Below are 57958 nucleotides of genomic sequence, written 5' to 3'. Positions count from 1 at the left end.
CACCAAGCTAAGGAAGGCTGCATTAAACCAATACCTCAATCAATTCAGGAAGCAATATAAGGTGAAATCTACAATGTTAGATGCAGATAAAGTCTCAGCATCCTAAAAAGCTTTAAGCATCCTTCAAATGTAAGGATAGATTTGGATGGGAAACATCTCCTCCTCTCAGCGTTATGACCATATCATAGCTTTCCCATACAGACGACGCATCTAGGGGCAGGTGGCCAATAACAGCAGATGGTGTGTACCTATGAGGTTGTCAGCGGGCCCCAACTTGTGTAGAATATCTGGGCTGAAGAAGCTTTCTCACCAGCTGGAAAGACTGTACAGAACACCATTTTTTTTCTAAATGTATGTTGTCTTTATTTTGTAGCATTTGAATCTGTATTATTTACAACTGATCTTAGACTGCCACTCACATTCAGAATTTAAGCTGAGGCAGCACTAAAGATAGAGTACTTGACATGTTTGCAAACTATATATTTGAAGTCACTAAAAAAAGAAAAGGAAAGGAAAATGGCTATAAAAGAAATGGTTATCTTCAGTTAAAAGGTATCATAGGCCGGTTTTGCAAGTTGCTGTAAATTCCACCATGAAATCTTCCTTCCCTTGGGTACTGACATGAAGACTGCGTTGGGTCAGAAACATAAGCAATAGAGTTCCATTGTAAGTAGAGAAAGTTTAGCAGTTCAGTTATGGACAATAAAGGACCTCCCACAGACGATCGGTACCAGTTATGGGTTCCATTCCTCATCTCTTTCATTGACGCCTTCATCTTCCTCTGGGAACACCGAGTCATTCTGGTTTTTTAGATGCTTAATCCCTGTAAGTATGAAGACCATCTTTAAGATCACACACACACACACACACACACACACACACACTCTTGTTTGCTATGCTGCAGGAAGAAATTGATCAATGTCAAGCTTGTTGCTCTTGTGTATGAACATAGCTATGTTTATAGAATGCGAAAAGCTGAGTTTCCATTACATGGATAAAGGAACAGCCAAACTAGACATGATGTTAGAGATGTATGGATGCATTGCCCAATTTTTTTTTTCAGGGGTGTTGAACCTCTCTCAATCCAAGGGTTGGATTAAATTTTGGATAAGCTCTCAGGGGCTACATTCCAGTGGCCAGTGGGGGCAAAAGCGATGGGGCCAAAATACAAAAATGCCAGCATATTTTAACTTAAGGCTCTCACTGCCAGTAACTAAGCCTTTCTTTTTATTACATTTATATCCCACCTTTCTTCCATCGTGGAACTCAAGGTGGCTACATGTGGTTCCCAGGTGGTCTCCCCTCCAAGCTCTGACCAGACCCAGACCTGCTTAGCTTCAGCAAGGTGGCTGCCTCATGTGCCTTCATACTATGTCTTGGGACCAAGCCTGAGCGAGCGAGCGAGTGCACTAAAAGCAGCCATAGAATGGTGGAAATTTGGATCAGGGCCACGGCATGGGGGAAAGTGAGGCTTAGCCCTTTCCTCTGTGCCAATTCCTCAGTGCAAATCACTGCTCCCAGCCCAGACCTGCTGTTAGTCATAAGGCGGGAAATATGTGCAACCACTTTTAGCAGCAGCAACAAGAAAAGACATGGGGACTTGCATGCATGCATCTCCAATGTCATGTCAAGTTTGGTCCTGAGCTGGCCAACAACTGCCCAGAAGAAAAACTGGCCTGGTCTTCTCCCATGCCTTTCACAGAAGCCGTGGCCTCTGCTCTGATCCAGCCACAGTGTGGCCTGAAGTCTGGTAGGCTGAAAAAATGGCTCTCGCTGGATGCATACCTTATCCATGTTATTTAGCCATTCTGATAATCAGTGTAAACAAGGTAAGCATACAAGTTGAATGTTATATTTGGTACATTTACAGTGCAATCCTATGCATGTCTGTTCAGGAGTAAGAGTTCTATGGGATTTTCCCCCAGTATGTATAGGATTCCAGTCTTGATCCATATTTCTTCTTGTCATCTTTAATCCTTGATTCCCCACCCACCCACCTCACTTTGTTTCATATAATCTGATTTATATTCAGCCACTTGCTAAATTGATGATCGTCCTGTCTCAGAGTACATGGTTGTTATCAGGCAATGATCCTTGAGGTGAGCATACCTGGTGAACAACTGCTAATAAAACCCGATGTTTCTTTTTAAGATGTTTATTTGGGTTACATTATATTACCCTACTCATAATTCACTCCCACCCTGTCACGCATTTCTCTACTATAATATGATATGGCCCTGAAGTCTCTTGCTCCAAGGATGTTCTGTTCTGTTTATACCCTTTGTCTGCCTTCCAGTCACTCTATTCATGCTCTGCTACACCTTTTGTGCTCAGCTAAGCTTGTGCTCCTCATTACTGAGGTCTCTATGCTCTGGCTGAAATTCTGCTCAGAATTTCTGCTTTTGTCTACTGGTGTTTCTCTTCTCTTGCCATCTGTCCTACGGCAGTGCTCATCCATTCTCCACACAAAGCAGCAGTGATTTCCCTGGGTCCATATTTTCTTCTACCCCAAAACAATCAGATTGTACCCTTAGGTTCCCCTCTTCCAGAATTACCCCATTCAGCATTCCCTGATGACACAATATGAGAAAGAATGCATAAATATGCGAGGCTGATTTTGACTCACTTCTAAAGTTTGCTGGTTCCTTCTTTCCTTTCTCTCAAAGGCTCTGATTTCACTGCAGGTAATTTAATTCAATTAATGTTGATGAAGAAAGCCTGAATGCAAGCCATTTGCAGTAAGTATGGCCTAATACGCTTTCAATGGGTAATGCATTTTAGATTAAATCACAGCCTCAAAGCTTATTTCCAGATTCAGGATAAATTATCTGTGCAAATGAGGCACACTTTTTGACATTTTTCTAGTCACATCATGAAATCTCCAATGGGGAAACTAAAACTTGACATCTGGTTTAATCTATCCCACCAAAGTAGAAGAAATCTGAAAGTAACTATTCAATAATTTGCCTCAACCTTGTTAAATATATCTGGGATATATAGTAGGGCAAGCGTTTAATGCACATCCAAGTCATCTGAATCAATTTAATGAATCAAAAGCAGCGTTGAAGTTGATCATATCACACAATGAAGCTTTTGTGAAGTGCAGATGAACTGACCTGCAGTAGGTGCCAGAGGTCTAATACACACATGCGGCTCCTTGCTCACCAGGGCTGCACCATTTCAATGGAAGAAGATCTACGTGAGTATTGCACTGAGTACTGCACTGAGCACACAGAGAGCTTCAAATTGTGGCATGTCTGCATTTCTAGATATATTATGTTGAAAGTGATATTTGGCAGCTGTGCACCATGGCAGAATTAACTTGGAATCTTCCTTCTTGTAGATTGGAGACTGAGTGTTTCCTTTGAATCAGGGGTGTAGAGTCGTTTTTGGTCTGGGGGCTGGATTCCTCACTGGATGGGCCAATGTGATGGGTCCAGATGTTGTTGGGATCCGGGGCCTCCCCCAGAGCCCCTCCCCTGACATCATCATGTCCTGCCCTTTCTGCCTTTCTCCATGCAGAAAAGTTGCATGCCTCTCTGCGCACGGAGAAAGGAACTCGGATGGTGCTTGGAGGAGCAGCTCCTCCAAGTGCTGTCGAAGTCGTGTGATGGCTTTGCACATCATCTGCCATTCCAATTGGGATGGAGCATGACATGTGAAGGGACTTGGATGGTGCTTGGAGGAGCTGGCCTGGGACCTGGGAATCCCCAGTGTCATCTCTGCACAGTGGCACTGTGGGTTTCCCATGGTATTCAATAGGAGACACAAAGCTTCATTCCAAACCTTACTTCAGGCTCGGATCTGAGTTGAATCAGGCAGCCTTGGACAGTTTTCCAAAGATCCGAATTAGGGTCCGAACTGAACCTTGTGGCCAGTGCACACACCGCTAGCAGATACTATTATTGGATACACTTTTCATTTTCCGGATAAAGACCTTGGCTTGTCCAGCCCTTGCTGATGGGAACAATATTCTGAAGTTTCTACCCACAATGGAAAAACATGGCCTGGACCTTTGGCCCTGACTAATCAAATCTCCTTAAAGAAAAGCATTTTAATTTTCAACCTTGCTATATTAAGTCTTGAAGGGTCAGACACTGCTGGGTTAGCAAGGCAGGAAAGGAACTGCCAAGCATCTATTTTTAGTCTTTTCCTCAAATTCTTCTTTAAAATAATCATCCATATCTATACCTGGGAACCTACACTTACTTGGGAATAAGTCCCATTGAACTCAATAGGGCCTGCTTCTGAGTCCACAGGATTGCACTGCAAGGCTTCTTCTAGGTGGGTCAAACTCTGAAGATGTTATATCTCTTAGGTTTCTACAGCAAGAGATGTGATGGGTGGGTGGATCTTCCAGAATGGGCGTCTTCAGAAGCGCCATTTGGTGAGACATTTTGGAGGTCAACCACAGGTAATCTTTTTCCAAGATGTCCTGGAGGTTACTCCATACATAATTGGGGATGCTTATGGAATCTGTCCCTCCCAGATTCCTCTCTGGATTTTGAGGTTCTGCTTTACTGGATATGTTTGACCAACAATGATCAGTGTTGGAATCTGTGGACCTTCTAGATTTGTATTTTCAGGCTGTATGCTTGCTTTAAATATGTTTTCTAAAATAAATAAATACAACTGAATAGAAAATTAAAAATAAATATTTTCTGATCTAACTTCAATTGCTATCCTGCATGAAGAAAATAATTAAAAATAGTCAAAATCTTGTGTTTGAAGCTCTAGGTCATTTGTCCATTAGGGAAGAGTTTAATTCTCCATTTTGTCCCCTTAAAGAATTGCCAACACCTGGGATTTTAATTGTTTGTTATTTTTTTAAAATCCTGATATTGTGAAATTGTGCATTTAACTGTTGGCAATTAAAGAAAAATGGAGAATTAGCCAGAACTCCCCCCACCCGTGCAACCATCCATGAACGAAGAAGCTAGAGTGGCAGAAATTGCAGCTTCCAGTGGCCATTAATGAAACCCAGGGTTCTGATAATTTAAGATCTTTTTCTTCCTGAATGACTGCAATTGTGCACCTGCGGGGCAGTTTAAGAAAAAACATTTCTTTCTTCAGGGAAAAGGGTTTGGACCACTTCTTTTTCTTATGGTTCAAGGGTTAAGTGTAGCACACATATAGACTAACTGTTTTAGTTGTTCAGATGTTTTAATAAAGTAGCATGAGCTTCCGTGGGTTACAACCCACTTTCATCACACGCTGTAAGTGTGAGAGTGCATGCACATCATCCATTACAAACATTCCAAAATTGCAATTCCTACCAGAAGACAAGCAGAGCAGAACCCAAGGGACATTGGAATGGCAGGACAATAATTGGGGGAATTTGCTTATCCTCAGAAATGACCCCAGTTGCTAAACTGTGCAACACACTTTACCATAGTATTTCATTTCATAGTATTCCATTTCTATGACTGGGGCAGGGTTCACCTTCATTGGATCCCAGTCTATTTCTGAGCACAATTTGAAGTGCTTGTTGAGTACATAGACCTAGAACCACAGCGCTGGAAGGGGTCTACAAGACCATCGAGTCCAACCCCCTGCTCAGTGCAGGAAGCCTGATCCCCAGGCAGTCTCCCATCCAAGTACTAACCAGGGCTGGCCCTGCTTAGCTTCCGAGATCAGACAAGATCAGGCACATCCAGCCCTTCGCTTCTCAGGATGAGTTCAGAATTGCTATACCCCCTTTGAGGGCAATATTATTGAAACTCCCACGTTCTCACTGTTCAGATAGACTGCTTTTGCTCCAAGGTGTTGTTCTGCTAGCTACTGCTGCTCAGTGCTACATGTCTCCAGTTTTTTCCCTCCTCCACCAGCAACATACTTTGGTGGAATACCTTTTAACACATTAGGCTGCTAGCACAGGGCCAGTGAGAAGCGACAACTGGGTCATCCCACTTGGCCTGCTGCCCTGAAAAAGCCACTGAGCAAGTGGTGTTTGGCTTTTCAGCTACTGTCTTTAAAACATGCTTGGTTATCCCAAGCTGGAGAGAAAGCATTACATAATATATCTTTACCGTGTCAATATTGTGTAATATCTTCATGCCCTTGTCTAGATTGTGCAGAGGAGAAGCACTTATATTTCTTCCCTCAGCAATAGTACCAATCCCCAGGCAACTTGGTTGATGCTAAGTAGGTCTGGATATGGTCAGTGGATAGATGAGAGACAACCTGTGGCTTCATTTGGATGTAATCGTCAACTATGATTCATTATTACAGGAGTGAGCCTAGAGGGTGTTTGGGTGATCATGTTGGTAAAAGAAGCTTCTTACTCACCCTACAACCCCAACTGCAAGGCATGGGTTGTAGAGTGGGTAAGAAGCCACCCCGCCATCTCATGTGCCAGGTTCGGATGACATGGCAACCTGCTCTGCATTGTGGGTAATTATGCAAATAGCGGCTGCATGTGCAACATGTATGGGTGCGAGGGGGGAAGCCACAATGGCTTCTTTTACCAACGTCATTGTCTGAACCCAGTCTAGGTTGCCTTGGGCCCACATACTCCTCCTCCCCTTCCTTCCTCCAGTGTGTCTGCAAGGAGAGCAGAAGCTCTTATTTCTATTTTAGGCTAACCAGAGTTTGTTGTTTTGTTTGAACCTGAATAAAATACGATTAGTCTTAACTGTGGTTTAACAAAACAAGCCAAGTACAAACCTTGGTTTATGAAGCTGGCTTGTTTCAATAAACCATAGTTAAGATGAATGACAGCTCAGGGTTTGGATGTAAAGCTGAACGGTGGATAATTTAAAAATGGAAGCAAAACCTTCTTATCTTCTCGAAGGACAGGGAAGCATGCCAGCATAATGATAAGGCACCTTCAACTCCGTGGAGAAAAAGCAAGAAACAACTAAAGAGCAATTAACAGGTTTTCTAACCATTTGATCACTCCCCACCCCACCTCATCCCCAAGTCTCCTGCCTCCCTTCCAAAGTACAGATATGGAGTTACAGCCCTTTCACAGTCCCAGCAAAGTCAATGAGGCCCATTGTCTTCGCCGCCACAGCTCATCAAGCACAAGAACAAGAAAAGACTGTGTTCAAAATGCTTGGCTGTTTTCCACTTGATTCTTTCAGATCACCCTGCTTCAATTCCCCTTCCTTTCCTCACATTTAAAAGTTGCTAACAGCAGCTCCCCATGCTTCACGCACACAGAGGTTTCCTCAGTACAACGATGCGGTCACGACTCCTGTCCCGACCAAACAAAGCACGTGCTTTCGAGCTGGAAAGCTGGTTTAGCGTGTGGCTGAACAAGCCAGATCTCTGACAGCATCCAAACATGTCAGCAATTCAGGCTTTTGTAGCTCCAGGCCAGCTTCACCCATATGTAAACACTTCAGTTTTGCTGATTCCTTTATTCCCTCACTAGTCTTCAACTGAAACTGTTAGCCAGTCAGAAGACTTCAGATAAAAGAGCAGAAGCCCCAGAGGACAACACAGCACAGCACGTTTGCATGATCCGGGAGGGAAAATAAGCCACTGTGGGCTTATTCCCGCTCCACGCATGACAGTTACGCACCACCTAATTACCATAACTACCCTTTCCAGGTGTGGCTTGTCATGATGTCTGAACCTGGCGAGGGTGGGTGGCTAGGATGGTTTACAAACCACCCTGCAATGTTAGAACAAACCATGGGTTCCAGGGTGGTTTGTCAACCACCCACCCTTGCCGGGTTTGGACATCACGACAAGCTGCACTTGGTGAGGGTAATTAGGGTAATTTGGTGGCGCATGACAGGCACACGTTGGGCCGGAAAATAAGCCATGTTGGCTTATTTTCCCTCCCTGATCATGCAAACCTGGTCACAGACTTCTGTTTCAGTTCTAAAACACTTAGGGAGCAATCCTACCTGGATCAACAGTCGCCTCAAAGCCCGGGGGCAACCACCTATCCAGCGCAGGGTGGGAGGAGTGGTGAGGAGCAGATCTCCTCCTCACTCCACCCACCCGGCTTTTACGGCTTGACAGCTGATTTCAGCTGCCTAGCTGTGGGACCTCAGAGCGCAGGAAGCGGCAGCCGGACAACACATAGGATGTGTCGTACCGGCATTTCCGACCCCCCCATCCGACCCCGAGACACCCCATTTTCACTGCTCCGTGCCGCTCTTATGAGAGCTGAGCATGGGGCCAATCCATGCCGCCTACGAGGTGGCACAGGAGGGGGTGGGTTCTCCGGGAACCAACCTATCCTATGCCCATCTAGCTGCTGACTAGCGGTCATAGGATTGCACCCTTAGCTCCTCTTTCAAGGTGCAATATGCTGAAAGAAAGACAACATTTTTGAATGGATTTGTTAGGCCCTACAGCTTTCAATGGGATAACTCTGAACTCGTTTATGTTCAGTTTTGAAGTCTGCTGTAGATTATTACCTTAGTACCCTCTTGCTGCTATTTAACTTGAATTGTTCAGTCATGGAATAAGAGGGACAACTGTGCACAACCAGCTGAATGTGCAGTCACTTCTTCATTCGACTGGGAGTGCAGGGACACGACACAGATAATGACACAGTCTTGTGCCGCCAGTCCAATGCAGAAGCGACCACTCTGGAATTGTCTAGTTGGGGTTGTCCTGTCCAAATCTGCCTGTAACATAGCTATCTGTCAAGATATAGGTAATGTTTGATTTTTTTCAGATGGTGTGGAAAGAACAGTTTACTGCCTACTAGAAGATGGAGTGGGGGCTATACCTAACGTTGTGCAAGTGTACTTCTGTTCAATGGGACCTCGCCTTCCTGTCCTCCCCCTGCACACCTCAAATCTGTTCCAAAGGTCCCCCAACCCCCACAGCAGATTTGGGGGGAGGCATGGGGGGGGGAGATGAGGAATCCATTTCACCAATGGTGCCTATTATGTGGGGGAAGGACACTGCTGAATACATGGAATAAAAAAGGAACTAAAGGGATTTTATAAAAATGTGCACTATGCCAAACTCAACAAAACAAGATTATGGGAAACTCGCTGAGATCTGGAAAGACACAGCTACTAAGAAATAACTAAATGCAGTTTGCAAGTGAATGGGGAAAGAGAGGAATGCAGACAGATGCCACGTTTTTTGTATACATTTTTTTTTATCTTGCTGAAAGGCACCAATGGAATAATATGATATAAAAAGACAAGGCTAAGAGATCTCAGAAATCATCCCATGAGTGTAGTAAAACAACCCTTTGGCTTTCTTACCATGCCGCCAAAAAATAACAAATATCATTGTTCTCTTTTATTTCTCCCTCTAAAGCATCCTTCTAGAAGATAAATTTGCAGACCCACTTGCAATAAACAGCAATGTCAAAAATAAATGTACAGAGTGAACATAAATAAAACGAGAATAATTCCATTCCCTTGGAGAAAAACCAAATATTTATTTCAACCCATTCTTGTATACCTGCCTGGATAGTGGATTGGAAGAAAATGTGGGGTGGGCATGGGAGAAACCCCATGTATATTTATGCAGGATAACTTATTTTAAATATGGGTTTGGGGCTTTGCTACATTTCCACTGAACACAAGACGGCTGCAGATAGCGCCTAAATTAATTCCCATGTGACCCAGAGGGCCGGGGGAATGTCATGGAAACATCACCCCAATACACTGTGGAAGAAAACAAGACTTGGATGTTTCAAGGGTTTAGGCTGTCAATACTTGAGCACTGTAATGTATAAGAAAGCATAGGCAGACAGCCAGATCCTGTAGTGATTTATCCCTTGTACACTCCATAAATTGCAGAGATGTCAAGCACATGGCAAAGTGTATCTGAAGTTCAGTACAAGGTCAGTAGTCACATCTACAGTTAATTTCCATTCATGGCCATAACACTTCCCATGCCGCTGCTGTGCTGGGCAACCCTATGCAATGACCCGCCCTTGTTCAGTCCCCGCATCTCCAGGTAGGGCTTGGAAAGAATCCTGCCTGAAACCCTGGAGAGCCGCTGCCAGTCGGTGTCGACAATACTGGGCTACATGGACCCATCGTCTGGCTCAGTATAAGGCAGCTTCCTAAGCTATGACTCCTCTGCACCTCATGACGCCTGGCAGCCTGCCCTTGTCCAGATGCTTACTTGCAGCTCTGTTTCTGCTGAGGTCTCCCAAGCACGGGGTCAGGGGCACTGGGGGCTGTTGTGAGCCACTTTGCGCCATGCTCTTTGTGAACACTGGCTGCAGGATTTTGGCCTTGATGCCAACATACTCCCATTCAAACAAACCCACTCCTCTCCGGTGGTGACCACCTACCTTGCAGCAAAGGAAGCTTTATCTAAAACCTAGTTGCTGGACCAGAAGGGTATGTGTGTGTGTGTAATTTTTAGGCTGTTTTACAGTCTTGCAGCATGTAGTGAGGGAGGGATTACCTCTTCCCTACCATGTGGAAGTTTGGCTTTTGGAAAAGCTCCAATTGGCAACAAATAGATGCTTTCTTTTAAAGTCTAATCGCTGTGTGGAGATGGGAATGGTGGCCCTGTGTCCTACATTACCGAGGACAGACCTCTGTTTGAAAGGCTGACAAGTCCAGGTCTGGTTTAAAGATAAAGAACCCTCAGAAGGAAGAGCTGGGCCTTGAAGTTGCCCATCAACAGCACTTAGGGCTTTTCTATGTGAGGCTTTTAACCCGTGACTTTATTGATGCTTCTGCTTCCTGATTCTTTGAGGGATTAAGATCGGCTCCTTTATGCATGTTTTTTTCCAGGGTTTTTCTTTCTCTGTATGTTCTCTATATGTTCTATTACACAGCCACTAGGTGGTGCTGTGGTATAGCAGAATTGCACAAATACTCTAGTGTTTCATGCTGCCATTCATGTATATATCATACCCGACTTTCATTGTGTGTGTGGGGGGAACCACTAAAATGGTTGCAACCAATGGGAGAGGCCCTGGAGGATGACAACATCGCATAAAGCAACTGCAAATAACCATGAATGAGGAATCACGAGCACACAATAAATGCCTCGTGTAGAAAGGCTCCTGGACAGCAGACTGAGCAAGGCACACAGGTCACCTGGTCACAGTCTTCCACTCTGTTTTTTTTAAATTGTATCTCTATGGTAATTCTTTCTCAGTTTGCATATATACATACAAATTAGTCTATGCAAATTTTGTGCAAGCCAGCATCCTCTTCTGTCCTCTTTTTTTTGGTGATGGGTTGCCCCCTTTTCAGTGATATGTAAGCAGCCACCCTATAGGCAGGGCCAAGGAGGGGATGCTACGGGTCGGATGAAGAGACTCCCCAGCCTTGAATTAAAATCTAATTGAACCCTGATTTATATCCATCATTTTCACTGCTCTTTTCATGCATCTGCCTCAAGCCTCTGGCCTCAATAATATTTGAGATTAAATACAAATAGGATCTTAAGTCCTCCAGTACAAATGGATGAAAACATTTCAAATGGGCAATGGAGATCTGAGCCAGCCACTGGTACATATCTGTACAGATTTAAGTCTCACCCCTGGACTCACTTGATCTCTGGCAAGTCAAAGCTCCATTCTCTAAGCATATGTCCCTGGGTTGTTGTACAGAGGCAGGAACTAGAAATGTGACAAGCCCTCACACCACTAGAGGGAGCACTGTCACTGAAGAACAAGTTACTTTGAATTTGAAACCAAGATAAGAAATCCATTTTAACAGCGATTGGTTGTTGTCATATTGATAGCAAAGAAATAGAAAGTAATCTTGAAGCGTTCCTGACTGAGCATCTATTTAAGAGAACATCTTATCAGTAATGTGTGAGCAGACTCTCTGCCCAGGGTGCTGCCACATAGAAGGCAGAACTGGTGTAATGGCTGCATGTGTGTCTGTGTATATGTTAGTGAAAGTGTCGATATAAATGTCACGGGTGTCCACTTCATATGCCTAATAAATAATGCCTGAATCTATTATAGTTTCTTTAAATTAATAAAATTAAAACAGCTCTTCAGTTTATGACTTATATTACCGTCTTTTTTACATCTCTGATAAGTCTTCAGGTTTGCTTTTATTCCTAGATCATTTTATATTACTTGGGTCAGGTTCTGGTAAACCCTTATATGACACCAGCCTTTTTTTTTTTTTAATCACTTTTCAAACACTTGTTTTATAACTGGATTTATTTTGTTAACTCAAGTCTGGATTTTTTTTGGTCAACTCAACGTAATGAATTGGACCCAAAGATTTCATTCCATTCATGGAAGGCAATATCTCCATTATATCCTCAGAGGTGGCTATAATCAAGTGATTTTCTGTGTGTGTGTATGTGTGTGTGTATATACTGGCTTTTCTACATGAGGCTGTTAATCCACTGTATTTCCTTTCCTGCTTTTCTGTTACATAACTGCTACATGTAATATAGCAGAATAGGACAGATACACAAATGGAAAAAGCATTTTCTTTCACTTTCAGAAATAATACCGCATTTTCCCTGCTCTAAAAAAACTCGCCAAAAGTGCTCTTTAAGAACAGAAGCAAAACTGGAGGGTCACATCATTGTCTAAAGAACCTGTACACAACCATGAGTAGGGAATGACGAACACACAATAAATGCCTCATGTAGAAAAGCTGTACTGCTAGAAATGATGAACTGCCACCTCTGTACTATGGATTCAGGCACACATTAATCCCAGTGCCAAAGCAACCCTGGCTTCCTATGTGGATTCCTTTCTTGTGTGTTTACTGCAGCTGAGCTGACCCCAACAATTTCCTGGTCAGACAGAAGACAATACATTTCAGATGGTGCAACCATGACAGAGTATCTGTTAGCAAGATATTGTTCTCCCCCCCCCCCGCCTTTTTTTTGTTCTCTCTTTGAAGTAGAAATAGGGTATCATAGAGACGCAGGACGACATTGTACTTATTTCCAGCAGTAGGATGTCCTCAGGATGCCCAATAATGCCTCTGAGACATGAATGGAGGATGATGCCCCTTCCAACCCTATGATTCTATGATCTACATAGAAAGATGGGTGAATGAATGGATACCACACACCCACACCCACATCTGCCTAATCTGAACTACATTTGAGACTTCCTGGAGCAAAATGATCCCTCAAGGGTTAACCCAGGGACTCCTAATAGAGGTATGCTTCACCTTTTCGCCCTGTTTCCTGTTACTTCCCATTTCAGTTTTGTGTTTCCCAGCAATACAGCATCAGGTCATTTCGCCTGAAGTGAACGTGAATAACGAGTATTTTTCTACGCTCTTGAAAGAGGATCTTATACAAACAGAGCTCTTCTTTGCAACTGCTCGTGATGAACCATTCTGTTGTACTGGTGCTCTAAACTAGGGATGTCAGAGAATTCTGCGACGGATCTCAGTGAGGCCGAATGCCAGTGCATTCGGCTCCCTGAAATCCATCGCGGAACGTCCCGCCACCCCCCCGCGGATCCCCCCCCAGGACGAGACTTACCTGGGGCGGATGTTTCGGATGGCGGCGGCTCCAGCGGCGGCTGGTTTTCCGATCGGCCGCCACTGCCGCCATTTGCAGTCTGTTTTTTTTTCTTTTTTTCCCCCCATAGACGTGATAGGCTGCGTAAAGACTTACGTAGCCTATCACGTCTGAGTAAAAAACAAAAACAAAACGTGTACGCAAATGGCGGCAGCTACGGACGCTGCCATTTGCGTTCCTTATTTTTCGCTGTCTTAGTCTACATAAATATTTACGTAGACTAAGATGAAGACAAGAAAGGGGAACGCAAATAGCGCCCAGTATGCTATTTGAGTTCCCCTTTCTTTTCTTCATCTTAGTCTACGTAAATATTTATGTAGATTCAGACGGCAAAAAATAAGGAATGCAAATGGCGGCGGCTGCAGCCGCCGTCATTTGCGTACACGTTTGTTTTACCCAGAGCCCTCCGCGGCCGGAAATCCGGCGGCAGACGGCCCAGGCCTGGGCCCGGCCAGCTGATCCGTGGAGCTGCCGCGGAGCACAGCCAGCCGTCGAGGATTCCGGGGGGGAGGACCGGATCGCCTCTCCCCCCATCGAGGATTCCGGGGGGAGGGATGGAATGCCTCCCCCCCACCATGAACAGAATCCGCGAAAAGGTAAGTGACTTTCGTACATCCCTACTCTAAACGGTTGGGCTCTGCCTCTTGCCTCATCTTCAGAGGGCTTGCTAACCTGTGTACAAGGGCAGCACTCAAAGCAGAACCTGTTTGAAACAGTACGACCTTTTGGAGGCTACCATACTTGGCTAGTTGTTCTAACTTGACACACCTTGATGTGTTGCTCCAACTATGGTCTAACACAGCCTTCCCCAGCCTGGTGCCCTCCAGATGTTCTGGCTCTCAACTCCCATTAGCCCCAGCCAGCATAGCCAATGATTAGGAACGTTGGGAGTTGTAGCCCAAAACATCTGGAGGGCGCCAGGTTGGGGAAGGATGCTGTAACACCATGTCATGGCAAACCACCCAAAAAGGGGCTAGCCTGGAACTGGGAAAATGACTGAGGATGTCACGAATAATCAAAATGTCATGAATAATGGAGGGGATGGCCTCATCTGGCCATCCCCTCCATACCCAGTTTAAAACATGAACCAGTACAGGATCTCGAGCAGTCAGCCTAGCGATTTGATCAGCCTGAAGAGGTGGGTCAGGAAAGGCTTTGAGCATCAAGACTTCCAGCGCAAGAGGTACAATCTGGACTTTGAAGTGGTACCCGACTCACTCCGTCAACATTCGCTATTGCCTTTCCTGGTTTGTAGACAAGTGTATAATCATAAGCATGGAACAGAAAGCTCCAACGCTGCATGAGAGGTGATAGTATGCAGGGAGTAGGCTTACCAGGAGAAAAGATCCCTAGAAGAGGCTTGTGGTCTGTGCATATTTCAAAAGCATGGCCACAGAGATAGTTGTGGAACTTTCTGACTCCTCCAATAACAGCCAAGTTCTCTTTGACAATTTGTGCAAAGTTCCTTTCAGTGGATGACATAGTACTCAAATAATAAGTAATTGGTGCCTCTGTACCATCTGGAAATTTGTGGCTTCGTACAGCACCAACCCCATAAGAAGCAGCGTCAGTCGTAAGGATTAGTGGCTCTTTTTCATCATGACATACAAGCACAAAATTTGAACTCAACAAGTGTTTGACATTCTGGAAAGCATTCTCATACTGGCTGGTCCATTTCCATGGAACTCCTTTTCCTAGCAAGTGATGCAGTGGTTCAGCAATGGTAGCCTTTTGTGGAAGAAACACATAGTAGAATTTGAGAAGTCCCAAGAAGGCGTGGAGCAGGTGCATCATGAATTGCACGTATTTTTTCATTAGTGGGGTGAATGCCAGAAGCATCAGTATGATAGCCCAAAAATGATACAGTGGAGATTTCACATTTCTCCTTTTTTATATGAATGCCGGCTATGTCAAAACGATGTAGGACTTCTTGAAGTCGCTCAGCAAGTTCTTCCTCTGTTGATCCCATGAACAGGACATCATCAAAATATCGTACAACACCTGGAATTCCAGGAAGTAGGGTTTCCATGAATTGTTGGAACAGTCCAGACGCCACAGAAATTCTGAATAGCAGATGCTCTACTTCCAATGCCCCTAGATGAGTGATTATTGTTTGGGCATCTGCTGTAGAATCATCGATGACCAACTGTTGATATGTTTGGGCAAGATCAAGTTTTGCAAAGACCATTCCTCCACCAGAAACAGCGAGGAGCTGATTGACAGCAGACACCGAGTATGGATGCTGCTTAAGTGCCTTATTCACAGTGCACTTGTAATCCCCACACACTCACCCTCCCATTAAGCTTTAATACTGGCACAATGGGCATAGCCCAGTGGGTCTGTGTAACTGGTTCTAGCACACCTTGCTTGATGAGATGCTCAAGTTCTTCTTCAATTTTTTCCCACAATGCAAAGGGCACATTCCTGGCTTTCATGCAAATGGGTGCAATAAATGGATCCAGATGGAGTGACACTGGCTTCCCTTTGTATTCTCCCAGTTCTTCAGGAAATACACTTGGAAATTTATTAACAATTGCTGAAAGCTGACCTGTAAGGGCATGAATTCCTTGAATGCCAATCCCTATCGATGAGAACCAGTTTCTTCCCAAGAGGTTTTTCCTCTGCCCCCTCCATAATTATAAGTGGAAGCTTCCCTTGGAAGGAGCCATACTGTACATCTACAGTGCAGCATCCAATGATATCGACCTTCTTTGCATTGTAATCACACAGAATGCATGATGGACTTGACAACTTTGGAGCAAGGGCCTCAGTAAATATGTATTTAAAGGTGCCTCTGTTAATTATGGATACCCCAGACTCTGAATCCACTTCCATTTTGCACTTCTGGCCATTGATTAATACTGTTGTATACAACACAGATTCATGAGGTTCCTTGCCACAGACCTTCTGAATATGATATAGCTGTTGAATTTCATCACCCTGTGGATAATCAACCCCATGAGACGCTGGGTGGAGTGACTCTTTGCTATAGTTCCTTGGACCTGTGCTGACAGATTTGGAATGGCAGACTCGCTCAAGGTGACCCTTCTTCTTGCAAAACCTGCACTCAGCATTCTTGAATCTGCATAGAGACACTGATGTGGTCCTCTACAGCCTGAGCAGGAATAGGTAAGCCAGGGCCTATCTGCATATTTTATGGAGGATGCATTTCTTGTGTTGTGTTGTGTTGACCTTGCTGCCCAGAATATTCAGCCTGCTTGCTCCGCATGGCATTTACACATCTGCATCTCTCTTGAGTTCTGTGACATATAGTGATGCAGTCTCACTGGCTAGTGCCTTTTCTTGAGCCATTGCAAATGTCAAATTTGGCTCGGACAGATGTCATTGTCGTGCTTCATCATAAACCCCACAGACAAGGCAATCCCTCAACATATCCTCTAGAAAATCCCCAAAGTTGCAGTGTTGAGAAAGATGACTCATTTCTGCAATATAAGTGGCAATGCCCTCTCCAGGTTGCTGCATTCTTTTGTGAAATTTAAATCTCTGTACAGTAACTGAAGGATTGGGTGAGAAATGTATCTTCAGTAATCCTAAAAGTTCATCAAATGTCTTAGTTCTGGGTGAGGCAGGAGCAGTGGGGGATCTTATTATGGCAAATATCTGTGGCCCACAAACAGTTAAGAGCACAGCTTGCTTTTCTCCAGCATTAGCTATCTTATTTGCTTCAAGATGGAATGAAAGCCATTCAGCATAAGAATCCCAGGAAGCAGGTTGACTAACATCAAACTCTTTGAAATGTCCAAGAGCAGCCATCTTGATTTTAATTCTCTTTTTCAAAAAACACAGGAGTTGCTGAAGTTCTTAAGTAGGTTTAGCTGACTGCTTACTAGTTAGCTGTATAAACGGATTCACAGTCCTCGCTGCCTGTATAGCTCTCAGAATCCCATCCTTGTTGCTAAAAAAATGTATTGGTAGTAGGAATGACTGCAGGACTCAGCAGGCCTTGAACACAACTGCTCTTTATTCAGCACACACAGAAGTGAGGACTTAGCAGAAACTCCACCCACTCTTGCTGCTCCCACTTTTACAGGAGCTGCCAAGGTTCAAAAACAATAACTAACCCACAGTACCCCCTAGAATACATAACACCTTCTAATGCATATGTCCTGCTCAGGGCTGCTTTTAACCATTAAAACTGAAAATGCATCTGTGACTGAGCATGACCAGATGATGATCTGAACATACGTTCAGAGCTTTTTATTCAACTCTGCACCGGCGCAGCGGTGTTTGCTTGTGTGTGCGTGTGTGAAATGGAGGACTAGTTGATAAGTGGCTAGTACATAGGAAAAATACCCAGTCTGTGATTTGCTAAGCACACAGGGCACGTAAGCATCCAATCAGGCCACTGGGGAAAGGGGAAAGAAAGAGGCTTTTCAAATGGAGAGAGTGTCTCCCAACATCCATTAAGCACAGAAACATAATCCTCACAAGGATCCTGTGCTGAACAGCTCTCTGGGCTGCTGTCTGCCTTGCTCTGGAGATAGCTCTGCAATCAATAGCACTCACATTGATTTTTCCAGTGTGCTGCATTCCAGTAAAACGCGCACATGCACAGACGACTGAGTAAGCCATTTCCTGCTTAAAGGGCTATTCAATGACCCCTTGTGAAAAGTGGAAAGGAAACCAAAATACACAGGAAGGAAATCTGGAGCAGGAAACGTTTGTGCTATTGGTTGTACATTACCATGATGCTGATTCCATAACTAAAATATCTTGCGATATTGAGTAGGGGGTAGCCATATAGCTCATTCTAAGCAGCAGAGCATTTCAAAGGTCCCAGTATGACTCCTAGGAGCTTCTGGTTAAAAATTTAGGTAGCTGGAATTCTGCCTGGATCTTGGAGCCCCCCCAGTAGTATACATCTGACATCCAGATGTTTGAGACTACATCTCCCATCTTTCCTGACCATTGGCCATGCTGGCTTGGGCTGATGGGAGCTGTAATCCTAACCATATGGCGGACACCAGGATGGGCAAAGCTGGAGAAGATAGACCAAAAGTATGATGCTGTATAAGGCTGCTAGAACAGATGAACCAGACGTTCTATGCCTCTTCATTGGATATGGAGAAGACGGAGGGACATGCTAAGTTTTAGAGCTGTGCGCAAATAACCTCTCAAAATTCTCCACCATATTTGCGGGCAGAGAAATTTGGGAGATAATTTCACTGAATTTCTCCAGGGGAGGGAGAAATTCTTAACAGTTTCTCACAGGTAGAGCTCCCCATTGGCAGGGCTTGTAGCACAGCTGCTTTCTTTTTTGGTAAGGGTTTTGGGGGGTTTCGTGCTGCAACAGCATCCACTGTGTTGGCAGGCTGGCCCCCAGTGGGTGTCTATCACAATGCAGGTGTGAGGGGTGGGGGCAGTGTTGTGTCCAGCTCCAGGGATGAGGTGGAGTTAGTGCTTTGCCAAAATCTGCCCTCCAATTTCCAGAAAGTTTTCTTCCCCCATGAAAAGGGCTTCCATTGTTCTGCCTCATTCTCAGGACAGTCTATAATTTATGTTGCATTTCTTTTTGTGGTGCTTTTGAGCTGAAAATGCTACAGGCTGCCAAAGAGATGATTGTACAATGTCACTTGTGTTCATTCTTCAGCCACCTCCTAAGTAAGGAGCCCCCAAGACCCCAACCCTTGAGAATTTCTACAGAATTTCTTCAGTATTGAATTTCTTTTGAAAGCAATTTCTCCTCTATCAAACTGAATGAGAATGGTCAAAAAAATGTGGGAGAGGTTTTCTGCCCAGTACTACCAAGTTTCCTATTTCAGCCTAACACAACAGACAAAATGGCACCAGTTCTCATTGCTTGTTGTTAGAAGGAAACTCTATTTTAAAGCTCGAGAACCAGAGTTAAGATTGATTCTCCTTGCTTGGACATATTTTCCCTAACCAGCACAGGTGATCTCTGTGTATGTAAGTAGGCAACTATGCACAGGTCAGCTTGCTGGCTCAAGCCCTGCATGCGTCGAGGTGGAATTCAAATTCAAGAAGAAGGTAGGCCCCCCATAGATGATATGAGGGCCATCGCTATCAATCTACCTTAACCTACACTACTATGCTGTGCCACAAACACAAAACAAGGAGAAATATGAGCAGTGCCAAGAACTCACATCCACAAGCTACACATCAAGTCACAAAACATATAAGCATGCATATATGTAGCATTTTAGAAAAGAATGTTGCATCTGTAAAACGGGTACAATTTTCTAGCCAGTCTTACAAGAAAGGCTTGAAAAAATTACCCATTTTACAGGTGGAGTGCACTAGTAAAAACTGTCTAAATATTTCTATTGTTTTCTGTTAACCTAGCAGAAGTAAAGGGTGAAATACTAAGACCCCAAGATAATAATAATTAGGTGCACTGGGCCTACGCTACCCTTCAAAATAGCTAGGTAGGGATGGACGAAAGTCCCTTACCTGGTCCCGCAGCTTTCTTCGCGGTGGGGGGAAGGCGCTCCGTCCCTCCCCCCGAAATTCCGGGCAGGGGGGAGGCACCCCATCCCTCCCCACCAAAATTCTGGCTGGGGGAGAGGCGCCCCGTCTGTCCGTCCGCGAATCCTCCTGGCTGGCCGGGACGCAAATGGCGGCGGCCGTAGCCGCCGCCGTTTGCGTCCCTGCAGTCAGCCGTGATAGGCTACATAAATGTTTACATAGCCTATCACGGCTGATTTTGGGGGGAAAAAAGCGCGCGTACGCAAATGGCGGCGCCCGTGGGTGCCGCCATTTGCGTTCCTTATTTGGGCACGTGTAGTCTACGTAGACTACGGCGAAAATAAGGGCAACGCAAATAGCGTTGCCCTTTTTTTCGCCGTAGACTACGTAAATGTTTACGTAGACTACACGTGCCCAAATAAGGAACGCAAATGGCGGCGCCCATGGGCGCCGCCATTTGCGTACACGTTTCCCCCCCCCGCAAGTCAGCCGTGATAGACTACATAAACATTTACGTAGCCTATCATGGTGTTTTTTGAAAATCTAGCCGTGATAGTCTACGTAAATCTTTACGAAGCTTATCCCGTTTGTTGTTGTTGTTTTTTTACTTGGAAATGGCGGCGGCGGCGGCCGGTTGGAAGACCGGCTGCCGCTGCCGCCAAACCGCCGCCGGGAGCCGCCGCTGCCAGGGACATTCGCACAAGGTAAGTCCCATCCCGGGGGGTGGCGGGGGGGTGGCAGACCGTTTCTCCACCAATTTCAAGGGGCCGAATGCGTTGGCATTTGGCCTCCTGGAGATTCGTGGAGAAATTCTCCGACATCCCTATAGGTAAGCTGAACTCCAGCCCTGGCATGCGTAAAAGGATGCTTTGCCCACCGACAGAGCCAATGGATGGCACAGTCAGCTACGAGAATGCATGCTTGGAGGAAGAGGGGAGGGGAGAGACTGAATTTCCCACTCCCCGCTCTTCCCTGAATAGGATCCATAGTTGGCCCAAGACATTTTGCTGCTTGCTTCGGGGTTCCTGGTCAATTCTGTACTTCCCTAACTTTTCATAACAATATTAAAGGCTGACAGTTCATGGAGATGAGTAAGAATATAGGAAATATAGCTAAGTATTTACTTTTTTTTTTTTTTAGCACAAAGCAGTTATAAAGCACTTGTTTTGTGCAGTGCTGAGTTGTGTGCTCAACAAATACATTAATAACAATAACAAGGGGATGGATCCAGACTACATCATGCTTTAATCCCATTGATATCAATGGTGCTGTGGTCCACACAGCTATCATTGTTTTCTTTGTGATATCAATGAGTGAATAATGTAAGACCCACTGATTTGAATGAGACTAAAGTGTGTCTGTCTAGCTTAGTCTGGATTCAGCCCAAGAATGATAATTACACCCATTAGGACACAACCTAATTAGGCACATTTAAGAGCCAATAATGTGTAATATGGCCACAAGGACCAGAGACAAAGGCATGTCAATGGCTATGGCAGTGCAGCTTCACAAAACATGACACCCCAGTGCAAATATTTAGACTTGTGGTAGCAATCATGTCCCAAGTCAAATCTGCAACTGTAGTGCAGCTATACCTGCACAAATGACAGAGTGTCGTTACCCCTAAAGTGGAAAGACCTGGCTTTAAATCCCCATGTGACAGTGAAGCTCACTGGCTGTACCGATGATACATGGATATAATGTTACATTTTACACTGGAAGCTTGTATCCAATGGTAGTCCTACTAAGAGTAGACCTACTGATGGGACTTAAGTTAGTCATGACTAACTTATCTCCCGTTCATTTAAATGGGTCTATTCTAAGTAGGACTAATGTTGGATACAATGCATTATCTCCACAGGGATCCTGAGAGGATAAGATGAAATCATCATGTATCCTGCCCTGTGCTCCCTGGAGGAAGACTTGGGTGGATGCAAATCAGAGCGATAAAAGGAGACAGAGGGAGAGGCACAGAGAGACAGTCTGTTGGACTGGAATCTGAGTTGTGTGGCATCTGGCTATAGGCAACAGATGTACTCACTTTGTATCTACAATTTTTGGTGACTCCTTGGGTATAAACTTAGAACAACTTTCAACAGTTCATTCACTGGCCTGTTTGCACAGAATGCTAACCCATGGTATGGGTTGTTGAATTCTGGGTTGCTGTGATGTGTGAACACAGCCACTCAAACAAACCATGGTTTGTTAACTACAAACAAGCCAGAACGAGAACCCATGGTTTGCTATTGGGTTGTGAACTCCGAGATGACAGCAAAGTTAGGAGTTGTTTTTCTGTTTGGGGACTTGAGAGATGCTATGTAAAATGGGGTAATGAACAAAACAGGCATTAGCATGACAAGCAACAGTACCTGGACAGTACCTTTCATAGCAGGAGGAGTATAGACACTCTGCTTCCTCTGTTTGGGGGAGGCATTCTGTGACTAAGAATAAAAGAACAATGTTTCAACAACAACAGCAAAACAATAAAGTCAGATATTTAACAAGAGACATTTCATTTTGTTTGTACTTTTCGCAATGCGTACGTATCCCGAATGCTTTCTTTTTGCAGTGCAGTTACTAATACTGTTTATTGATACTGGTATTTATTAATACTGTGTTAACATTTACATTATGGCTGAACTTAAGCAGGGGTACTTTTTGTGAGAGCTACCTTTCCTGTTATGGCGACTTTTTTAATGGGACTGCTGAAATGTTTACCCATTTAGAGTGAGAAGATCTAAACATTGCCTCACTCTTAATTGGCTTTGTGATGTAATCACACAGTCAAATCTGATTGACGATGTGTTGTGATGTCATCATGTTTACCATGTGAGCCCCAGTTGGCTGGGATCATTATTATCAGGAAAAGAAGACGCAGTTTAAAATAAAATAGGACTGAAGCAGCAGCACATCAGGGGATAAACAGGCAATGAACAAGGTGAGCAAAGGAGTTGTAGGAAATATTTTTCCCCATCCCAAAGTACTACTTTTGCATGAAAAGCAAGAAAGATGAGCACTGTGTACATATCTAGTATATTTCTACTTCTTCTTCCCGTGAACTTCTCTGTATGCACTTGATGATTGGAAATCTGGTGTGTGTGTGTGTGTGTGTGCACATACTTTGCTATGAGACTCTCTGAGTTAGAGGAGATCCCTCTATTTTATTATTGGTTGGCACTAGAATGGTATGCTTAGGCACTGTACAATTGCAGCTGTTCCTTTTATTTCTGAATGGTTGAGAAAAATTAGGGATATTGTTTCTTTGGGGAAAATAACTGAAATTATATGAAAAAGAAATGTAGAACCTGTAGCTCAGGAATTTGAGAGCAAGTGGGTTCTTTTTAACAGCCACTAGGATTCTGATTGTAAAGGATCACTGCAGGAGCACCACATTTTTAAAATATATTACTAACGCTGCAATCCTATGCACACTTTCCTGGGAGTATGCCCTACTGAATGGCATTGGGCTTACATCGGAGTAGACATGCATAGGCATGCACTGTTATCTTTTATGTTGCAAAGAGCCATTTTTTGAAAAGTCTGGGTACAACAGAATGACACATCATTAAATGATGTCATTCTTGTAGCATCCTAAAAGGTCTGTAAGTTTACCCAATTGTACTTTAATGTTGTGAAAGAGTAAAAGTTCATACTATTTTAAAATCTTCACTTAAAAAGCCTTATTCCATTTCCCTGGAGGTTTGGGTCTGTTACATATTTAAGAAGTATATTTTTAACATAGCTACTCTAATCCTTGAAGATTCAGCAGATATATCAGTTGACCTATGATATTATATAAAGCGGTTCATAATATTTTACAGTAATGGATGGAAAGTTGCTATTGATGAATAAATGATTGGGTACATTCAGAGAGTGCTAATTATATTTATTGCATGATGGGATGTTGATCCTCCTCACTGAATGCTTTTAAATGTTTGGAGCTAAATCTGAAGAAAAAATCAATAGTGTACACTGCTATTTAAAGCAATGCTTGTCTGTCTGAATCTCCAATAAAACTAAAGAGAATTGGATGGAGAAAGAGCACACAGAGGTGAGAGAAATTAACCTCAGATGGGCCTACATATTATTCTCTCGGTTTCCAAAATTCACAGGTGAGTGTGGATCATTAAGCAGTCAAAATGGCACCACTCATGCTGAAGAAGCATACTTAAGGAAAACCCAAGGTTTGCAGAAGTACAAAAAATTAGGCGGGGTGGGGGGAGAACCTTAAGGTGGTGGTGGAAACAGCCCAATGAGGACTGAGCATACTAATTAGCCATGGAATGTTGAGAGATGGAAAACTGGGTAGGGATGGGAATGGAATGGAGTATCCTGGAAAAGAGCATGGCTGGCTGGCTAGAATACAGAACAGAAGCACTCCATACTGCAACACTCTGTTGCAGATCCAGTTGTTTAAAATCTGATTCAGTTCTGAGTTTACATATTTCATAAGTCCATATGTAGGCCCACCTTAGGACTTGCGTTTGCTAGTAAATTCAGTTAGGATCACAGCCTTATGGGCATTAGCCAGTGTTTATCAAATATTAAATAGCTGAGAGATACATTAATGCTATTTTTCTGAATTAAAATTGGAGGCATGCTTCACTCTTACATCCAAAAAGGTGTGTATGAGTAAGAAATATCTGTTGCCAGAAGAGCCCATCCCCTGTGTGTCTGTGCAAGTCGCTATTCTGAGCATGCGGGGATACACCAGGCAGCCTCATTTGAGTGCACGTACTTCTATGGAGTGACTGAATGGATCAGTCACAAGTGATGCAGAGATAGGGCTTTTCTACATGAGGCACTTATCGTGCACTCATCATTCCCTACTCATGGTTGTTTACAGGTTCTTTAGATGACATCATAACCCTCCAGTTTCGCTTCTGTATCTAATGAGCACTTCCAGTGAGTTCTTGTTAGAGCAGGGAAAATGCAGCATTTAATAGTGAAAGCAAATGAAACTACTTTTTTCACTTGTGTATTTGTGCTATTCTGCTATACCACAGTGCCATCTAGAGGTTATGTGGTGGAAAAGCAGGAAAGGAAAAGCTCCTTGTGAGGTGCTTGGATCTCAATTCTGCAACAAAACCAAAAGTAGATACATCAGATTAACAGCCTCATGTAGAGAAGCTCATAGACTGGATTTATCTGTCCCCAGAGATGACTGATTGAAAGGAACTAAGCCCAAACCAGTGAGTCATACAGAGGCTCAGTGGACAATGTCTTCTATATGTGAATGTTTTGGGATCACAGGGCTGACATTATTGAGCATATATGATACTAATGTGATACGATTTTATATATATATATATATATATATATATATATGTATGTATGTGTATGTGTATGTATGTATGTATGTATGTATCACATTAGCAATTCTCTCATTACATCCCAAGACACAGTACAGGAATTACTGTTGTGCTCTAGTGCAGTACATCAGGGGAAGAATTACAATATTTCTAAATTATTCTTAGACAATAATGAAGCAATATATTTCTTAAAGTATAATTAACTTACTTCATCTTGGGAGTTGTTGTTCATTCTCTTCTCATCTATTTCTACAGGACAGAAAAACACAATTAGAGGAAGCACCACATAAACTAGACAAACAGTACAATTCTGTGCAAGGCCTACTCTGAAGTGAGACCCACTGAGTTCAATAGGCCTTAGTCCAAGGCAAGTGTGTATAGCAGGGGTGTTGAAACTCTTCCAACCCCAGGGGCAGGATTCAGTTTCAGAGAAGCTCTCAAGGGACTGCATTCCAGTAGTGTGCAGGGCCGAAGGCAAAAGGTGGGGCCAGCATTTTTGAGCTTGAATCACTTACTGCCAGGAACTAAGCCTTAGGAGAGGCACTTCAACCTCTTAGAAAGGGAGAAAAATGCCCCCAAATGGGAAAACCACCAAATAATTAGCAGTTGGGGGAAATGGAGCATGGCCATTTGGGGATCCCCAGTGGCTGGATTGGGATCCCACATTTGGCCCACCCCTGGGGACCAACCATATAATAACTCATGCAAAGCAGTTTGGGGCTTCAATTCAGTGCACACTTTCTTGGGACTAACCCTCTCTGGACTTCATGTGGCTTTCTTCTGAGTAAACTATCATAGGATTATGCCATAAATCTATGTTAAATCTACCCTCTCATAAAACTTTTAATATGTATGACTGGGGCCAGAATGTTGTTGTCAACGCTCAGCATAAAGTAAGGAAAGTCCTGAATCTCGACTTCCATTGTGAACAACAGGAGATCCTTGATGTGAAAGCTTTCAGCACACCTGTATTCTGGTCTAGAACCCCACCTGTGCACCACTGTGTATGTGGAGTAGGGATGCTGGAGAAATCCGCAATGGAATCAAATGAGTTCAGCTGTGAATTTTGCAGCGGACCAGTTTTCCCCCAAGTTGCATGGATTCTGCAGACATATGGACTGGTTTTATTACTTTCCAGAATTTTAAGCAAATTTAGTCATAGAAAAATACATTAAAAAAAAAACAGGCTGAAAATGCACATTTCCCCCATAGACGAACCCATGAAAATGCTCATTTGGGGGGTTGCACGTTGGGGGGGGGGCTTGCATATGGGGGTGGATTTGCACATTTTCGCAAGTGCAAATTTTGCAAGTGCAAAATTGCACAAATTTGGGAAACTTGGGGAAACAACTGATTCTGTTGATGGGAGGACGACAGAATGAAAGGCATCAGACAATCTGTGAAATGCAGATGGAATGGATTTTACAAAATCCATGCATCCCTAATTTGGAGTGATCACATGCAAGAGGTGCCCGGTTTGTTTCAATTGAAATGAAAGGGCTAGCTCTTCCATGTGGGGAAGCTCTTTGTGTGCATGGGAACTCCCACACTCATAAGAAATTACTTACCAGTCTTTCAAATAATTGTAAAATTACAGTGAAATTGGAATAGACGTAACTATAAAATAGTCACAGCCAGATCTGCTTCCCCAGAGGAAACGCAACCTCTGTGCCCGCCCCCTGCAAGCCTTGCCATGAGTGTTCTTAAAAAGATCTCAGGGGAAGAGGGTGTATTTGTGGGATGAACATACTTACACACACAGTCTCAGGGGAAAACAATTCTTCACCTCATAAAACCACTGTTAATCCATCATTGCCATGGCATCTCATGCTCTCTTGCAAATTATTGATCGTGTCTATTTTTCTTTTGTTTTCCTTTTATCAAAGGAGACTTTGCCATGGAGGTGTTTGTACTTGCATATAATTACCAAGAAAAAGCTAGAATAGGATATACTCTGCATCCACATCAGAAAGTCAATGCACCATAAAAGCTTCTCATTCAGGGCACAAGCCTATGCATGTTTAGACAGAAAGGTAAGTCCTACAGCTCCCAGCATTCCTCAGTCAGCATGGCTGGCTAGGGAATGCTGGGAGTAGTGGAGGCTGGTGGCTCTGATGTCAGTGTGGTGGTAAATCCACTCTGGGTTTCAGTCAGAACCAGTCAAAACTCTAAAGGAGCTATCCAATGTGCTAAGCCTATTTGGGGGATAGGGTTCAGCTCCTTTTAGAGTTCTGGCTGGTTCTGGCTGAAACCCAGAGCAGATTCACCACCACATGACATCAGAACCACCAGCCTCCACTGATTGGGAGTTGTAGGATTTTTTTCTGTCTAAACATGCATAGGATTGCCCCCTAAAGAACAATACCTAGCTACCATTGTAAGAGTAACTAGAGGCTCTTTTTTATTATTATTACCCCAGTGCGATGGGACTAAGTACTTTATATTTCCACAGCATTTTACATGCTAATCAGCATCTAAATTATTAATTAATCCTTCCAGGAACATTAATGACAAAACCAGAATGGAAAGCATTGTTAACAACACGAACAACAAAATACACCACTCTATGATGAAATAGGGAATATGCCATTCCTTATCTCCACCCAGCACACACATCATTATTCATTGCATCTCTCAAAATTAACATGGGACCAAGGATTGGGAACTAACCCCAAGTTGAAACTTGGCATACCAACATGGCTCCATCAGATCAGCCTATGGAAGGGAATGATCATGCCTCATTTTTTCTCACCTGTTTTGTTTTTGTCTAATACAAACAGTAGGATGCCATTTCTCTTTGTATCCCAATAACTTTCAAAAATGTATTGTGATCAATTTTAGAATTCAGTTGATGTCTTAGATGCAGCCTTAAAAAATTATTTTGAAAGAAATCAGTAAACGTTGAACATCTCTTCTTGAAGAATCTTTACTAAAAAGGGCCCATACTGCGGCTAGCAATTTTCCAATTAACAGACAAGCAAAATAAACAAAAATGGCCATTAATTAAATGGATGTAACCACATGGATTATAATGTAGTCCTACATAGGCACTGGGGAAAAGAATATATAACCTAACAAAAAGCATGATCTAAACCAGAGCTGGGCAGAAGATAAAACTAGGGTGTATTGATGAATCACTATTTCTGGTGAACCAACTCATGGCTGCCAGTTGCTGGGATTCTTGCAAAGAACTGTGCTGGCTGAACAGTTGGCTTTCCTACAGTCCTGCTCATCTCCCCAATTCCCCCCTTCACCTCTTAATCAACTGTAGAATGGTGGGAGAAACTGGGCTCAGAAATAGTACGTCCTTAGGTGTGGGGTCTCTGAGCCCTGTTCTTCATGCCTGCTTTGCAGGGGAAAGAGAGAGCTCAGCCCCCATCACCTTCAAAGCAATGGTAGGCTCTCTGACTTGCGCTGAACTAGAGGACTCCAGGTGGAGAACAGGGAACACATGTCTGAAAACCCCTTTTACACCACCCCCCCAAGCTAAATAAACCTATCTTCCTCATTTTGTACAAGACTATTATATTAATTCATTATGTATTTCTTACAAACTATCAGGGTCTTGGCTGCATATTAAACAGCAAACATGTTTAAAGCTCTGAAAATACTTTTTATATCTCCTTGCTTGCTTTTTGTTCTGCACTGACCTTGAACCAGCAGAATTTAGATCAACTTTATAGAACACGGAATAATGGGCTCAAGTTACAGAAGGCCAGATTCCGGCTGAACATCAGGAAAAACATCCTGACTGTTAGAGCAATAAGACAATGGAACCAGTTCCCTGGGAAGGTAGTAGGCTCTCCCACACTGGAGACATTCAAGATGAAGCTGGACAGCCATCTGTCAGGGATGCTTTGACTTGGATTCCTGCACTGAGCAGGGGCTTGGACTCAATGGTCTTGTAGGCCCCTTCCAACCGTACTATTCTATGATTCTGTGTTTCCTGACCTCTGCTCTACCCATGTCTCCAGCAACTAACATTCGCCAGGGAGTCCCTTGACATTTTGCTCACTGCCCACTTACTCTTCTGTCATGGGCAACTGGGAGGATGTGCTACTAACAACCATGATGGCCAAGTATGGAGTTGAGTTAGGTGTAAACACAAGTTCAGGTGGCATCTACACTAATTCCAAGATGATTTCAATATAAATCCTGCAAGTCAGCTGTTGATTAAATAAACTATTCTTTAAAAAATGGATTTATATCCGACCTTTCTTTCTCCCCCCCACCCCCACCACACAAATGGCACTCAACTATGACTTTAGCATGGATATGGAGCAAACTTGTCTGTTCCAATCAAATCAGAGGCCAGAGTCACGTGGAAGAACCATTGCTCAGTGTTTGAGCATGGCATGCAGAAGATTCCAGGTTCAGTCCCTCCCATCTCCAATGAAAAAGGATTCGGTAGCTGGGGACGGGGGAAACCTTGTGCCTGGGACCACAGAGAAGTGCTTTCATTCAAAGCAGGTAATCCTGACTAGACAGGCAAATAGTCTGACCTGGCATAAGGCAGCTTACTATGGTGATTCCCTTGCACACAGTCCTAGCTGGATAGGCTGCTGTATGGTAATTCCCTCCCATGTATTATGGAGATTCCCTTGCACATATTCCTGGCTGGATAGCCTTCTGGGCCTGTGCCCTGCCCTAGTTGAAGACTTTGAATAATATGACTCAACTCTTTGAAGTGAGGAGCTGGACTTTGTCACACATAACCTTCATGTGAAATAGCCCAATGTCATCACTATTTAGTGAGCTTCTTGACACAAGGCATTTATTGTGTGCTTGTGATCCCTCACTCACAGTTGTTTACAGTTCTTTACATGACGGTGTGATCCTCCAGTTTTGCATCTGTTTTTCAAAGGACTTGCCCAGGCTTTTTTAGAATGGGGATAATGAGGTATTCTTTCTGAAAGTGCTGTTTCTACTTGTGTGTTTGTGCTATTCTGCTATAGCACAACTCCACCTAGACATTATGTTGCAGAAAAGCAGGCAAGGAAAAGCTCTTTGTGTGGAGCTCGGATCTCAATTCTGTGAGAGGAAGCCGAAAGTAGATACAGCAATTAACAGCCTGGTGTAGGGAAGCTCAGAATCTCAAACTGGGTCTGTGTTAGGGGTAAGATTGGAATGTAATTGGGCCCTATATAAAGGCAAGCCCTTTGTTACAACATTAAGGCAAGTTGATGATTGTCTTCTTGACTTTTTCTCTATGGAAAAAGTGTGTTAGGTGGAATGATCCTACCAGTTAGGAATTCCAATGATATAGATGAGATATAATCTATCTATATTTTTTAAAAGCCCTACAATGTTCTGCAAAATTAAGGAAGTATTTGAATGTTAGTAAACTAATTGCTCTGTTATTGACAATTTGTATTGGTGTAGCTCCTGCTCTCTCTCTGTAGAGCTAACACTCTGCTTCTTGATAAGAGGGCCCAGATTATAATAGAAACAGTCTAGGTGCTTATCAGTTCCTGGCACCAAGTAATAAGGCAATGGGACAATTGTAATAGGAAATTATATGTATTGAAAATGACGTGTAAATAGTTCCCTGGAATGGAGGAAGGTTGTTTCTATGGTGCTGCTTTGTAATGAATGACACAATCTGAGAAAGGCTACAAGGTTCAGCTATAAAATTACTGAGCACACTTCCAGATAGCGTCATTTACGAGCGTACTCTCTGACACACCCAAAGATAGTCAAAACCATTTATCTCTTCTTAGAGATTCATGCTAGAGCTGAATAAGTTTTAGAGGAGAATGGCATCTCTATTTGAACTGCTGCTTGCATTTAGCCTGATGCAAAGAGCAGAACTGGCCCCAAGTAGAATTTTATATTAGTATTTGTAAGTCGCCTTGCGTTTGAACTGACCATAGAAAGGAGGGATATAAACATCCAAATAAAATAAATACATATCTATTTCAAGCTTGCAGTTGGCCTGATGCAGAATATAGGCAGCTGCCTTATTCCAGGTCACAGCATTGGTCCAATATTGTCAACTCTGACCAGCAGTAGCCCTCCAGGATCTCAGGCACGGGTCTGATGACACATTAGACTGGAACAAAAAGGTATTTAAGGCCAATTTTAAAATGGCTAAGGAAGGGGCCAAACATATTCTATGGGCAGTGGGAGATGGCAGCTCCGATTTCGGTGGGGCTGTGCATCCATTCTGGGTTTCAATCAGAACCAGCCAGAACTCTAATGGAGCTATTTTGGGCATAGGGTTCAGAACCATGGGTAGCCCCTTTAGAGTTCTGCCTGGTTCTAGCTGAAACCCAGAATGGATTCACAGCCCCACCGAAATCGGAGCCACCAACCTCCACTGTCCATGGGAGGACAGAACTACCACTGATTCTGTAAGGATGTGTGTGTGAGTGGGGGGGGGGCAGTGATGGATGAGTGTGAGTAGGGGTGTATGGATATGTGTGAACAGGGTGGCCCCACCCATTTTTGGCTTTGGTCCCAGCCACCACTAATCCTGACTCCACTCACCACCCGTCCCAATCCCAGCCACCACCAGTATGCGGCCCCAACCACTTTTTCCCAGGGAAATGCAGAACCCAACATGAAATAAACATGTTCTCTCCTGCTGGCCTAATGATTCTTGCCAGTTGTGCAAGTGCCTTAGGTACATTTGTCAGCCACATAAAACAAAATTATTCAGCCTACTACCTCATGTACCCATGGTGTACTCAGGGACACATGACAGCAATGCAAGCATTTTTAGATGGGGGTAGAATCCAATGCTGCCCTTGCACAGGTGGCCCAGACACATTGGCGGCAGCACATGGGTGGCCTACCCCACCAGGGGGTGTCTCCATGAGAAATTTGCTGCGAGCTAGCTGCGTTTGGAGGTCGTTAGGGATATATGATGCTGTGGCCATCCCACAGCCACCCCGGAGTTTTTTATCGCAGAAAAACTGGTTCTTCTCAAACTACTTTTAGTCCGATTGTTTTCCTTAATTCGGCTTGCCTGCACTTCTGTGGTGGTGTATACCAGCCTCCACATTTACTCCGGCATGATAACCCTTCCCAGGGGTGTGTCTTTCACCTGGCCATGGCCTCACTGACCATGGCATGGTGAAGGGGTGTTTCCCTGGTGTTTCCGCCATTTCAGGGCTGGCTGTCAGATTTCTGAGCTACCTCCTGGCATTTACTTCCTTGCCTACCACTAAACTCTGGTGGCCATCCCCGCAAAGTATAGGTGTGCTCCTCCGGGCAGCCTATAACTTTTTTTAAAAAGTAAAGCATTAAATCAAAATAGAGCTTTTGTCTGCAATATGCACACTGCCTATCTCACTATTTCAGTGTGGAACATTTGTCCAGCAATACCTATACCCCCTATCTCACTATCGCACTATTGTGCGATAGTGAGATAGGGGGCATAGGTATTGCTAGACAAATGCATAATAGTGGCACAGTGACATTCAAAACCCCTTTGTAGGTGTGATTTGTTTAACTGCTTCCTTTCAGGTTAGGTGAGCTCTCTTCCATCTCACTATGCCTCTACCACGCAATTGCTTGATCACGCAATTGAGCAACTGTGTGATAGAGCAATTGCATGGTGGAGTAATTCCGTGATAATGACATAGCGAGACAGGGGGTGTGGATGTCGCTGGACAGATGTGCCATAGTGGCAAAGTGAGATAGCACTTTTAAAGGGGAAGAAAAAAAAGAAATTGGCAGAATCGGGCATAGCTTGGGGACACAGGTATCGCCTCAGAAATAACTCCCATTGTGGTCAACGAAGTTTGTTTCATAAATTTCCAGGCTGCATGTCTTTACTGGGGTGAGGGGTGGGGAAAGAGAAAGAAAGAGGTTGATTTTTGGCAAGAACATTTCATGCGCAGAGACCTCCCAGGACTTTACCAAGTAACAAAGGATCTGCAGCTGTGTTTCCTTACTGTTTGCTTTGTTGATGTAAGGAAGTAATTAGTGCTAAGCTTCGATCCATCGCATTACAGGTGTATCAGTGGAAGGAGAAAGGAGAGCCTGGAGGGGGGGAGCCTCTCTTATTGGTTGAGCAGCCCCCGCCAGTCTGATGACGTTTACTCCAATCCCCCCACCCAGGCGTATGTTCTGTGAAGAGACTTATTCTGGTGTGGTGCACTTGTTCATGGAGCCCTGCGTGGACCAAAGCACGCCAAAGCCAATGCCTTGAAAAAATCCGGGTAATTCTCCATTCATTTCTCCTTCTGTTGTCGTGGAGAAACTCCCCAGCGGTGGTGTGCACACAGCCCCTACCACTGGCAGCCACGATGTAGCGCTTCCAAGTTGCCGCTTCCAGAAATGAGCATTTCCGCTCATTTCAGCGCTCCCCCCCAGAAGCACTATGTCGCAGCTGCCAGTGGGAACGGTCACATGTGCACTGCCTCCAGCTGGGCTGGCCGCTTGCTTGCTGCCACTGCTGGCATGCCTGGGCCGCCTGCGTGAGGGCGGCATTGGGTTCCACCCATTGTTTGTAGTGAATGTACCCACAGGGCTGCAATTGGCTCTGGGTGCTCATGGCATGCACATACAGTGCGGCCTAGGAGAAATATATACCCTTCAACCCTTATGGGGAATACACATGGGTATGCCCAGCACATATGCAGTTTACCTGCTGTGCTGATTTCATAACCTACAAAGCAGCCCTCCTCTCAGTGAGTGCATTGTATCGATTTTATTTATTTAAAACGTTTCTTGGCCGCCTTTCAAGGCAGAAGCCCTCCCAAGGCGTCTCACAGCAATAAAATACATAAAAACAGTTAAAATATTAAAAGTGATAAAAACATAAAAACAATAAAAACAGCAATAAAAGCCAACAATAAAACCAGCAACAACGTTAGACTGGTGGAGACGAGGGAGAGGGCCTTTTCTGTGGTGGCCCCCATTCTGTGGAACTCCCTCCCTAGGGAACTCCGCCATGCCCCCTCTTTAATGAGCTTCCACCGTGCATTAAAAACGTGGTTGTTCAGGCAGGCATTTGGGGTGGGTTAGGGTATTTTAGAAAACATTTTTATTGTAGAATTTTATTGTTTTAAACTGTTTTATTATATGCTGTACATTACCCAGAGTGGCTGGGTGACCAGCCAGATGGGCGATTAATAGATTTAATAAATAACAATAAAAAATAAAACATTAACAGCAGTAACAGCAAAAATAGCAGTCACTTGCATATATAAAAGGTACCAGGTTCAATCTTAGTTAGAGTATTTTAGGAAATAAAACTGGGTGAGAGACCTTTGCTTGAGGCTTCAGAGAACCCCTGGGCTCAATGGTTTGCCTGATTACAGACACTGTCTTATCACATATAAATGCTTTTAAAATAATATTTACCTTATACATGAAAGGAAACATATGAACTTAATGGCTCTGATGGATATTTCCATTGGTGTGTTGTTTTTATCTCATGCTGGTGACGTCATGGAATAATATCCACAGAAACGATCTTATCTTATGCAAAGACTCATAAAGATAAGGAAGTTCTATAGAGCATAAATTACAACTAACATGCCAATTAGAAGTACTTCTGCTTCCGCAATCAATAAATCTGCCTCTGGCTAATTAAATTTAATAAAATAAATCAGCTAGGAGGGGAAAGGAAGAACAAAGAATGATTGCCGAGATGAAGCTCCGGTGTGGCCATCAGAAACCAACATGCCCTTTCTTGGAACCAACATCTCCAAACTGCCAACTACGTCCAACTACTCCAAGCTGCCAACTACATTCAGACAAACCTCACTAGTTTCTGCTTCCAATATTATCTTCTTTCATATGTTAATCCCTGCAAGAGCAAACATAGTCCCAAAATGATATCCTTGACAAACTAAATCTACTCCTACTATAACTTGGAGGAAAACATTTAAATATTAGTCATTGATACTATATCTAATAAAATCTAATTACTCTCCAGTAGAGAATATGCAATTAAGTGTTTTTCTACTGTCAACGTATATACAAAGGATACTGTCCATGACATCTGAGGAAGTGGACTATTGCCCATAAGTGCCTATGCCACAATCAATTGGTTGGTCTTTAAGGTGCCACAAAACTCTTTGTTGTTTTTACTGTAATGGATTAACATGACTACCCTCTGGAAACTGTTGTCCATGACTGATAATCCATCTATAAGAACATGAGCCCTATGCAGGTGCAGGCATTCACTTGTTTACAGGTAGGTGTGTAAGAGGATGTAGGTGTGCACGTAAGCTCTGCTCTGAATGCCCCCATGCACCCGCTGTCAGTCAGAGCTTTGCACATGGAGCGTGAAGTTCTATGTGGGGCTCTTTAAGCATGTTAAGCTGAACTAACTTACAGAAATTCTGTGATTGGAAACCCTGATAAGGCAAAGATCATGATCACAGAATCTCTGTAAGCACATAGACTCTTCATTGCAGAGACTGAGGAAAATGGAGCAGAAAATTAGCTTTGCTACTATCACCACTAATGGCCTGCCTGGATTTTTTTTTTTTTTTTAAGGATGGCATTTGCCCATATGGGTCCTGGAAGGGAAAGGCTATGTATAGGTTTCTTGATTTACTTTCTAATGGAGATTATATATCCATGAATAGTCTAAGGTGAAAACTGGAACATATGGAAATTCCTTGGTATCTACCTCTTAAGTATTTTGTACATAAACCACACATACTGGTAGATATCAGGAGGCCATTGACAGACTTTGAGAACGTATCATCAACAGAACTTGAACAGAGAGAGTGGAAAGTATGGTCAATTTATCTAATGTTGAGAATGTTTTGTGGAATATCAGAAGATTTATGGATATGCTGGGAAATTGGTTTAAATGAGAAAATTGTCCCAGTATGGCAAATGGTGGTAACATGATTCCAAGTTCAGAAAATGTATAAAACAAGCAATAATCTCTGCAAGACAGGATCTTATATGTTGGGTTCCCTAGACCATATGTAGGAATGTCACAATAGGATGGTTTTTGTTCAGATATGCTTAAGACTATATCAGAAATAACGAAACAGTATGTAACAAAAACACAGAAGTTGCCAACATTGGGAAAGTACACAGAACAGCATGATGGGTTATCCCATAAAGGCATGACAATGCAATTGTTGATAGCTACAAAAATTGTAATAGCTACACACTGGAAAGGCCCAGTGAAATTGCGCCTACAACTTCGTACAATAAAATTGGGAACCAACTGATAATGGAGAAGTTCACATAATAGGGCACATGTGTTCAGAGACATGGAATATTGGATGAGATTTAAAATTGATTAGGAATTGTTCTTGAAATATTTAGACATGAAAGAGGACACAATTAGAAGCTCGATTACATTGTAACATATTGTTGGAGTATTCATTTATTGCATTGTGATAAATATATTATTCGTTGGGACATTTACAGCTTGGTTATTTTTCCTCTTTCCCCTTAATTGTTTTAAAACTGAATTACAATTGTTACTGTTTATTTAATTATGTTTGTTTAAATGTACTAGTCTGGTGAAAAGATTTGCCTAACGTTTAATAAAATTTAAGTTGATAAAAAAGTCTAATCTAGCCGCCCCTTATCCATGCCTATTCTGCTGATCTTGGTGGTTGCCAAAATCTCAGGTCTAGCCACCATGTTTTCTTATTCACATGGGAAAGTTGGGGAAAGTTGGTCTGCCTCCAAATTTCACTGATTAGCAAAGTAAGGACTAAGTAAGGACTGGTTTGTTTAGGCCCAAACCAGAGATGATATCAAATGTGTGGATGGAATTAAATGTACACATTTTAAACAACGTAGATAGCAGCCGCTGGAAAGCCTGAGCAGTACTGAGACTGCAGGGGCTGGGGAGGGAGAGTTTAACTCTTTCCTCCATGCTTTGGTCCCAATGACAATAAGTCCCCTCAATCCTGAAGCTGTTATTTGCATCAGGAGTGAGGCTTTCATTGTCATCTACTTTGGTACTTAGATTGGGTCAACAGCACAGCTAGTAATAGATATAAATGGATCAGGGCTAATTCATGCATGTACGTTAGTTGATTTGGGGGTCATTCATCACTGGACGAATTGTAATCAAATGTATTAACAGGCTCCAATGAAGAGCATCACGTTCAATGTGGTGTGGAGTGTTCTATTTGCAACAGTGATGGGGCTGGTAAGCTGGTTTGCTAGGTAAAACTGCCAGTGGCCATGGCATGGCAAAGGAGACAGGAAGTTTCTTTCAGCAGTGAGAGTAGAGGTATGGCCTCCAGCACTGGTCGCACATGGCTTCTGGGCATGTGCCCAGGGTGCAAGGGCTACTATCCATTCAGCAACTGAGCTCTTGCATGGTGCTGGTTGCAGCACACTGCCTCAGCCCCCACTGTCAATTGTGCCTCATTGGCCAGCACTAATCTGTGGGGGCTCATTCGCATATGCGAGTCAACACTTGACACTGCTACCAATAAGTAATGTACGTGCATGCATGAACTAGGCTTTAGGACAACGTTGATATTACCTATCGTCCGCAGGAAACAAAATAAGCCCGTACCAGCTTTTCCAGGTCTGTGTTCGGCTTCAGTCTAATATCCAGCACTGCTTAATGCGATCAAATGGTTTTACCATGGAATGATAGATGATAAGCCCTTATCCTAAATTCCTAAAGTCAAAGAAATGAAATAATGCACCAATAAACATGCACTTTTTGTATTTTTATCATTGCAGCAGAGAAAAAACAGCTGTGTTGTCTTCTTTAGAAAATATGCAAAATCAGTAGTTGTTAATGACTGTTTTTACTGATGTATGGCCTTGTCAGAAGATTTTATGACTAAACCATAAGCATAAATTTGAAATTGGAAACAGCTGTTATTGGCTTTGCTAGCTACTAACTTCCTGTGCCAAAAGATGCTGCGCGCCTCTCACAGTGCTGTTGAAAAGAACGTTGAAGTTACGAGACGCATCTCTTTCCCTGCTCCCTGTTTAATCCCAGATTCTGTGTGAGTCCTGCAGCCTTGTTAACCCTTAAGCATGCTTTCAGATATAGGAAAGAGAGCTAGAATACATTTTAAATCAGAGCCAGACACTGGTATTAGGACACAACTTAGAAACCACTTCCCTAGCAATCATGCCATCACTCGCTAGGTCTCCAGCTGACCTGTGTCCAGTTTGGGACAGAACTGCTTCAGAGATGACCCTAAGTGCCCTCTGCTACATGCTTGGTTTGACTTCGGTTCCAGCTGCTTGCTACAACAAGCTGAATTTTCCATCTGCAAATCTTACAGTGCAACATAAAACACACACACACACACACACACACACACACATCTCCATAACTCTATGAGAGCTGTCTTAAACATTCCAGGAAGAAAATCTGTTCGTGCTTGTTTTTAAAAGTATGATATAGTGAGCCAGTTGGGTAAAAAGTGTCAGCATGCACAGATTAGTCATAAACCCTTTGTGCGGAGTGTTGCAATGCTTCTTCAACATCTGTTCTTGATATAATTTGGTTCAGCGGAGAAAACTTTCCTAACAATGGAAATAATATTTCAGGGAAAACCAGGGGGATATCCAGAAACCACCTGTTGGAGTTTAGAAAGTTTAACTATGGTTTTTCTTGGAATCATCTCAGGTGATGTGAAAAGACTTGCTACTCTTGGTTGCTAAGAATGGTTTTCTTGCTTCATAAAAATGGCTCCCTGTGTGGACTCCGATAGCCTTACTCTGTTCCTTCCCTTTTCACCTCTTTGTCCCTAGACTTGAGACAAATGTAAGCATTAGTAGATGAAACCTATCTATTTCCCTGTGTTTTGTCATAGTTACAGAAGGAGGCTAGAATGCTTATTTTCTTCATTCTGGGGACCTCGTTATAACAAACACACCCTGCTAGAATAGTGAAGCAGTGCTGGATCACCACAAAGACAGGTCAGCAGGATGCAAAATATGCATCTCTAAAGGTATTTTATCTAAATGTAAGCACAGATACATATTTGATCCTAAAACACGCATTTGGGCACTTTTCCTGAGCTGAGAAATGTATGGCAAAATTTGGAAAAGTGGAAAATCCAAAGGATAATTACCTTCTGATCCATACATTAGTCTGGGAGGTGTGGATCAGGTCAGTCAGCATCAGAATTCACAAAGATCTAATTCCTCAAGCATCCCTAGCTGCTACAGTACTCCACTGGTATATTTCTAGTGCATAGTTAACCTATGGAATTCGCTACCGCAAGATGTAGTGATGGCCACCAATTTGGATGGCTTTAAAAGGGGGTTGGACAAATCCATGGAGGAGAAAGCTATCAATGGCTACTAGTCCTGATGGCTATATGCTATCTCCAGTATCAGAGACAGTATGCCTATATACACCAGTTGCTGGGGAACATGGGCAGGAGGGTGCTGTTGCACTCATGCCCTGCTTGTGGGTTCCTGGTTGACAGCTGGTTAGCCACTGTGTGAACAGAATGCTGGACTAGATTGACCCTTGGTCTGATCCAGCAGGGCTCTTCTTATGTTCTTACATTCCCTCTTCTGATCTCACTGTAATTCTAGCCAACAGTAGTATCAACCACAGACATAAGAAAAAGCCTTATACACAACAATAGATTATTGGTCCATCTAGCCCAGTAAAGTCTGCCTTGACCGACAGTGGCTCTCCAGCATGTCTGGCAAGGGTTTTCCTCATCACCTGCTATCTGCATGGCTGCTCCAAGATATTTTGCAGCCTGATGGCAAAGGACAAGATGGCGCCCACCCCCATTCTACATACAGAAGCCGACCAGGCTTACAGTTGATTCTTACTTCAAGACTGGCAACTGGGCAGCATCCTCCACTATGCCTCAGGTCAGCAGGCTAGTTTAGAAGTGCAGGCCATGTGGCACACAGACAGCTCTGTCCTCTAACACCTCACTGCTGCTTCCTGTCCGTCAGCAACTGTTACCTAACGCAGCCATTTCACTCTGCTTCGTGGTAGGGCCCGGCCTTGGCTGCCTGGCCATTTCACTGGAGATGCTGGGGAATGAACTTGGGACCTAATGCATGCAAAACATGTGCCGCTACTGAGCAGTGGCCCTTCCCCCTCTCCAATGTTCACAATCCAGAACGGAATTAGGTAGAAATCTCCAAGGCAGTTTAATGGCCTTAAATACTCCCAATTTTGGGGGTGGGGGCATTGTGGCTGGTGTGTTAACATGAAATTGGAGAAACATGAAAGCTCATGGACAAAGCACATGCTTGGCATGTGGAAGGTTCCAGGTTACATCCCTGGCATTCCCACTTAAGCAGGAACCTTGAGTAGCAGGGCTAGGAAAGGACTATGTCTGAGACCCTTGAGAACTGCTGTCAGTCAGAGTGGAAAGCACTCTGAGCTAGGGATGGATGGATCATATATTTATGGTCTGTGTCAGGTTCATGTGTTCATTCATAAGTTCGTTCCATCCAGTTTCTCCATCAATGTGTGATTCTTTAAAAAAAAAAAAAAGCCTGAACATTTGCAGTATTTTTGAATGGACTCGATGGGGGTTGGACTCAATGGTCTTGTAGACCCCTACTATTCTATGATTTTACCCTAAAATATACATTTTGGGTACACATTTTATCCTAAAATATACATTTTGGGTACACATTTTATCCTAAAATATGGATTTTTGTATGCATTTTAACCTAAAATATGCATTTTGGTACACATAATCCTAAACATGCATTTTTGTATGCATTTTAACCTAAACTTTACATGCTGGGTATACATTTTATCCTAAAAGATGCATTTGTATATGCATTATAACCTAAAAGGAACATTTTTGGTACACATTTTATCCTAAAAGGAACATTTTTGGTACACATTTTATCCTACATGATGCATTTTTGTGTGCATTTTAACCAAAAATACACATTTTATACGCATTTTTCTAAGTTGTTTGAGCTGAGAACTGAATGGCAAAATTCAGAGAAGTGTAAAAATCGAAGGATAATGACACTCTAATACATATAGTGGTCCAGGAAGCATGAATCTGGTTTGTTTGCTTAAAAATGCAGACTGAACAAAATCCTCAAGCATCCTTATTCTGGACTTGATAATCCAGCGGTCTGACTCAGTGTAAAGCAGCTCATTACATCCTATGATCAGCAGTACAGAATTATACCAGTGTTGTAAGGAAGCCATAGCAGTACTAAAGGTATTATGCACTGCATTGCATTGCTTATTAGTGCTGATCTTATACTGTTGATGAGTATAATGGCTTGCTGTTTAATGTAAAATTGTGTAGAATTATGTAGCCCTGAGACCTACTGCTATAGGGCAGGTTAGGAATATTTTAATTTTAAAAATTACACCAAGTTTTGATAAGAGTGCCTTTACTGCAGTGCCTTTAACTCTTTATGTTCAGAGAATATTCCCCCCTCAGTTGTGCCACAGGCTGAGAAAGAGCTGTATATTCCATAGAAAATAAGTGGGCTCATCCTGCAATGCCACTTAGCAATTCTAAGTTTGTGGAAGAAAATATTCCAATCAATGTTCTTCATGCGCATTGAGCACATTTCTTGAAGCCAAATCCCTTTCCGGTCTTTAAATCATTTAGTGCAGTCTGAAGTTCAGTGTCTCCTTGCAAACAAAGGTTGAGGAAGTCAAGCAGGCTGCTGTGATCATTTCTGAGAAACTGCCATTAGATTAAAATGATTTAGCTGGGGGCAATTGTTCAATTTTCAAAGCAGCATTGAAGCAGGGTGGCTCCTGTTTACAACATCAATAGTGATAGATTCTTATGCTTGGGCTTTGGAATTTGCAGTTACAGCAGGAGGCCATTCAGGATGAATGAAATAGCTCTGGACACAACTCAGAAAGAAAACTCAGGCATTGAGCAGAACATATGTGGTCTGAGAGGGAGGCAGAGCTCACAGAGTTCCTGCTGGGGTGGAGCAGAGTGCCAAAGGTGATGTAGTGCTTGTCTTGTTGCGCATGGGCTTCTCTGTTTTTCCTCCCAAGGAACGAGAAAGCAGATCCCCATTCCTGCCCCCCCTCCCCCCGGCAGTGGTGCAGCTAGGTCATTTTTGACCCTGGACTTAAGGCGCAATCTCATGCACGTTTAGACAGCAAAAAGTCCTACAATTCCCAGCATTCCCCAGCCAGCATGGCTGGGACCTGTAGGATTCTCTTCTGTCTAAACATGCATAGGATAGTGCCCTTAATGGTCTTATGGGGGCAGGGGTAGAGCGGGCAAAAAAAGGTTGGAAAACCTGTTTTAAAAAAAAGAGTTTTGAGCAGGTGCAAAAATTCTTGTTTTAAACTCACTTAAATCATCATGGCACTCCCTCATGACTACAGGAATACAATTGCGTTTGCTTCTATCCTTCTGATGACAGAACCATGTATTTGGGAATAAGAACTATTTTATTTTAGAAAGCAATCATATCTATTTAAAGTAAAAATAGTAAAATGAGCATCAAGAACCACACAGATGGCTAGCCACCTTCTAACCATTAAATAGTTTTAAAAACAAGAAGAAAGGATGCATGCCCATGCTGGCCCAGGTGCTGACTGGCCCCATCTGCTGCTGCTCTCTGGGTAGTCATTGCAGGTGGGTGGGCTGGGGGACCCTTGTCTTTCTTTAGCCCCAAGGTCCAGGCCTAGCTGCATTACTGCCCAGAGGAAAACTTCCCTTTAGACAGATATAAAGTTGCATTGTTTCCCAACAGTCTTTGAGATCTCAGTGGGAATTCCCATACAAACCCCACCCACCCCAGCCCTCAAATTCTCCAGCAGGACAGGGCACATGGCTAGAAGGTGAAATATCCTGCTCCGTCTGTGAGGGCATCCAATGAGGGCCGAGCACTCTCTCTCCCCTTCTCCTCGATTGCTTAAACTTATTCCCTGGTCCCACATTCTGAAACCAGAGTCTATCCACCCAGATGAGCTGGGACCATCACAGATGGGCATAATTACTTAATGCCCCAAGGCAAGAGCCAGTGTAACCTAAGAGGATTCCTGCTGGACCAGGCCAAAGGTCTGTCTAGCTTAGCATCCTGCTGTGTATGATTTTGTCAGGGTGGACACTGAGCCCATAGAACCTCAGAGCAGTTCTGATTCTGAGGAGGAACAGCCGTCCGTGGGAGAGGAGCGCACTCATCTCTCCCAGGCCCTGCAGCTGGCAGAGATTCCTCCTGCCGGCATTCCAGACATAGATAGCGGTGCTGGGAGTGAAAGAGCACAGGAGGAGGGCTGGCTGGATGCTCGACGCAGATGCAAAGAGTGACGAGCTATGGACTGCGCAGAAAGGAGGCGTAGCGCCCGTTAGGCGCGCAAGCAACGGTCGCGTCCAGAGGACCCAAGGGAAAAGGGGAGGTACTCTCCCTAGCCCATAAGTTCAGGGTCTGCAAGCGATTCTCGTTCAAATGAGGACCAACTTTTTCCAACCCGAGGCATAGGTTACTCTGCTGTTCATAGCTTAGTCGCTGGTGATAGAGTTATTAAGTTGTAAAAGGAATAAAGCCTTGAAAAGAATACTTTGTCTGTGTCTGGAGTTGGCTACTGGAGTAGACTGAAAGAGGCTGGCTAGGGCCCCCTGACAGATTTCTGCGGGGGATTCTGGGATAGGTGGTCCAGTGCCATCCCTCTGTTGGGGCTAGAGAGGGATTCTGCAGGGGATTCTGGGATTGGTGGCACAGTCCCATCCCTCTGCTGGGGCTAGAGAGTGCCCATTACCAGCACCACATTCCTCTGCCTTGCTCTGCCCTAAGGTAAGTTAGTGGGCCTTGAGGCAAGGAAAGGGGGGCAACAGCAGCGGTGGTGGAGGGGGAGCCCTCCACCACATACAAGTCTGAATACTCACACAAAGGCTCGACCCCTTTTGGAGCAACCAGCAGAATGCTTGTGCAAACCTAGTTACCATCAAAGGGCAGTAAAGCATCCGTTATTTCATGTATCATCCTTTTTTTACCACCATGGGTGGGCACTGTTTGGTTTGTCTGCCTGAAACACTGAAATCTCAGGACGGTGCTGTCTGACACCCACAAGCATGGGTCCTCGTATGGTTTCTCATTTGAAGACACTCTTACATTTGGCTAGGAAATACTCTCAGCCAGCCTGAAGTTTCTACGAAACCATCTGGCAGAAGAATAAAGGAAAAACTAAAGAAATCACCTCCACCGACTATTCAGAGTCATGGGACACCTTTCTGTTATATTATTATTAGTCATCTTCCTATCCCTCCCATCCTCTAAAGAGCTCAGCGCAATGCACAACAGAGGTGGGCAGAAGGTAAATTGCCAGATGTTTTGAACTTCAACTCCCAGAAGCCCCTGACAGCATGGCCAATGATCAGGAATGCTATAGGTTGAAGTCCAGAACTTCTGGAGATGTAGCTTTTGCCCACTCCCTGGTGTACAAGGTTGTTCTCCATTTCAATTGATCCACGTAGTAACCATGTAAGGCAGGTTAGGCTGAGAGATAGTGGCTGGTACAAGATCACCCAAGGGAGATTCATGGCTGAGTGGAGAGTAGGGATGGATCATAGAATAATAGAATATTAGGGTTGGAAGGGGCCTATAAGACCATCGAGTCCAATCCCCTGCTTAGTGCAGGAATCCAAGTCAAAGCATACCCGACAGATGGCTGTCCAGCCTCGTCTTGAACGCCTCCAGTGTGGGAGAGCCCACCACCTCCCCAGGGAATTGCTTCCATTGTCGTATTGCTCTAACAGTCAGGAAGTTTTTCCTGATGTTCAGCCGGAATCTGGCTTCCTGCAACTTGAGCCCATTATTCCGTGTCCTGCACTCCTGGATGATCAAGAAGAGATCCTGGCCTTCCTCTCTGTGACAACCTTTCAAATACTTGAAGAGCGCTATCATATCTCCCCTCAGTCTTCTTTTCTCAAGGCTAAACATGCCTGGTTCTTTCGGTCTCTCCTCATAGGGCTTTGTTTCGAGTCCTTTGATCATCTTTGTTGCCCTCCTCTGTACCCTCTCTAATCCCGCCCAACTTTATGTTATCTGCATATTTGATAAGCATTCGATAAGCATTCCCTGCATTCCTCATCCAAGTCATTAATGAAAATGTTGAAGAGCACTGGGCCCTGCGGTATCCCGCTTGTTACCTCTCCCCAATTTGAGAAGATCCCATTGATAAACACTCTTTGAATCTGTCAATTTTGGCTTCTCCCACTTTCGCATTTTCCAGTCTTCCATTTATCTACAAGCTGATTCGGATCCTTTTGTCACTCCATAGCCACTACGGACAATATTTTTAAAAATAATAGTCATGATTTTTTGGTTGAATTTCGGGGAGCCTCATGGGCTGCATGTAGCCTGTGGCCATGTGTTGCCCACCCCTGGCATCGTGACTTGAAAGTGTGAAATGAAATAAGTTCACATTAAAATATGAAATTTCTCCCCCATCCCTAGTGGATAGCTGAACCTGTTCCTAGTCCAACACTCTAATCATTGCCCCACACAAGCTCAAACACATTCTGTGTCATAGTACGCAATGCATGCTGGCTTTGCTGCTGCTGCTGCCTTATTATGGTACTGTAGGATGAAGAGAAAGAATATTTTCTAAGACAGAAGTTGCTCTCACATGGTTAAGTGGGGGGGGGGGTTGAGTTGCCTGGCCAAGAGCCAGGAAACACCACCAAAATTCCCAATGGTTTCTATATACCCGAATTAGCCAATTTTTTTGTCCATTATTCTTGGAAGACCTTAAGCCTTGTTCTTCTTCAAAGAAAAAAGAAAAAAAAGATGATTCTGCAAAAGCCATTGGCTTCCATGTTAGAAGCCACAGTTCTTTTGGGAGGGCATGGTTGCAGATTAAGGGAGGAGTGATGAAACCATTCTCAATGACAAAAGCTGGAGAGCTCCTGCCTGTCAGAATTGGGCCTAATGAGTCCTGATCCTGAGTGGTACTGTTGATAATACAGATAACTCATTGTCATTAAAAACAACAAAACCTGACCCTGCTCACACAAGGCTCTCCTTGACTTAGCACTGTTACACTGGCAGCACAGACTCAGGTATGATTGAGACTCCCATTCCGTTAATGAACTGGAAAAACCCACGGAGCAATTTTCTATTTTATGGAAGAGAAGGTGAAACCTCACTTGGATGAAGAACACAGGAAGCTGCCTTTTACTAAGCCAGACCTTGGTCCATCTAACTCAGAATGGTCTACACCAGGGATAAGGAGCCTCTGGCCCGCCAGACACTGTTGGACTTAGCCTCAGCCAGCATGGCCAATGGCAAGGGGTGATGAATTGTAGTCCAGCCACATTTGGAGGGCCAAAGGCTCTTATTTGCTCTGACAGCAGCTCTCCAACGTTTCAGGCAGGAATTCTTCCTGCCCTACCTGGAGATGCCATGAATTGAACCTGGGACCTTTTTGCATGGAAAGCATGTGCACTTCCACTGAGCTATGGCCTCTGTCACACTGCCCATAGGGATGTACGGATTTTGCAAAATCCATTCCGTGGATTGTCAGGCCTTTTGTTCCATTGTCCTCTCACTGATGGAATCAGATTTTTTCCAATTTCCCAAATTTGCACATATTCACATTTGCAAAAAATGTGCAGTTCCCCCTGCCCTAAATGCACATTTTCCTCTATGGGGAAAATGTGCATTTTCAGCTGAGTTTTTTTTTTTTAATTACATATTTTTCTATGACTAAATTTGTGTAAAATTTCAAAAAGTTTTTAAAAAATGGTCAGGAAAAGCCGGTCCTCTGAAGAATCCAAAGGTTGGATTCATTTGATTCCATTGCAGATTTCTCTGACATCCATAATTGCCCATGTGAGTATACCACTCATGGGAGCACAAGTGTGTGTGTGTGTGTGTGTGTATGAAAATTGGACACCACTGTAGCAAAAAGGCCATAGGTCATAGGGTTGGAAGGGGCCTACAAGACCATGGAGTCCAACCCCCTGCTCAGTGCAGGAAGCCTGATTCCCAGGCAGTCTCCCATCCAAGTACTAACCAGGGCTGGCCCTGCTTAGTTTGTATTCTTGCAACCCACTCAATAAAATGGTAGCGTGTGTACGTGCATGTGTGCATGCATGCATTTGTGTATAAAATTTTTGCTTAATATCACTGCCCCTGTTAAAGCAGCCTTGTCTGTAGGAATAGCACTTCTTCAGAATGAAGGCCATTTCTATGCAAGAGAAGGCAATTTGTAGGTCCTGTTGTTTTTTCACCCAATATATAACGCATTGCTTAACTGCCTGAGCAAGAACAATTCAGGAAAAAAGTAGTCTAACATTGTTTAATGGACATGAAATGCTGTAAAGCTTTTATAGAAAATGGGGAAGGAGCCCTCAGTAATAAGGAAGGGATGGGTGCTTTTCAAATGGCTTTTAAATGGACAGTGGTGAAAATGGATTGGGAAACCTGTCAATAGCATTACTTTGAGGGCACATTAACAGTATATTGAACTAAATTTGGATTGCCCGGGAGCTGCTGCACACCATGGCTGGAAAGCATCATGTAATAACACATTAAAAGCTACTCTGCTTTATAGTTTCAGGCAGAGTTGTCAGGAGTTGCAGACATCCAACTCCCAAATCTAAGTGCCAGAATCCCCAATCAGGAGCTTGTTTGTATAGTCTTGTTTCTTAATATTCTTAATATTGTTCATCTTTAGATATGGAATGCTTTAGTTTAGTGTATACTCTACTCCATTCAGGGGGTGGAGAAAAAAGTCTGTTGCCAGTAGATTGACACAGGAGACAATCCTTTGCTGAAAAAATTCTGCAGACTTTTTTCTCTACCCCCTGAAAAAGGCCTAAAATAAGGGGGGAAAGGTCGAAACGCATTGGGCTTCTTTTAATAAAATCAGTCTTGCATCCTGAGAACCCGTTTCTCTTCTTTGTGATCTACTTTGGATGCTCACCTCCTTCTGTTTGCTTAGTGTATACTCCAGCCACATTTTCAGGGCTTCATCAGTGGCCTACAGATAGCCATTTTTAAATGACCCATTGTATCCCATCCTGCCCTCTATTTCCCAATTTCACCGTTGAGTGCAGTTATGTAAGTAACAAAGCATGAAAGAGGGAAGGCACTGAATCACTGATCAGATTGAAAGAGGGGATTCCCCACCCCCCACCCCCAGTGCCAGAACACAAGAACAAATACAGGAGGGATGTATTACATGTGAATGCATTGCTCTGTTTGGATATAAGTTGTGTATAATTAGGTTTTACTGAATGTAGAATATTTTACTGAGTTTTTTTTAATTTGTTCTTTTCACAGAGTGCCCTTGAGAAAGGGTTTTTACAACCCGAAATGCATTGGGCTTAAATTAAAAATTTCCTCAACTATCCAGCTTGCAGTGCTTTTGTGTTCTGGCACCTGGGCGGGTCTCCTCCTTCCTTCAGTCCGATCCATTATGTACATAAGCCAATTTGGTGTTTTGGCACCTGCCATAAATAATGGGGCGGTATCAGCAGGCTTGGGGAAACCACAAGTTTTGCAGAAGTACAAAACAACCTCTAAGAAACAAAATGTAAGCCCCCACCCCAAATCTCAATGAGGACTGAGCACGCGTAGAGGTCACAGAATGCTGACTGACCAGGGATGGGGGGCACATGGAAAACCAGTGGGGAGGGAGGAAGAATACAATGGATTATCCTGGAAAACAGCATTATAGTCTGGCTAGGACACTGAACAGAAGCCCTCTATATGGCAAAATTCTGGGCTTTTCTACACGAGGCTGTTGATCGCTACTTTGTGATCATTGAGATCTGAGCTCTACACAAAGAGTTTTTCCTTTTCTGCTTTTCCACTACATAACCTCTAGGTGGAGCTGTGCTATCACAGAGTAGCTCAAATACACAAGGTGAAACAGTGTCATGCTCTCCATTCTAAAAAAAATAGCCCATTTTCCTCATTCTAAAAAAAGTTGGGAAAGTGCTCTGAAAAACAGAAGCGAAACTGGAGGATCATGACATCATCTAAAGAATCATAAACAACTGTAAGGCATCATGAAAGCACAATAAGTGCCCCATGTAGAAAAGCTCTTTGTTGCAGCTCCAACTTGTACAATAACATTTAATATTTGTATAGTGCTTTTCAGTGTTCAGAACACTTCATGTGCATTATCTAGTTGTAATGCCTAGAACAATCATATAAGGTAAGTCAGTACTATTACCTGCAATGCCAGCAGTCCCAAACAGTACATGACAAAAAAGAACATCACCAAAGCTTTGTTGCAAAATCAGTTTTGTCTGACCACCTTGAGACAGAAGACAGATGCAGGACCTGGACATAATATTAATAGGCATCTCCTTGTTATAATCAAAGTAGCCAAAGTAAGTAGGCAAAAGTGAATCCAAAATCAGCACGCCAACATCCTCCATGCATTAATCACTTAGTGGCTGTGAAGGCCTGAAGCCTACAGAGGCAAAGGGGGAAAATGGCAGGCTTAGAGGCCTGGAGTTTTCTGTTGAGAGGGGGTTACCCTGAGAGAAGTAGTTTCATTTCTCCAGCTATGTTTCTGTTTCATTTCTCCACTTAAGTTTCATTTCTTCAGGTTTGAATCAGTACTTTCAGTTTTGAGGGAGGAGGATATATAAAGAGAGCGAGAGAGCCAGTAAGAGCAGAGAGACAGCCAGAGCCTGAAGTGAGGGCAGAGTCTAAAGAGTGAGCAGGAAGAAGCAGCCTAGAGTCTAAGGACAGTTAGGGTTAAAGGAACTTGCATTTTGCAACTTTAATTTTCTTTTAAGCCCTTCTGTATCACTCAGATTTATTGTGTAAATACCTGTAGTTGTAATTTGTTTGCTTTATATCTACTAGTAAACTGCTATGGTTAAACCCTGTGTCTAGAGAGTCAGTCACCCCACATCTACAGCCTAAACCCCACATTACTGGGAAGGGAAGTTGAAAAGAAGGAAGGTGGGATTCTTGAGGAGGCAAGAGATCCTTAAGGGGCTGCTCAGAGGGTCCAGATCATAAGTGGAACCTTGACAGCGGCTTTTCAACCAGTTGTGTCTCCCTCCATACAGTGGATGGCTGTTGCGTCTTCCAACAAGGTTCAGTAAAGAAAGCTGACAGCAGTGGGGGCAGTGTTGGTAAGTCACCAAAACATCCACGTTTGCCTTAAAAATCCATGCTGCCTCCCACTGGAGAAAAGGAAAGGCATTCCACAAAGTAAATTTAGTAGTGCGGGTGAAAAGAAAGAAACCGTTTATGTTAATAGCTACCTGACGTTTAAAGTCCCAAACAGCTTAGGTCCAGGTTACCTGAAGGAGAGTCTCCTCTCATATTTACCTACCTGTACTCCAAGGTCACTTATTGAGCCATTTGTCCGGGTGCCCCTGCCGAATGTGATGAGGCAGGTGGCTAGTAGAGAGAGGGCCTTTTCGGGAGAGTGGGGGCACCTCATTTATGGAATGTCCTCCCCAGAGAGGCCTAACTGACCCATATATTGTGGTATTTGGGGCAACAGGTGAAAATCTTTTTATTCAACCAGTTTGCAGTCTTTCAGATTTAAAAAAATGTGTTGGTGCTTTTTAGATCCTTGCATTGCTGTTGGCATTTGCTTTTGTGTTTAACTTTGTTGTTGTTTTTAATTCTGTGGCTGTTTTAATCTCTTTTAGATTTTTCATAGTTTCATTATATGTATGGATTTTATGGCCTTGACCTTTATTTTGCAAACTGCCCAGAGAGCTTCAGCTGTTGGGCAGAATACAAACGATGCATTAAACAAACCAGTAAATTGCAAGTGGGGAGGACTGAGGCAGCGAAAGGCTGGCTTGGCCAGAGCCACTGAGGAGTTTGTGGCAGAAGTGAGATTTGAACCAGGGGTTTCCTGATTCACAGACGGACAGCTCATAGTGCTACCGATTAGAAGGCGCTGTGCAGCTATTCTGCCTTTTCTCCGTTTATGGATTTTCTTCAGGAAGAAAAAAGAAGGAAGAAGCGCCGGGAAAATGCAGGAGGGTCAAGAATGGAAGACCATGTCGTCTGGACCTCCCCACAAAATCCATCAATGTGGCAGAGTGCTGGTGTGATTAAAGCCTCTCCTGGAAGCACCTATACTTCAGTCTCTTTAACCACTGTGTCATACCAGCTCCCTTTATGGCTGCAATCCTAAATCCACTCAGGAGTAAGTTCTACTAGACTTACTTCAAGTAATCACATGCATAGGATTACATTGTAACAATGCAACATGAATACGTAAGAACTCACCACATGGAAATTTAGTTGGACACACACTACATAGCACTATAGGATAAGACACCCTCCTGCCTACTGTTTTCTCATATTAGGGGTGTTCACATGAGCACCCTCCCTATGCGTAGGCAACATCTGGAGGGGGCAGTGAGACCACATCTGCCAGCCTCCCTTGACATCCACATGCTTCCTAGCCCTACCGCTGCATGTTGAGTGGATTGCCAGAAAGAGGGTGATACAGATGTACACATATAGACTTTCCACACTAGCAGTAACTGGTGCGTTTCTGAGCCCAATTCAAAGTGCTGGTTTTGACCTTTAAAGCCTTGGTTTGGGACCAAGTTACTTAAAGGACCACCTTCACCCATATCAGCCTGCCCACACTTTAAGATCAGAAAAAGAGGCCCTTCTCATTTGCCCACCCGTGAGAGCAGTCAGGTGGGTGCTCACATGTGAGAGGGCCTTCTCTGCAGTGGCCCCACACCTTTGGAACAAACTACCATCGGAGGTCCACCATGCTCCGTCATTGCAGACTTTTAAGAAGGCCTTGAAAACATATTTTACCTTGGCCTTCTCTTGATATTTTTGCTGTTAACACTGTTGCTGGTTTTACTGTTGGCTTTTATTGTTGTTTTTATTGTTTTTATTGTTTTTACGTTTTTATTACTTTTAATATTTTAACTGTTTTTATGTATTTTATTGCTGTGAGCCTCCTTGGGAGGGCTTCTGCCATGAAAGGCGGCCAAGAAATATTTTAAACAAACAAACAAACAAATAAACCCTGTGATCAGGATTCCTGCTAGTGTAAAAAGAGTGTAGGCATGTGTAGCTGTCTGTGCAGAACCTCCATCACCAATGTTCCATTCAATGTGCAGGTGTTGGGGGTGGGAAGTGCACCCAGCATACCCCTCACATGCACGAAGCCTCCTTGCTGCACTTTGCTAATGCAATTGGGCAGCCGTACCAGCTTATTTTTGTATTTGTTTGCTTGCCTTGTTGTAGGAGGCTGCCTTTCACCAAGTCAGATTATTTGCTTATTTAATGAACTGGGATAGTTTTATACTGCTAAGGACATAAGAAGAGCCCTGCTGGATCAGACCAAGGCCCATCCAAGCCCAGCATCCTGTCACCACAGTGGCCAACCAGATGCCCACGGGAAGCCCACAAGCAGGACATGAAGCCATTCTAGGGTAAACAGCCTCAGATAAAAGGCTGTTTCTACAAGATCTCCTAAAGCTCGATAAAGAGACATTCTTCAGGGAGAAGTCTCCATAGTTTTCGAGCCGTAACTGAGAAGTCCCACTTCCTAGCTGTTACCTCCCTAATATGCTGTAAAGATGGAATGGACAAGCAAAAACTAGTGTTTTAGTACTTGTGTACAAAGCTCTAAACAACTTGGGATCAGGATACCTGAGGGAGTGCTTTCTCCCTTACCAACCTGCCCGGTCACTGAGGTCATCAGAGGGCTTGCTTCTGTTGGTTCCACATGGGCTATGGTCCAACTGGAGTTCATCAGAAGAAGAGCCTTCAGTGTGGTGGCTCCCTTTCTTTGGAATTCCCTGCCCGTGGAGGTCAGGCAGGCACCAAGACTGCATTGTTTCCAGCACCTCCTGAAAGCAGCCCTGTTCCAGGAGGCATTCCTTAATTGACCAGTTACGGTTTTTATTGGTATTGTGTTTTTAAACAAGTATAATTTTAATGTTGTGTTTTAATGTTTTTATTCTTTTACTGTTTTATTTCTTGTGTTCACCGCTCTGAAATCTGTTGGAGTGGTATATAAATATTGTAAATTAATTAATTAATTAATTAATTAAAACGTGGTGACTAGACTTTGATTGGAGAGTGGACTCATGTCGGGGAGGTGGCCCTGAAGGTATGAGGGACTCAGGCTGTGCAAGGCTTTGATGGGTAAAATCGGCATCTTGAATTGTGCCCAGAGTGAAGCAAATGGCTAAGTGGTGCAGGACAGGTTGAGTATGTACACGTTTCTCAGAACCTGTTAGGAGACAAGGGACATGCAGCAGTGTTCAGCACCAGCTGATGAGTCACCTTCGAAGAACAGAAAGAGCTTGGCAGGGCGGCTCTCCTGATCCTTAGACACCACACTAGGATCCATGGATGCCCTCGTCCCTACTCCCTACTCGAACAAGCCCATTCTGTTGTGTGCATCCTGTGAAAAAAATGTCCCTGGAGTCAGAGGTGATTTTCCTCTGATGTCGGCAAGCGATGGGGTGGAGAAGCACAGGAAGGGTGCTGATCTCCATGCTGCTCTTCCTTTTTTGTGAGCTGATCCTGAACCCAGAGTTAGCCATAGTGCTGTAATTTTACTTCGATTTCTACTTTTCTTTCCTCTGTGATGCAGTCCTTCTGCATTCATACACCTGGCCTGCCACTTAGAAGCTACTGAACCGACTTACCGGGAGGTGAATCCGTCATAATTACTAATGATGCTGGCGTGGGCCTCCGTTTCCTGATCTGTGGGAAAAAAAATAGGTGCCCGAGATTGATTAAATAACAGCCACAACCCTACATCCATGGTAAATGACAAACTGCTAAGCCATCCTATTTTGCCAAATGTAGACATCCAAGAAGCACTCCGACTACTGGATTGCTTTGACAATTAGAAAAAAGAGAAAGAAAGAAAGAAAGAAAGAAAGAGAATACTTCCAACATCTGGCCATTCGTAAAGTCTCTAAAAATGAACACTGCAAGTTGTATCAGCATGAACTTGTACCGGAAAAATATATATTCCTTTATGCCTTTTCAGTTGAATTCATTGTGCTGGGCTTGAGATCTGTTAAGACTACAGTGGTGAAATGCGGATCATCAGGGCTGCTTCAGCCAAACAGGACTGGCATATGTCAAGGAGTTCTGGAAGTAGCATGGAAGCCTGGATGCTCATAGTGTGCCTGGAATGGCTAGCTCCCTATACAACAGGGGTGGGGAAACTCCGGCCCAGGTGGGGTCCCAAACTGGCCCTCTGGGGTTTTTCCAGGTGACCATACCTCCTTCTGGCCCCACCTACTTTCCCCTGACCACTGATTGGTTGGTGGTTTTCTGGCTTTTGTGGAGTTTTTCCCCCATTCTAAAAGGTCGAAATGTCTCTCCTAAAGTTTACTTACTTGTAGCAAGAGCTTTAACCGAAGACACGCTGGCATTTTTGGCCTCACCCTTTTGTTTGTGGCCCCTCCCCCTTTGCCTTCAGCCCCACTCACTATTTGACTGTGGCCCCTGAGAGCTTTTCTAACATTGAATTTGGGCCCACCCCTGCTGTACAGTCTAAGAGTCCATCCCAGAATCTTCTGCAATGTCACAGGAGATTCTGAGATGCGTTTTGAGTTTGCATTGGAACAGTCTTAGCAACAATACTTGAGTCAAAGTGCTGGTTTTGACCTATAAAGCCCTACACGGCTCGGGACCACAGTAACTGACAGAATGCCTCTCCTGGCATGAACCGACTAGTACAATATGCTCTGCATCTAAGGCCCTCCTCCAGGAGCCTCCTCCGAGGGAGGCTTGGAAGGCGGCAACAAGGAGTGGGCCTTTTCGGTGGTGGCTCCCCATTTATGGAATAATCTCCCTGATGAAGCCTGCCTCGCACCACCATTGGCATCTTTGCAGTGCCAGGTTAAAACTGCCCTCTTCTCTCAGGCATTTGGCAGCATATAACGAGTCTCTTGATTGTCTCTGGCTGATTGTTTTAAATTGCTTTAGATGTATGTTGTTGTGTATGTTATGCATGTCATTATGTGAATGCTTTTTATATTTTATATAATGTATTTTAATGGTTTTTAATTTTTGTGAACCACCCAGAGAGCTTCAGCTATGGGGTGGTATAGAAATATAGTAAATGAAATGAGTCAGCCCTATCCAAATCTCCATTAAATCTCAGCCCAATAATGCCTATCCCACTTCCTACCAACGCCAATAGTGATGTACTAGAGAAACGTTCTGGGAAGGTTACTTTCAGAAGGGTTTCTTTCTTTTTCTTATATTGACAGGTTTACGAGCTCTCATATAATAAGGCTTTGAGCATACTCAGAACTTACCCCTGGACTTGTATGACAAACTGCTTTTGAAACTAAGGGGTGTGGTGTCTCCGTTTTGTGTTATGGCGGCCTCGCCCAACTTGGTGACCCTCAAATATTTTGGTCTACAACTCCCATTTGCCCAATGATAAGGGATGATGGGAGTTGTAGTCTAAAACATCTGGAGGGCCCCAGGCTGGGAAAAGCTGTGTTATGACATGGAGGTCAGCATGGAGTTTAAAAGGTGGTGGTGGGGGGGAATGTCAACATTCTACTATTCGTCTAGCACAAAGCCTTTGTGCTAGACCAGCAGAGCATGCTGTTTGTTGATTCCAGGCTGCAATGTCATTGTAACAAGCAAGGGGCATAACCTTGTAGTGTCTCTTACCCTTAGCATTTATTTGCTGGTGGGGGAAGACTATTAGCAGGTGATAAGGAGACTCCTTTCTTTTAGCATCCCTCCTGCTATTTGAGACCAATAATGGAGGCTAAAGGAGATGGGTACCACAGATAGCACAGGGCAATAACGCAGTAGTATATCGTCTAGGTTCTAACAATATCAGTGTCCACAAACAGTAAGACAACCAAGCAGAAGTGTGATGTTTCATGCATGTAATGGAATTAAATGAAGGTAATATGGTAGGCATGATCCATGCTGATTTAAATGAGGAACATTGTTGAAAGAATGGCCGCTGATCCTCCTTCTGCCACCCCCCTGTTCAATGCAATATAACATCCTCTATACCACACATTAGCCAACAAACAGTTATTATTTGTATTTATGAATGTCTCATCCTTGAGAAGATCTTTTACCTATTCTCTCCTGCCCTTTATCTCGTTCTTTGGTTGTCATCAACAGCCCATTTCTTTCTGGCAAAAGCTGTCTTCTCACAAAAGACGTTTGAGCTACAACGCTAACAGCGCGATGCATGTCTCCTTAGAAGTAAGCCAGATTGTGTTCAATAGGACTTACTTCCAGGTTAGTGTGTATAGGATTGCAGCCTAATGCTTCAATTCTATGCACATCTAGGAGTAAGCCGCACTGAACAAAATGTGATCCCCCCCCCCCCGAGTAAACAAACTTGCAGTTTCAACCTCTATAATGATGACCTATTGTGCAGGTTTAAGCACGTACTGTCAGTGATGTGAACAGATCATTCTACAAAGCCAAAGAGATAATGGCTTCTTCATTCATCCAATTAATTCTCAGTTTGTAGTATCTAAGATTTTGCCTTTCTTACAGAGGGTCAGACAGCGCTGTGTGTTTGCTTGGAGACATGCTCGCAAGAATTCAACTAATGATATGTTCTGAAATGCGGGCAAATCCTTTCCTACTCACTGTGTGTGTATATCTAAATATTTTAAATATAATTGGGTATGTGCATGAATATATCACACACACATACAATTATATTTAAAATATTTAGAAAACACTGTCTTTTTCTTGTCTTCTTTTGACAAATTTGAGGATACCTGAGAGCTATTTTAGAGCACCCTTTCAACTGAACTTCCTTCTTACTTGCTGCATGATATGCTAACCCCTCTCTTTTTAGATCAACATCCACCAAGCTACATTTGTTTAACATGGAATGATTTAAAATATATACATAAGAGCATTTATTAAACACACACACACACCACTGTTGGAAAGCATCTGTTCTTAAAGAATTAAGACAACAAATATTTGCTCAGAAATATGTGTGTGCATGTCAACTGGAACATCCAAAGGACAACCATCACCCTCTCTTTCTTTTTCTCTTAGTACCAATAACTCCATGTGGAATTCCATAGCATCTCAGGTTTTCTGATCTATAAACATCACATTCTTAGATTCCTTTCTCCTCTCCCCCAGCAATGAAGAGAAAACCAGCTACTTACCTGTTCAGCTGCTTCAGGATCTATTTGACTTTGAAATAAGGGGACAGCAAACTGTATTTTTTTAGGGCTGTTAGGCTCCATTACAATAATCAGGATACAGAAGAGAAATGAGCCCAGGACTGCCTGAAAGGAACGACAGAGAGTTGTTTCTGTGATTCTCCCCTGGCACACTCCTTGAAGCCACGCCAAGCACTCCTTAATAACAGCTGTAATTCCTGAGTTCGTGAGCAGAGCTGCCTAGGCTGAGAAACTCCCTCACTCCACTGTCCACAGCAATGCCTCTGGCTGGTGCCACTTCTATTCCTCCTCCAGTCCTTCAAACCCTCTCAGCACAAAGCTGAAAGGAACAATAAGCTAATTGTGCACAGAATCCCTTCTGCATATGCCAAGGGTTCACTCAGAAGCTAATTGAAAATGCAGTACTAGCCCTGGCTTGGCCTGGTGCCCTGGGATTTGAAATAGAGGATCTCTCTCCACCATACATTACTAACTGGCTGTACCAAAGTGCAGGGTAAGCGCCCTTTGGAGTATTGCTGATGGGCCTTGAATTATTGATGGATGCAGAGCTCAGGATGTTTTCAGAGCGGAGGTGTGAAGGTGGCACTTGAAGCAGGTGGGATATAAATCAGTCAATCCCCTTAAAGACATACTTACAGAATTCCCACCCTCTTGTTATATGTCAGCCAGCCTCGTGATGCCTGATTAGGGATGCTGGAGAAATTCAAGATGGACTAAATGAGCTCGGATTTCTAAAAATCCGACCTGCAGAATCCGCTGCAGAGAGACCCCCTCAGGCTGCGTGGAGTCCGTGAAATTCCAGATGCT

General features: G+C 43.6%; 1 protein-coding gene across 2 annotated transcripts; it reads right to left on the bottom strand.

Annotated features, from left to right (window-relative positions):
* Positions 1 to 345: 345 nt before the first annotated feature.
* On the bottom strand, positions 346 to 57451 carry PPP1R1C (protein phosphatase 1 regulatory inhibitor subunit 1C). 2 transcript variants are annotated; one of them, XM_084829829.1, is made up of 5 exons: positions 57134 to 57451; positions 53645 to 53702; positions 25378 to 25418; positions 22238 to 22298; positions 346 to 823 (listed from the first exon to the last, which is right to left on the bottom strand). In XM_084829829.1, exons 1-5 carry the CDS (start codon positions 57212 to 57214, stop codon positions 735 to 737), a joined length of 330 nt encoding a protein of 109 aa, XP_084685955.1. In that variant the 5' UTR covers positions 57215 to 57451; the 3' UTR covers positions 346 to 734. The 2 variants fall into 2 exon arrangements, with proteins under 2 accessions (XP_084685955.1, XP_084685959.1); XM_084829833.1 differs by having other exon boundaries at positions 22227 to 22298; positions 57134 to 57437.
* Positions 57452 to 57958: the final 507 nt, after the last annotated feature.

The sequence above is a fragment of the Heloderma suspectum genome, chromosome 1, assembly GCF_057233095.1.
Source record: "Heloderma suspectum isolate Gila_16-S chromosome 1, 16-S_ref, whole genome shotgun sequence".
Lineage (NCBI taxonomy): Eukaryota > Metazoa > Chordata > Lepidosauria > Squamata > Helodermatidae > Heloderma > Heloderma suspectum.
This window is presented reverse-complemented; position numbering and strand designations above follow the sequence as displayed.

Coding starts and splice junctions, on each gene's coding strand:
- PPP1R1C (XM_084829829.1), bottom strand. CDS start 57,214: ATGGAGCCTAACAGCCCTAAAAAAATACAGTTTGCTGTCCCCTTATTT. Junction 53,703..57,133: donor ATCCTGAAGCAGCTGAACAG/GTAAGTAGCTGG, acceptor TTTTTCCCACAG/ATCAGGAAACGGAGGCCCAC. Junction 22,299..25,377: donor ACAACAACTCCCAAGATGAA/GTAAGTTAATTA, acceptor TTTTATTCTTAG/TCACAGAATGCCTCCCCCAA.